Source organism: Notolepis coatsorum, assembly GCF_963971535.1.
Source record: "Notolepis coatsorum genome assembly, chromosome: 7".
In the NCBI taxonomy this organism is placed as follows: domain Eukaryota; kingdom Metazoa; phylum Chordata; class Actinopteri; order Aulopiformes; family Paralepididae; genus Notolepis; species Notolepis coatsorum.
The window spans coordinates 177,404,803-177,476,891 of NC_140171.1; the positions used below are offsets into that span (position 1 = coordinate 177,404,803).

Genomic DNA, 72,089 nt, shown 5'->3' on the forward strand with positions numbered 1-72,089 from the left:
CGGGAGGGCCGCGAGATGATTTCATTTTTTTTTTTTTTTTTTTGTCAGGTCACTGAACTTAGAAGCAGGCCAGGACAGTGTTTCTAGTTGTATTCTAAAATTCTATTCTATTGTATTCTAAAATGTGACTATATGGTTTTATATTAACTTAATAAATAAACAAAAATGAAAAATCTACTTATTTCAACGAACATTTCAAACTAAATAACAGATTATGCACATAAAACGCTGAAAACAACCGAAGCAACAATAGTATTTTAATGAGGCTATTATTATTATCATTATTATTTTGCAACAAGTTAGCCCTCTCATAAATAGCACATATAAATGAATAACTAACTTGAACTAACTTAATAGGATTGAAGTGATATTTGGCTTAAAAAATCGGTCGCCTGGCAAAAAAAAAAAAGCCTGACGATGTGCATTGGGCCGCGGCTCTCTGACGCCTTATTTTCTGGGCCCCGGCCTGAAAAGTTTGGGAACCCCTGCTGTAGAGCATAAAAGGAAAGTTGCAATTTCTCAAAGGCCAGCTGTACAGAGTCTGCAATACAGTACACAATTGTGTCATCAGCATACAAATGGGCATGACATCCATACAAAGAAGAAACAATATCATTAATATAAATAGTAAAAAGGACAGGACCCAAAACTGAACCTTGTGGCACACCTTTAGTCATGGCCAAGAATTCAGATTGTGCTTGACCTAACTTCACACACTGCCGCCTAGAAGATGGATAATCCTGAAACCAGACACAGGCATTATCATTAGAGATGTTCCGATACCATTTTTTCCTTTCCGATCCGATTCCGATACCTAAGCTTTGGGTATCGGCCGATACCGATACTTATCCGATACCAGTGCATACATTAAAAAAATAAAAAAAAATATTATATAAATTATAAAACGTATTTTTTTTTTAATACAGCTACTGTTTTATATATACTGTTTTTTAGTAATAACTATAAAGTAATGGTATTTATTCAACAACAGGTGATTGTATAGATTAGTATTAGTATCAGTAATTGAAAACTATCTCAATGAGTTCACCCACGGAAAGGTTGTTGGCACATTAGTTCCACACGGACATTATTCGTTGCTGCACTTGCTTCCACAAGAAGGCTCCGTTTAGTACCAGAGGCTCTGTTGTTGTGATTTTTGCACAATAAATATTCAACATTCTCTTTTGAGACTCCGCCTCAGACTCTTATCATTTGGCACTAAAAGATAAACATTGTCGCCGATATGGCTGTCCGCAACATGTCATTAATTGTGTATGCGACGTGCAATTGTGCAATGACAACGTTACCGTGAGCTAGGTTAGCTAGCATCAGCTACCGGTATATGGAAAGACTAACGTTACTGCCGGTGACATTGTGATTTAACTTGGAATACTCCTTTGCCAACTTGCTGTACTTTGCTTGCAGATCTGCAGCCATTATTGCTGGATAACTTTAGCCAAGGTAACGTCAAAGCTAGCTTTCGGTTAGCTGTTCAATGCTAATAACACCAGCCACCAAGCAAACTCATCAGAGCTCCCCGTCAACAGCGCTGTCGGGACGATGGCATTTTAAGAAAGTATCTGCTCTGCTGTTAAAATGACAAATGGCAATTGACACTTTAATTCACGGTCGATTAAGCACACGTTTGTTTTATAATGCTCACTCAGCGAGTAGGGTATATCTACAAAGTCCAACGTTGTGTTGTTGATAAATTACGTCATATGGTATCGGAGCGCAACATTAGAGGGTACTCGCCGATACCAGCATTTTAGGCAGTATCGGCGACATTTCCGATACTGGTATCGGTATCGGAACAACTCTAATTATCATCCAACCCAATGTTAGATAGTTTCTTTAGAAGTAAGTAGTGATCAACTGTATCAAATGCTTTTGATAAATCAACAAAGAGGGCAGCACAATGTTTCTTCTTATCTAATGCTGAAATAATGTCATTTGTAACCAAAGTGATGGCTGATGTTGTACTATGTTTGGCTCTAAAACCAGATTGTTGAGAACTAAGTATGGAGTTAATTGAAAGGTAAAATTTAAGTTGTTTACTTACTAGTGTTTCCAGGACTTTAGCTAGGCAAGGTAGCCTGGAGATAGGACGATAATTATCTAAGTTATCCCTATCACCTCCCTTATGTAAAGGAATCACCCGTGCAGATTTCCAAACTCGTGCTCTTTTGTATTGAGTCTGTTATGGAATGATGTCTGTGTGAAATGTGTTGAACGTCTTGTCTCTATCAGATTTTTGGCAAGGACAAACACCATGTCGACTACATCGATGCCGAGAGAGAGACTCTCAGCCTTCAGTGTGTCGAGTAGCCTGAAGACACACAAGCTGACACACACTGGAGAGAAGCCCCACCAGTGTGATCAGTGTGGGAGGAGCTTCAGTCGGTCAGGGAACCTGAAGAAACACCTGCTGACCCACACAGGAGAGAAGCCCCACCAGTGTGATCAGTGTGGGAAGAGCTTCAGTCGGTCAGGGGACCTGAAGAAACACCTGCTGACACACACTGGAGAGAAGCCCCACCAGTGTGATCAGTGTGGGAGGAGCTTCAGTCAGTCGGGGCACCTGAAGATACACAAGCTGACCCACACTGGAGAGAAGCCCCACCTCTGTGTACAGTGTGGGAGGGGCTTCAGTCAGTCATGGGACCTGAAGAAACACAAGCTGACCCACACTGGAGAGAAGCCCCACCTCTGTGTACAGTGTGGGAGGAGCTTCAGTGTGTCGAGTAGCCTGAAGCAACACCGGCTGACCCACACTGGAGAGAAGCCCCACCTCTGTGTACAGTGTGGGAGGAGCTTCAGTCGGTCAGGGGACCTGAAGCAACACAAGCTGACCCACACAGAAGAGAAGCCCCACCAGTGTGATCAGTGTGGGAGGGGCTTCAGTCAGTCGGGTAACCTGAAGACACACAAGCTGACCCACACAGAAGAGAAGCCCCACCAGTGTGTACAGTGTGGGAGGGGCTTCAGTGAGTCAGGTAGCCTGAAGAGACACAAGCTGACCCACACAGAAGAGAAGCCCCACCAGTGTGATCAGTGTGGGAGGGGCTTCAGTGAGTCAGGTAGCCTGACGCGCCACAAGCTGACCCACACTGGAGAGAAGCCCTACCTCTGTGTACAGTGTGGGAGGAGCTTCAGTCAGTCGTGGCACCTGAAGAAACACCTGCTGACCCACACAGAAGAGAAGCCCCACCAGTGTGTACAGTGTGGGAGGGGCTTCAGTGAGTCAGGTAGCCTGAAGAGACACAAGCTGACCCACACTGGAGAGAAGCCCTACCTCTGTGTACAGTGTGGGAGGGGCTTCAGTCAGTCAGGGGACCTGACGCGCCACAAGCTGACCCACACTGGAGAGAAGCCCCACCAGTGTGTACAGTGTGGGAGGAGCTTCAGTGATTCACGTAGCCTGAAGAAACACCTGCTGACCCACACAGGAGAGAAGCCCCACCAGTGTGATCAGTGTGGGAGGAGCTTCAGTGAGTCACGTAGCCTGAAGAAACACCTACTGACCCACACTGGACAAGACACACCAGTGTGAAGGTGAGCGCTCACACCTCTAGGTTCTGTATATATATATCAAAATCATATTTAAGACTTTAGGACCCTGCAGAAACCCTGCATAAAATCCGTTCCTAAAGGCTGTGTTCCAACCGTTTGACTAGTGCCGTCTTGAATGGTGCTGTGGTCATGTCTTCCCAGCCAGCTGCACGGTAGGCAGGGTTTGCACAAGGTCCTTGAAGTGCTCAACTCATTCAGCGCCAATCACGAGAAAAGTCGGGTTAACTCTCCAACCGTTGAGCGCCAATCACGAAAAAAGTCGGGTTTTAATCGTTATTAGTGTGGGTGACCTGGCGAAGCCAGGTTGCCACCCACACTATAGTAATCTATACTATTTTTATTATTTATTCTTTATTTATTCCACCGATTTTGCAAACACTACTCGTGCCAGAGCGTTCGCGCCCCATACACGTGAAAGGTATCAAAACGACCGGCTTGCCTATGGCAACAGCGCTATTCAAACTCGGAAAGTTTCACTGCACCGTTTGGCTACGAATCGACTTTAAACGGTACAATTTTGGTCCCATTGGAAATGCATTGCAAGTTAGAGTGCGGCAGCTGGAATAATTTTTTTCCACTACCTTGGGTAAATTGCGAGAGTGATTTTGGACGTAGAAAAAAAAACGCATCAAAACGATGACACGGCTGTCAGCTTGCTCACAAAAGAAAAATAAATGGAATTGGAAATTTCTATCTCAACTGATGTCCATTTGTTTGAAGGTTCTCCTCCCCATAGACACCAATGTAATCCCACTCTAGGAATACGATGATTTTTTAGCTTTTTTCCCCTTCTGTTCCGATCGCCACCAGGGCCACAATTGTCGACGGAATGCCACAATATCGCACACAATCCTTCGCCTACTCCTTGAAGTGCTCATGTGCGCTTCACAACGCTTCATCTCTTATAGTTTGCTTTTAATCATCGTGACAATGCAGTAGGGCTGGGCGATATGACCAAAAACGTTATCGCGATAAAATTATTTTCATATAACTCTATATCGATAATTATCGTCGATATAATGTCTGTCAAGTTTAATTAACTTTTTATGCCCGGCGCCGATGGACGGGCTATTAATAGACTTGTTTTTCTACTGTGAATGTCTCGAGTTGATGTCGTCATCAGTCCGCGCACGTTAGCAGTTAGCCAGAGCGAGCAGTACTGTGTATCCCATGACAAGGTACTAGTAAATATCCCTAAAATACTCTGTTCCGCCACAATACATTGCAACGGCGTCCACCGTATACCACACACTACTATAACCGTGGCATCAGAATTCACGCCACACACATACTCGGCACGTACATATATAAAAACAACGCCGTGCAAGCTAGGTATCCTAGCCAGCTTCGTTTCCAAGCGATGTATTCCATGACAATGTACTAGTAAATATCCCTAAAATACTCTGTTCCGCCACAATACATTGCAACGGCGTCCACCGTATACCACACACTACTATAACCGTGGCATCAGAATTCACGCCACACACATACTCGGCACGTAAATATATTAAATAGCGCCGTGCAAGCTAAGTATCCTAGCCAGCTTCGTTTCCAAGCGATGTATTCCATGACAATGTACTAGTAAATATCCCTAAAATACTCTGTTCCGCCACAATACATTGCAACGGCGTCCACCGTATACCACACACTACTATAACCGTGGCATCAGAATTCACGCCACACACATACTCGGCACGTAAATATATTAAATAGCGCCGTGCAAGCTAAGTATCCTAGCAGCCTTGAGTCCTGAGCTGTGGTGCGTAAGGACGTCATCACGTAACGTTGGTTGTTAGTGAGTGTGCTGAGCCGAGGCTGAACGGAGCCAAACTTGGAAAATCGATATATCGAAACTTTGCGACCATGTTTCATGTTTATTTCGAGGAAATAATTTATCGCGATATTTATCGTTATCGTTTTATCGCCCAGCCCTACAATGCAGTCATGCATCTGCCTCCATTGGAATACATTCAAAGTGAAAATGCAAAGTCATTCGTGATTGCATCACCTGTGTGGCTCATGGCTCATGATTGGTTCAGCCTAACAGCTGTGAGGCTCATGGCTCAGCTGACCTGCCAATGACCTCATCGACTTAACCCTTAAGTTACCCTCTGTGTTGCAGTACTGAATTGCTTGACAGCGCCCTCTGTCTTGCGGGTTGTGTCATTGTACTCAGTAGGGATATCCTCTTTCATTGGTCGATGTTGACCACCTTTCATTGGTCGATGTTGACCACTCCCCCGATCCTAAGACCACGCCCCCTTAGGCCATACCCCCTCAGTGTATCTCTTGAACCGTTTGTCGTAGAGACTTGCGGGTTGTTCCATTGTACTCGGTAGGGATATCCTCTTTCATTGGTCGATGTTGACCACTCCCCCGATCCTTAGACCATGCCCCCTTAGGCCACACCCCCTCAGTGTATCTCTTGAACCGTTTGTCGTAGACTTGCGGATTGTGCCATTGTACTCGGTAGGGATATCCTCTTTCATTGGTCGATGTTGACCACTCCCCTGATCACTAGACCACGCCCCATTAGGCCACACCCCCTTAGTCCAGACAATTTTCAAAAACTCGGAAAAGTCTGAACATTTTCTAAAACTCGGAAAGGTCCGGAAATTTTCAAAAACTCGGAAAAGTCAGAAAAATTTCGAGAACTCTGAAAAATATATTAAAAAAAAAGCGGAAAAGTCAGAACATTTTCAAAAACTCAGAAAAGTCTGAAAACTCAAAGAAATTCAAAAAAATTCAGAAACTCTGAAAAGTCCGGAAAATTTCAAAAACTCGGAAAAATCAGAAAACTCGGAAAAATCCAAAAAACTTCAAAAACTCGGAAAAGTCAGAAAAAATTCTTGAACTCGGAAAACTCAAAAAATTCAAAAACTCGGAAAAGTCTGATAAATTTCAAAAACTCGGAAGAGTCAGAAAAATGTTAAACTCGGAAAAGTCAGAAAAATTTCTAAAACTCGGAAAAGTCCGAACGATTTCTAAGACTAGGAAAAGTCCGAAAAATGTTAACTCGGAAAAGTCAGAAACATTTCGAAAACTCGGAAAAGTCCGAAATTTCTAAAACTCGGAAAAGTCAGAAAAGTTTCAAATGGTCTATGTTGACCACTCCCCTGATCCTTAGACCGCGCCCCCTTTTTGTATCCTTTGAACCGTTTGTCATAGAGACTCGCGAGAGACCCTCTCCCGTTGGCCGGGACCCACACTTTCACAATTTCCCCCGCACGGAATTGTCTAGTTTATTTTATTAGCTATATCCATAAATGTTTCATCCATCCAGCCTGATGTTATCATTGGGAATGGGTCTGAGCTCGCAAAGGGCAAATACCGCCCCCTTTCAGCCGATATTGCACTCCATTCGAAACGATGTTGTTTCTTTTCCGGGCCGATCTGAGCCATGCGGGCGGGGTTTAAATACTCCGGCAGGACGAGCGTTTACAACGATACATCTACGAGGCTGCCCCCCCCCCCCCCCCCTTCATATGCAATGCCGGACAACGTCGGACGGCTATAATATAAGATATATTTTAAGCACTCGCAAGTTTCGCAGTCTCCCCATTGACTTACAGCGATGGCATTCTACCCAGAAGGTAGACGCGACCCCTGGCGCTGAATGAGTTAAAGTGCTTGATTTTTTTTTAAAGTCGAGGCCTGGAATTCCTTGAAATTAAAATCAACCATTCGTATTGAACGTTTTGTTCATCCATGATAAACATTTTCAGAATCAAGAAATAGATTTTTTTTTATTTAAAGAGGCTATGTACTGCTATTCCTAGCACTATTTGGGCAACTTTACACAATTCCTATTCGTCTATTGAAGACATTTGTAAGGTTTTTTCAAAAAAATGCATTGTTTTATATTTCTAATCAAGTACTCAAAACCATCATTTTTCAGCCTCAAGATTTCAGGCTGTTATGGCCTGGCTCCGCCCATAAGCACTTTGAGTGACAGTCAGTCCACACAGTCTGCACTGGTAGACAGAGAGAGATAGAGAGGGAGGGGGTGAGAGAGAGGGAGAGGGAGGGGGAGGGGGTGGGAGAGAGAGAGAGAGAGAAAAAGACAGGCCGTTATTGACAAGGCCCCCTCTCTCCCTCCCTCCCTCTCTCTTCCTTTCTCTCCCTCTCGGTGATGAGAGTCCGCAGCAGCTTGTGGTTTTTTTTTTCTTTCTTTCAATCTCCTGTTTGCGGGTGTGTGGCGCGCGGCAGGCAGGTCCCCCCCCCCCCCCCCCCCCCCCTATCTCTCTCTCTCTCTCTCCCCATGCAGAGTATGAGGAAATGGTTTCCACTCGCTGTGTACCGTCAGTCTAGGTAGAATGTGGGCGGGCATTAGCTACAACCACAGAGCCAATCACATCACTGTCTGCTACCCAGCGGCAGAATGACGTCACTCAGCCGTTCAAATCAAAATGGCCTGATTTACTGGAGGAGGAAAGGGGCTGAGCTGTATCAGAGCAATACGCCAATATGGTATTTAGACACTAAAACACATTGATACAAACTCCTATTACTATAATACAATGCTAGAGACTGAAAAATGACATTTATAGTACATGTCACCTTTAAAGTCTAACTAATTGTCGGAAATTGGTTTTAACCCTTGTGGCTTCCTGGTCATGATTTCTACTATTTTTCTACTTTCTTGACTTTGTGTGTGAGCACAGCGGTGTCTGTGTTTATTATTATTTCATGAAATTGGGGCCATATCTTCATTTTACATATATTTTCATTATGTCAAACGATTATGATTTGAAACGCTCTAAAAAAAAGTTAGTCATTTAGGTACCTCCAGTATCCCTAGCGTCACTTTTCATCCCATCCACTTCCATGTTAATAAAACCGCCATAAAACCGCAAGTCTAAATTTTTTTTTTTTATCTCTAATCTCTAATTTTCACATCATATATCGATAAATAAACAGAATAATTACACCAGGCATGCAAAAAAAACAATACATACCTTTTAGTAATAGATTAGTACTAACCGGTGCTTATTAACGCTTACTAACGGCTATTTCTGACCGCTATTTCTGACCGAAATAGTCAACCTTTCTTTTTTATAATGGCAGATTCTTATTCACAGGAATTTTGTCCATTTTTCACACGCTGTAATATGGTGTCTAAAATTTATAGAAATATGATGAATATGGATATGAATATGATTTTTTTCAATAAAAACAGACTTGGTATCAAACAAACACGAATATAAGTAGTTAAAATTCGGAAATATTTGTAATTTGTTACAGATATCTTGAGATTAGGCTATTAATGTTAATCATGGGGAAGTTTAAAAAAAAAATAGTAAACAGTTAAAATTATATGGCTTTAAACATGATGTATCATTTCATCTCTTAAGCCCAGTGAGTGTCAAAATCCTTAGGAAGCCACAAATATTGGATCAGATTTTTTTCCTATAATAAAAAAACAGCATTTAAAAGTTAATTGAATAAAAATGTTTAATGAAAAATAGTGCTGGGAAAAGTACTTGAAAGTCCTTGAATTTAATTTTGCAATGTCTGGGAACCCTGTCTTCTAAAGACACATCATCACATCCTAGTATCTTCTAAAGACACACGACATTCCAAACAGGTGACATTCCACTTTTTAATCCTCGTTTCATAATCTCATCAAACCTAATCAACATCATTTTTTTTTATATATTTTTTTTTATTATTTTTTAAACAAACACAAACATAAACATAACAACATAAAATTAGATATACAAGCATTAATTAACAGTGCACATCCAATGAAATTACCATTTAAATAAATGTATTATACAAGATATACACCTAATACTTGCTATCTAATACCCTACACACATATGCTCTCTCTCGCTCCCCCCCCCCGGGCCCCCCCCTTGGATAATCCATCCATTATCATTCGCTCCTAACCAGGCACTACCATTCATATGCTAGCTTTTATTCTCTCCACCACTTCTAACCACATTGCAATTTTGGATTCACTGAGACCCAAAATTCTTGCTGTAGATATTTCTAGATAAATCACTTCGAGATATGTAAGAATCCAGACCTTCCGGCAAATTTTTTCCGGTTGAAACCATCGTGATGCTATCAGCTTTTAGCCGCTGTGATACCAGATAAAACCAATCTCTTTAGCTGTATATGGACTGCAAACTCAAAAACATCATTCAACAGTAATACAGGGGTGTACAGGTATATTCAGATTTAAGAGATTTGATAATTGCTGGGTCACTTCTTTCCAGAATATCTTAACTGGTGGGCAAGTACATGTGCATAAATGTACCCTCATCCCCATTTGTACATAAGGAGCATCTGGAGTCTTGTTTAATCAACATAATTTGTAGGAATCCCGGTAGCCTTCTTTCACAACCAAAACATCTCTGGAAAATCACCAGACTGTAGCACTAGCTGTGTGTTGGCTGTGATTAAATGAATATCAAAGGATGAACAAATAGGCTTATTATCCACGCAGCTATTTCTCTCCTCTGGGCCACAGGAACACACCAACATTACGGGAAAGGTGCTTACTGTCTTCTCCAGAGAGAGACAAGAAGATAGATACCAATTTATTCTCTGCGTTCAGTAGAAAGCTATCCGGCTGCAAGCTAGCCTATAGCTTAGCACAAATTAATAGAAGCACATACTGACCATTAGCCTAGCATAAAACTCAGTAAGAGGTGTTTTGGCCAACAGCTGGGCTAGTTGGTCCGTATCCGCTTCCATTCATTTGTGCTAAGCTAGGCTAGCTTGCAGCCGGATAGCTTTCTACCGAACGCACAGAGAGGAAATGTATATCTATCTTCTTGTCTGACTCTGGAGAAGACGGTAAGTGCATTTCCTATGATGTTGCATGACATGTAGCCTATTAACCATTCAAAGGGCATTTCCTGTTTCATGTCTACTAAAATGGTAAATGGCTGCATTTATATAACAGCTTTTATCCAAAGCGCTTTACGATTTGTTCCTCACATTTGACCCGTTCACTCACACATTCACACACCGATGGCGGAGGCGACCATGCAAGGCGCCAACCTGCTCATGGGGTTAGTTAGGGGTTAAGTGTCTTGCTCAAGGACACTTCGACACACTGCCCGGGAGGTGCGGGAATCGAACCGTGAACCTCCGGATCTACCTCCTGAGTCACTGTCGCTCACTCACCTGGCTTCTGTCTGTGTTTGTGTTTGTGTGCGTCCAGGACGTGGACCTGAGGAAGACGGTGGACCAAGAGCGACGACTTCCACCTGACCACCAGGGGGCGTACAGCCTCTACTTCCACCTGACCACCAGGGGGCCTACAGCCTCTACTTCCACCTGACCACCAGGGGGCCTACAGCCTCTACTTCCACCTGACCACCAGGGGGCGTACAGCCTCTACTTCCACCTGACCACCAGGGGGCCTACAGCCTCTACTTCCACCTGACCACCAGGGGGCGTACAGCCTCTACTTCCACCTGACCACCAGGGGGCCTACAGCCTCTACTTCCACCTGACCACCAGGGGGCGTACAGCCTCTACTTCCACCTGACCACCAGGGGGCCTACAGCCTCTACTTCCACCTGACCACCAGGGGGCGTACAGCCTCTACTTCCACCTGACCACCAGGGGGCGTACAGCCTCTACTTCCACCTGACCATCACCAACGACAACTTGGACAAGGCCTTGGAGACGCTACAGGCTGCCGTGGACAGACTGCTCCGAGCCCCAGTGGGTCCTGGTCAACTGGTTGTACTGAGCGACCCGTGACCCCATGGCCGACCTCTCTTAACACTTTAAGTGCCGAAAACGTGTTTAGGCGTCTTTCCTAGCCATGCTAAAATATGATCGGAATCATATTTCCCCTCTGCAGCCTTCACACACAGTTCTGAGCTCCTCTCAATTGAGTTTTAGCGTGTAGTATTACCGTGTTCGACACTAACTGCTATGATGAACATTTTACCCACATTAGATGAATGGTATAACGTTGCCCACGGAATTATAAACGATCCCCCGCCCACCCGGTCATCATCCGATGATACGTAGAAACTTCTAGAAGCACGTCCATTTGACATTTTTCATCTGGCACCGATCGCTACCAAACTGTATTTGATCATCAATTTAATGCATTTGGGTATAAATCACGTTCTGGAGAAAGCTGCAGAAAGAGATGAAAACATACTTATACTTTAGATCATATTTTAGTATGAATATGTGAATGAAAAAGTTTAACGTTCATACACCCTGAACAATACATATAGGACATTGAATGGGCCCTAATAATGGCAATCTAGCAATAGAATTTAAAAAGTTATAGCCCTGCAAAGAAGGGGAACTTCTCCATAGACAAATAGAGCTGGCAACGGATGGTATATCATGAATTTAACCTTAGGCAATCAAAGTGTTAACTAGTGCGCAATGAATGACTCATGTTCGAAATATATACAATATGGTAAATTAATCGTTTAGATTAATCTATAACAAAATAATCGTTATTTGCAGCCCTAATACTAGTATTGGGATATCGGACCGATATGAGGCCAACACTGAGAATCAGTATCGGGAGAATTCCCTCAAAATACTGAAATCTCAACGACCAAGAACCGCGTTTAACATCTGATGGATAACCGGGATTATCTCTGGCACTGAGATGGTTAACAGGGATTATCTCTGGCACTGAGATGGTTAACAGGGATTATCTCTGGCACTGAGATGGTTAACAGGGATTATCTCTGGCACTGAGATGGTTAACAGGGATTATCTCTGGCACTGAGATGGTTAACAGGGATTATCTCTGGCACTGAGATGGTTAACAGGGATTATCTCTGGCACTGAGATGGTTAACAGGGATTATCTCTGGCACTGAGATGGTTAACAGGGATTATCTCTGGCACTGAGATGGTTAACAGGGATTATCTCTGGCACTGAGATGGTTAACAGGGATTATCTCTGGCACTGAGATGGTTAACAGGGATTATCTCTGGCACCGAGATGCACTTTGCACAACAATGGGTTATAATCTCATCGTTTTTTATTCAATGACCTCAGACTAATGGTCTCACTCCATACCGTTGAAGTGGTTCACCCCCCCTGACCCCCGTCGTGACCCCCGTCGGAACGCTCTCTCGGTCCTGACCCCTCTGTGACCCCGTCGGAACGCTCTCTCGGTCCTGACCCCTCTGTGACCCCCGTCGAATGCTCTCTCGGTCCGACCCCTCTGACCCCCGTCGGAACGCTCTCTCGGTCCGACCCCTCTGTGACCCCCGTTGGAACGCTCTCTCGGTCCTGACCCCTCTGACCCCTGTTGGAACGCTCTCTCGGTCCGACCCCTCTGACCCCCGTTGGAACGCTCTCTCGGTCCGACCCCTCTGACCCCTGTTGGAACGCTCTCTCGGTCCGACCCCTCTGACTCCTGTTGGAACGCTCTCTCGGTCCTGACCCCTCTGACCCCTGTTGGAACGCTCTCTCGGTCCTGACCCCTCTGACCCCCGTCAGAACGCTCTCTCGGTCCTGACCCCTCTGACCCCCGTCGGAACGCTCTCTCGGTCCTGACCCCTCTGACCCCCGTCGGAACGCTCTCTCGGTCCTGACCCCTCTGACCCCCGTTGGAACGCTCTCTCGGTCCGACCCCTCTGACCCCTGTTGGAACGCTCTCTCGGTCCGACCCCTCTGACCCCTGTTGGAACGCTCTCTCGGTCCGACCCCTCTGACTCCTGTTGGAACGCTCTCTCGGTCCGACCCCTCTGACCCCCGTCAGAACGCTCTCTCGGTCCTGACCCCTCTCACCCCTGTTGGAACGCTCTCTCGGTCCGACCCCTCTGACCCCTGTTGGAACGCTCTCTCGGTCCGACCCCTCTGACCCCTGTTGGAACGCTCTCTCGGTCCTGACCCCTCTGTGACCCCTGTTGGAACGCTCTCTCGGTCCTGACCCCTCTGACCCCGTTGGAACGCTCTCTCGGTCCTGACCCCTCTCACCCCTGTTGGAACGCTCTCTCGGTCCGACCCCCAACGCTCTCTCGGTCCGACCCCTGAACGCTCTCCCGGCTCACCTCTCGGTCCCGACACCACGGGTTGAGTACCACCGGTTTAATACATTCCTCGTCTCCTCAGCCCTTCATTTCTGTTAGCTACCCGTCGTGGCTCATCCCGTGTCCTAGGTTTAATTTTGAATGTTCTCTTGTCATTTACTGTACTTACTGTACTAACGCCATGTTGAATGGTTCATTAAACATGGAGGAACAATGTAGGCGTATTTTTCTTTTCAAAAGCTCTGCAGATTTCTGTGTGTAATGAGATTGGCAGGAAACGGTGTAGCTTAGCCTACATTAATGTGAAGACTTTGCAGAAGAGATGTCATTATTTTGGGGTGAACATAGTATGGCGGTCATATCAATGTGTGTCGAAGGGGCGGAGCTTGCTTTTGGTACATGAGTTATTTTTAAAAAGATGTCAAAGAATGTTATTTTTATATTCCCATCTTGGACAACATGGAAGTTATATTTATATTCCCATCTTGGATAACATGGAAGTTATTTTTATATTCCCATCTTGGACAACATGGAAGTTATATTTATATTCCCATCTTGGATAACATGGAAGTTATTTTTATATTCCCATCTTGGACAACATGGAAGTTATTTTTGGCTGTAAAAACATTTGAATAAAATGATGATGATGAACTTGCCGTGTCCCTGTCTTAACTCGGTCTCACCAGCAGATGGCAGCAGTGGTGCATGTAAAAATAGGAGGTGTTGAGGATTTTGAAGATGGACACAGTTGGCTTATTGAGCTGTTGGCCAACATTTTAGATTAGAATCAAATGGATTGTCATCATGCAGCACAAGTACAGTACAACGAAAAGAAGTGTGGCATCCAACCAGAGTGCAAATGTAATAGTAAAGTGTAATAGTAATATACAATGTACAGGTGATTAAACTGGACTGAGTGTAGTGCTTATGAGATGTATGTAAAGAGTTTTGGTATTATGTACACTGATACAGGTATTAAGACACTATGTAGTAGGTAAAGGATATTATGTACAGATATAGTATCTATAGCTACTTTAAAACGATTGAGTATGAGTAGGTAAGGGATATGTACAAATATATTTATATATATATATAGTAACTAGTACAGATATGTAGGATTATATATGCAGGTATGTGGATAGATGTGTGTGTGTGTACACACGTTAAGAATAAATATATACAGCAGTATTGTACATGCTGTCATACAGAGTTACATGGGTTATATGCAGATGTAGATATATAGAAGGATATTCAGACACATGATATATAACTAGGTATAAAATATATAAATGAGTACTATGGAGTATAGTGCTAATCAGATTTATGTAAAGAGTTGTATTAATGTGTGATACAGGTATAAAGACTGGTATAGTAAGGCAAAGGATGTGTGCAGATATGGTATCTAGATATATAAAAAGGATTGTGTGCAGGTATTTACAGACTGATGTGGATAGATGTATACAGTAAATATATATATATATACACCATAGATGCTGCCATGCAGTGTTATTTTGTTATATGTTGTGTATATTGTGCAGTAAGGGTGTCTCGTGCCTGAAGCAAAGTTTTTGATGGTATTCATTGTTCACTCCGTTCATAATTGTTTTCTGACCGCTGCAAGGCAGTCGCTCTAGTTCTGGACGGAAAGGTTGTGCATGTTTACCTGAAAGTATTTATAGCATGAATAAAGACAGTAACGTAGGCCTATAACAATACAATTTGAAATGAAAAGATGTGTATTTGTACAAAGCTCCACATATTGGCCTACATCATTATGTACTATCTATGCCTATACTACTGTCTACTGTGCTAGTATCTAGGTCAAGTTGCTCTTTATTGACCCCAAGGGGCAGTTTATGGTACAGCAAGCGGTAACCATTTATCAGACACAAGGACACAATAGTAGAGAAATCGCAATGAATAATTAAAAGAAATACAACGGTGACCGCAGGGACTAATGAGTAGAGTCTGTTTGTACCCTGGCGCTGTCTAGACCAGGGGCGGCTCTAGCGTCAGACCTTTAGGGGGGCTCAGCCCCGAGAGCCCAAACTGATTGGCCAATGTACACACACAACAGCGTGTCAGTGTGTGTGTTCAAGTTCAAGTTTCTTTATTAGTTGTCATACAAAAATACAGAATACTTTTATATGAAATGCTTTTTTTCTGTTTTTGCTCCTGAGTGCTAGATAAAAAATAGATAAAGTATAAAATAGAAAGTCAAAAGTACGTAAACAAAAGTGTTCAATATACACATATATACAATACAGAGTAGAAAAAATGTGTAACTGAGTTACAATATACAGTACAATGCAGAAATGGGATGAGGTACAACTTAGGGTAAGGTGCAATGAGGTATGAGTTGTAGTGCAAATCTCTATCAATAAATATAAAGTGTCTAAAGTGGGTGCTACAGTGAGTTGTTTATTTAAAGTGAGTGTGGATGTGTGCTGTGAGTATTTGATGGTTTGTTACTGTTATTGTCATTGAGCGTCCTGAGGGCCTGGGGATAGAAGTGTGTTCATGTAGAGTTGAGCGTCCTGAGGGCCTGGGGATAGAAGTGTGTTCATGTAGAGTTGAGCCTCCTGAGGGCCTGGGGATAGAAGTGTGTTCATGTAGAGTTGAGCGTCCTGAGGGCCTGGGGATAGAAGTGTGTTCATGTAGAGTTGAGCCTCCTGAGGGCCTGGGGATAGAAGTGTGTTCATGTAGAGTTGAGCGTCCTGAGGGCCTGGGGATAGAAGTGTGTTCATGTAGAGTTGAGCGTCCTGAGGGCCTGGGGATAGAAGTGTGTTCATCTAGAGTTGAGCGTCCTGAGGGCCTGGGGATAGAAGTGTGTTCATGTAGAGTTGAGCGTCCTGAGGGCCTGGGGATAGAAGTGTGTTCATGTAGAGTTGAGCGTCCTGAGGGCCTGGGGATAGAAGTGTGTTCATGTAGAGTTGAGCCTCCTGAGGGCCTGGGGATAGAAGTGTGTTCATGTAGAGTTGAGCGTCCTGAGGGCCTGGGGATAGAAGTGTGTTCATCTAGAGTTGAGCGTCCTGAGGGCCTGGGGATAGAAGTGTGTTCATGTAGAGTTGAGCGTCCTGAGGGCCTGGGGATAGAAGTGTGTTCATGTAGAGTTGAGCGTCCTGAGGGCCTGGGGATAGAAGTGTGTTCATGTAGAGTTGAGCCTCCTGAGGGCCTGGGGATAGAAGTGTGTTCATGTAGAGTTGAGCGTCCTGAGGGCCTGGGGATAGAAGTGTGTTCATGTGAGAGTTGTCCATTTGTTCAGCTACACTCTGCTGACCATTTTAGACCTGTTTATAAAAGCATTTACTCATATACATCAACCTCTCAATTATATGACTAGAAAGACACAATCACATTTTGAGAAAACTTACTTTAATGTTGAACCACAACGCCATAACTTGGTTTATAAAGGACAGTGTATTGCATGTCTTATTTTGTCTCTTGTGTGGACCCCAGAAGAATAGTTCTTACTGATGTAATAACTAATGAGGATCCTAAATAAACATAACATGATCAAAGGTAAGTATTGTGCAAAATATTGATAATTGAAGAAGTAAAATAACAAAAAGTTCATTTCTTCATGAACTACCTGAATGATGTACAAAATAAAGGATGAGGTGTAAAATAATTAATAATAAATAGTTTTAACATAGGCTCAACTCACCCCAAAAGACTACAATATAGTGCCTGAGCACCCCCCCCCCCCCTTTCACTTTACACTTCCAAGACTCTAGACCAGGGGTTCTCAAACCTTTTCATACCAAGTTTCAAGTTTCAAGTTTCAAGTTTCTTTAATAGTTGTCATACAGAGGTACAGAATACTTTTGTACAAAATGCTTCTTACTGTTGCGCTCCAGAGACTGTGCATGACAAGATAAGTATGAAATAAAAACATAGTAAGATTAGAAGTAAAAAAAGAGGTCACAGTGTTCAGTTTAGACATATGTACAATGTTCGTAGACGTAGTTACCATACAATATACAATACTGTATATTGTACATAAATGGACGAGGTGCAGTTTAGGTACAATTCACAGTAGGTGTACGAGTTGTAGTGCAAATCCTTTATCAATAAATATAAAGTGTAAGTGTGTTTGTGTGATCTAAAGTGTGGAGAGTGGGTGCTGCAGTGTGTTGTTTGTTTGAGTGAGTGTGTGCGTGTGGGTGTGTGTGCTGTGTGCATTTGATGGTTGTTGCATAGTGATTATTGTTCGTTTAGCGATTATTGTTCGTTTAGCAGCCTGATGGCCTGGGGATAGAAGCTCCTTCTGAGTCTTTCTGTGCTCGCCTTAAGACTCCGGTATCGCTTGCCTGACGGCAGCAGTTCAAAGAGGCAGTTGTTCGGGTGGCTCGAGTCCTTAATAATTCTCTTAGCCTTCCCCTTGCACCGCTTGTTGTAAATGTTCTGGAGGGTGGGAAGCCCCCCTCTAATTGTGCGTTCGGCTGAACGTGTCACTCTCTGTAGTCTGCTACGGTCTTGTGCAGTGCTATTCCCAAACCAGGAGGTGATGTTGCCGGTCAGGATGCTCTCTATTGTACATGAGTAGAAGTTCCTAAGGATCTTCTGACTGACTTGGAACTTCCTTAGGCGCCTGAGGAAGTAGAGGCGTTGTCGTGCCTTCTTCACAACACTGTCAATGTGTGTGGTCCATGTCAAGTCCTCGGATATGTGGGCTCCGAGGTACTTGAAACTGTTCACTCTCTCAACCACAACCCCATTTTATTTAGGAATTTTTTTGGGGGGACCCCACACTTAATGTATCACGTAATTTCAACGTGGTTTGATTGATTAATTGAAATGTTTATTAACAGATTGCAGAATGGGTACAATACGGCTCAATACACACAATTGTTAAGGGGATGCAGACCAGAGAAATACTTTCGTCTTGTTTACATCAGGGTCCCCCATTTTCAATTCATCATGACATTTATGACGTACAGGACATACAGATAGACAGTACTGTGGAATTTAGGACTATCAAAATATAAGCACACGTTGTTGAACTTGATAATTTTATTTTATTACAGCACTATGTTATCAATACACATTTATAAAACGAGGCATATTTAGCCAAAACATGTTGCCAGAACATTAAAAAGCTACCCGCGACCCCACTTTGGGTCGCGCCCCGTAGTTTGAGAGCCGCTGCTCTAGACTACGATGCACTAGTGGCGTCACCATCACGCCGATACCAGCATCAAGTGTCACCATCCCGGTTCTAAAACGACACCGCGGCAGAAACCTAAAACATCAGGAAGAGTTATGGAATAATAACATTACAACAGAACATGGAACGTTCTTTATACAATCATCTTTTATTATTAAAATATTTTGACACCGTTGAAACTTAAATAATCTAAATGAATACAATTATTCTGTTACAGCTGCTGAGCTATATATAGCTCGTCTCCATGTGTTAATGATGTGTTATCTCTCCACCCCACGCTATGTTAGTGCTTGTGTCAGCAGCACAGGAGATAAGATTATTATTATTATTTTTTTTAAAGATATATATACATAATGTAAATCAATATCTTGCTTTTGAATAGAAATAGGCTGAGGGATCAGGATGTGTAAAGCTAATTAGCCTAGTCCACGTCAAAGGGAGGAGCCTATAGCAAATGTACACAAACAACACACACACACACACACACTGCTCCGGTGACGCGTCTGCTCTGCTAACAGGGTTCAAGCACAAGGTCCTTGAAGAAGTGCTTAAAGTGCTTGATTCTTTAAAAAGGTTGAGGCCTAGAATTCCTCGCTGCACTTCAGACGCCGACGTGCCACTTGAACTTGAAACAACAGGGACAACGATGGAAACAAGTCCTGGACTCTTGGTTCTGTCTCCCTGACGAGGCAAATACACATCTGTCAACGTTGTTATATGTTTTCTGTCAATAAATAAAAGATTTAAAATCATCAGGGGGGGGGGGGGGCTCCCAGTCCCAGCTGCTAGACTAGAATAGGCTGTCATTAGCCTACTATGTAGCCTAAGCTACTGATTATAAATGCACAACACTGTGCAATATTACACTTACTGTAGACTTCTGTATATTTGTACTGTATTCCTTTTACTGTATATTTAAATCTATCTTAGCATTCTCACAAAACAACACCCCCTCTAATGCCTCTCTAATGGAACATTCCAGTAGATTACCAAGTATGGTCTTGTCAATATTCAAATGTACAGTTTTGTTTGTACAGTTGTACAGTGTCCCCCACCCACCTCCTACCCAACCCCCCCCCCCCCCCCCCACTACCCTGATGTAAACAAGACGAAAGTCTTTCTCTGGTCTGCATCCCCTTAACAATTGTGTGTATTGAGCTGTACTGTACTGTACCCATTCTGCAATCTGTTAATAAAGTTTTCAATCAATCAATCAATCCAGTGTGGATGTGCGTTGCGTCACACTCTGTGGCCAATCTGCGCATGTGCATGGGGAATCGATGCTTAAAAACGGTATTTTTCGCTGCCAATTTAGTTCTGATCGATTAGGAATGTCTCGCGCCGTGTTCAGGAGAGTCAGGCGCATACAAGTCTATTCGATCATGTCTCCAGCACCCCCACAGCCGTATCTGCAATCACTTAATGTCAAGGCTCTCGTCCACATTCATTCATTTGACCCCCCCCCCCCCCCCCCGCAATCTCCTCCCCGATTTCAGAATCCCGGAAGTGTTACGGTGGTGAATGTTGCATCGCCAAAGAAGCACTTCCTTTCAATAAGTTTAAGCCGCTAATTTTGCTCTGCAAGAACAACGGACTCGGATATCAGTCCATCTTATGACAACCACGTCCGATGTGGAGAGATGATAAGAGACCATAGCCCGTGAAATTAAGTCGGACCTGGCAGTGATGATTGACGGTGACACGGACACTTCTAACGTTCAGTTCAGCCCTGCATTAGGTGAGTAGTAGCCCACTATTAGGACGTGAAATACTGTACTTAAATTTCCCTCCGGGGATCAATAAAGTATCAACCTTATCTATCTATCTAATAATGAGACAATATGCAAATAAGATAATACTTTGTCACGGTTCCCCTTATATGAAATGATGAAATAAAATCACTGTTTATTTCTCGTTTTGATCTCTTGACTTAGACGACTCCGATATCGCCGGCGCGATAGAATGACGTCGTTGTTTGACGTGATCTGCCTGGGAAATGTAGTCAATTTCCGGGGTTTTGCCTTGAAACTACACGCTACTTTTTATTTGGTGTTGATAAAACAATAAATAACTGAACCAGGATCATTTCAATTCGATGCTAAATAAACCTTTACGCATGCGTAAAATGTGCCAGATTTAATTTTACAGGCGTTACAGTTTTATCAATATCTTGGCCATTTGTTGTGCTAGAACCAAACTGAGAGGAAGTGCTGAAGGAGGCGGAAGTTGACTGCCAGAAAAGAACAGTAGAAGAAGAATGTAAGCGAGCGATACATTGTTTACAAGATCATTTCTGCAGAACACACGTTTTTCCAGCCAGCAAAACTTTAGCTTTAGTAGTTCGACTTATAACAGTAGTAGTAGCAGTAATAGTAGTAGTAGTAGTAGTAGTAGTAGTAGTAGTAGTAGTAGCAGTAGAATAATCTTCAGATGATTCAGATCTTTTGTAGATGACAACAACAGGAGGTAAAGGCACTTATTTTGGAGATTTATTGCTTATGTTTAGTCAGTCACACTCTTACTGTACTTGTTGGGTTTGCAAAGAACACTCTTTGGATTGTAAATATGTGTATATGTGCTGTGCTGTGCTCTGTGCTGTATAAGATAAGAGATTCCTTGTTGAATGTTGAAAATAATGTGCTTTTTATTTTCTACATTGAGGAGCAAGGAGCAGATGACCTGCCTTCAACCAGTTCAGTGCAGGCGAGACATGGAAGGAGGGCTAACCAAGACAGGTGAGCAGTGATGCCACAGATTACTTGTAAAAGTAATCTGATTACTGATTACTCCTTTAAAAAGTAATCTAGTTACTTTACTGATTACTTGATTATCAGAGTAACTTAGTTACTTTGAAAGTAACTAGGTTACGAAGTCGTCCCCCCTGCTGCTGCCACAACATAAGAATGACAAACATTTTTTTGAGTAAAATGTACTCCGTTTGAGTAAAATGTACTAATAGGGCAGGTAGGCCTATCTATAGATCTATAGATTTCACAAAAGATAAATGGTCAATAACACCACATGTAGGCTGATATGTACCCTACCTTTGAGGCCTGCCCTATTCAGATATGGTTCTAATGTTCCTAGTGAAACAGGGGAGAGGGGTGAGTAAACCAGTGATTATATCTCAGTAACAGAATCTTCTCAAACCTCTTGTCAGAAAGTCTGCTCTTAAAAAACAGTCTATTAAACGGTACTGCTCCTCCTATGCTATTATTATTATTATTATTATTATTTATTATTGTGTGCTACTAGTACTGACAACCTACATACTGCAGTATGGTGTGCCATGTTCATGAATAGTGCAATGCAAAAGATGTTTAACTCAAAGGTGGAACATACCTGCACTATGGCATCTGGAAGGCCTGCAGTCGTGTCCTGCAGGGTGTCCTTCAGAGTGCATCAGCACTTCAAGTGTGGGTAGTAAAGTTTAAATCCAGTAAAGAAATCCAGCTTTTGCTGTTTGGCTGGTGCACCTCCGAGTCCTGTAGAAGTCGATGCTTCGGTTTTTTTTCTATCCTTTTGGTCGTGCTGTGCTGTAATTCCAGATGCGGTAGACAGTATTTTGTTTCCTCCGCATAGTGAATGTTTTTTTCACCCGGCTTAGCTGACACAAACGTGAAGTAGACTAGTGACTGAACTTCCAGTGCAAGAAAGCGTTACCAGCGCGAGCGTCTCCCTGCTAGCTCGCTATGTTTTGGTCAGCCTGATAATAACAATAACAGCCACCGCCCACCAGCATGGTACAACACGTGAGGTTGCGTGCTGTGACGTCACTCCCAAGTCCCAATACAAGGAAAACGGCTCCAAACTTATTTTTGACTGTCGAAAACGAAAGAAAATACTGCATTCCGCCTGCATTATGATGAGATAGTAACGAAATAGTAACGCACAGCCACTTGGACAAGTAACTGCAATCAGATTACTGGCTTGTAAAGATTAACGCGTTAGATTACTATTTTTGGGGAAAAGTAATCAGATTACAGTAACGCGTTACTTAGTAACACGTTAGTGGCATCACTGCAGGTGAGAGACTTATTATTATTATAAGGCTCCAGTATGTCCAGAACTCAGCTGCCAGGGTTCTCACTCACACCAAGCCCTGGCAGCACATCACCCCCACCCTCATCCATCTCCACTGGCTTCCAGTCAGGTTCCGCATTACCTTCAAACTCCTGCTCCTCACCTACAAATCCCTCCATGCCCTCGCCCCCCGGTACCTGTCTGATCTCCTCCACCAGTACACTCCATCCCGGAACCTACGATCCTCTGATCTAGGTCTCCTCTCCATCCCTCGCACCAGGTTACGGACTTTTGGGGACAGAGCCTTCAGCGTGGCATCCCCTACCCTCTGGAACTCTCTCCCCCCCCGAAATCCGCAACGCCCCAACCCTGAACACCTTCAAATCCGCTCTAAAAACACACCTCTTCACCAAGGCTTTCCCCATCAGTTAGTTTTAGATTAAATTAGGTCCATTATCCCCTACTTTCCCTCATCCCCTCCCCCCCCCCCTACTTTCCTTGCCCTATTTTTTGTCCTGATTGTAAAGCGACCTTGGGTTCTATGAAAGGCGCTATATAAATTTGATCTATTATTATTATTATTATTATTATTATTAGTGCTTTTGTTTAGTTACACATACACACGTACGTACACATGTGTGTAGTGTATATATTTTTTTGGATATACCTCAGGCATCCTGCACTCTATATGACTGCACTCTAGTCATATGTGTACTGTATATTTAATATCCCACTTTACTTATTTTTAACTTTTTTACTGTAAAACGTATTTTTTTTACTTTTTTTTGTAAAAAAAAACTTACTTTTACTGACCTTTTGAGGAAAAAAAAAGGCATGCTGGTAATAATTTCCAGTTGAGAATCAAAATTCCGTCTGTGTTTATTACCTGTGTATGGAGAAAATAATGATTTGTAAATTGAATTCTGTTCGGTTCTCTTTTGTTTATGTAAATATGCTACCTAGGGTGCATTTCCACTGTTTTATATGCTTGATTGAATATGTTTGCATTGGTTCATAGTGAAAATAACACATTTTCTCAATCCGATTTTGTGTTTTGTGTTGTACATTATGCAGTATACACAGGGGGCGAAATTAAAGCCTGCCGCCCGCCAGGGGCGCTCAGTTTTTACCTTTGGCGCTTGCCACTGAGCCCTGCCCGCCGTGTGGACGTGTAGTTCATAACGATACTCTTATTTTGAAAATCTGTGCAGGTCTCATTTCCGGCCCAAGCGCAGCTAGAGTCATAATATCGATGGCTCCGGCAGTTAGCAGCATTCGGTTCGTATGATATTCTTATTTTGAAAAAAAACGTGGCAACGACTCATATCCACCCAGCCGGGCGATACTATTGGCTTCTGCTCGTATCAACACCAGGGTTTCCGTTAGAAAAAATTGTTGCTGGTCTCCGTGACCTGCAAGATTTCAATCTACCGGACAAATGAGATTAATTCCGGTCATAGTTTATTGAGCTTTAAAACAATTGATAGGCAGGCTATATGAAGAATGTCATCCTCAAGGCATGTAGATTTATAATATTATTACTTAAAACTAGGCTACTTTTGCGTATACAGTCATTAATATATTCCAAATAAAATAAGTCCCTCGATACTCCGTGCTGCTGCTGACTTGAAATAAAATAGACAGCGTATGTGGCAGTCGGTCCGACACTAAACAGCAGTCTGTTATAATCACATTTTTATGAGCTAACGAATTCCGTTATATTGGACATTTGTATTAATTATATCAAGCGAAGAACTGAGAAATTTGGCAGAGAGAGACGGCAACATTATCGTGGGTTTGCGTGATGTATATCTCCACCTCCCAACGACTTGGTGCTGGTCATAATGTCCGGTGAAAACAACTCCCTCCAAGCACAACTTGACCACCCGAACCGTACCAAAACAGGCCAAAATTAAATAGCCCATGCGACGAACGATTCATTACATTCGTTTCATCGTTGCTCCACCAAGCAGCCGGTCCAACAATGAAAGCTGTTGTCAGCGCGAGCCGGCCGCAGTTAGTTTGCAAGAAGCATCCAGCTGCAGACCCGCAGAGCAGCTTTCCAGGTCTGGGGACCGCACTGTGCCAGCAAAGCTGGTGGGTTCTGTGGGTCTGCAGCTGCATGCCTTCCGCAAATCCAGCAGCAAGCTCTCGCTGACACAGCGTCGTCATTACCAGACCGGCTGCTTGGCGAAGCAACGACAACAAACGCAATGATTGTTTCGTTCATCGCATAGGCCACCCAACTCCAGCCCATCCAAATACAATTCAAATAATCAAACTGTGCCCAGAGGGAACTATTTTCACCGGACACTATGACCGGAGAGATTAAATATGTCGGACTTCAACAGATTTTGCCGGTCAAATACCGGTAATTACCGGCTAACAGAAACGCTGATCAACACAGAGCGGCCCGCAGCTCTAGTGCCACTGCTAACGTTAAGCTCTCAGAATGGTAGCAGCTCGCCCGCAGCTCTAGTGCTAACGTTAAGCTCTCAGAATGGTAGCAGCTCCCCCGCAGCTCTAGTGCTAACGTTAAGCTCTCAGAATGGTAGCAGTCTGCTCTAGTCTAGATCGGACCTCCATGAGCTGCATAATACCTCCGTTCCCTCGTTAGCTAGCTCGCGTTAGCTAGCTCACGTTAAATCGACCTGTCCCAGTAAACTAAATTATCTTAACGTTATCTACCGGGCTAGCAGTAGCTACAGATAGCTCCTGATATCAATGTCTTATAACATTGATTGAATGCGTATTCTAGCTGAGGGCATGTTGAATGTGATTTGACAAAATAACCGTAACGTTATAAATAGGGTCCAACTGCATCGCCGGAGAATCCTTGCATGCTGAATGTAGGGTCTAGCTGAATATAGGGTCTAGCTGCAGGGCCGGAGAATCCTTGCTGGAGCTGGAGGCTACTCAAGTATACACACAGACAGTGGAGCTGTTTGCAGATAGCAAGCATTTTGACTTATTGCGTGGTGGCGATGTCTCGCAGATAATACAACTACAAGTATGATTATATAATATATATTTTATTTAAAAATCTTTTTTTTATATAAAATATATATATATATTTTTTTAATCAAAAAAATGTTGGCAGGTAAGAAATATGCTTGGCGGGTAGACTCTTCCCATCTACCCGCCACTGGCCGGTGAGTCAAAAAGTTAATTTCGCTCCCTGAGTATACAGTATATACAGTATTATACAATATGAAAACTAACTGTCAGGTCATATATGTGAGGCTGTGCTGAAAAAAAGGATACCAAACATACCATGGTAAAACATTTTAAAATGGGAATTATACAATTTAAATCAAAATTAGCTAAAACATTGAAAATATCCCACAACTCCGAAGAGCATAGTATTACATTCCACTTCTATAAACAATCAAAGTCCTACCGTAAGAGCCTCATACGGATACGGGTCAATTAAACCTTTTTGATTAGTCTTTCCTTCGAGCTAAGTTGGACCGAACATTTCACTGTCAAAAGCGCAAATGTAAACAAGTTTGCGTCGCAACACGGTTTTCAAAATAAAGGTCACATATACAAATACGTCTCAATTCTTATAAAAAAAAGTCCCGGATATACATAAACATTAATTGGCATAGATCTCTATAAACGTCCCAACACATTGATCACTTTAGGCACACACTGAAACCAGTAACATCACAAATATGAAGCAGGTAATTACCCATAAAAATAATAAACCTTTCATGGGGTTATTTACAATAATAATAATTCATTTGATTTCTAAAGCACTTTTCATTGTGAAACAAATGTATGCAGAGTTTCTTGTCCTCCTGATTAATGTGTGTGTGTCAGCGTTTCCGTTAGAACATATTCGTGCCGGTCTGTTTGTCCTGCAAGATTTCTATCCCCGGACATATTCGAGAAATGCCGGTCAGCCTGGTTTTCCTTTTTACCAGCTGAATGCCACCATCGGCGCCAATGTTAACGTTAATATCGCCTAATCTATGTTTTAAATTATGGCTATGTGTCTAATCTGCCCATCGCATTATCAAAGACTATTTTCCAGTCAGTGCTGTCAAGGCTGTTTATCGCGTCGTTTCCGTTTCAGAGCAGTTAGAAAAGCCCCCGTTTTGATATAAAAAACAGCTCATTCTGGAGCATTCTATGAAAATCGTCTTTTAGTGGAATATTCCACAACGTTGATATTCGTCGGCCTTTTTATGAATCGTTTTCAAATAAACGCTAGATGATCAATATTTTTATATTATACGTGCACGCAAGCACATTACGGCCGCGCGCGGATAATCGCCCCGTTGATTTCCTCTCGGACTTTTAGTGAAACCGAAAGAAGACATTTCACAAAACAGCTTATAACTTCATCAAACTTACTCTGATTATCCTAACACTGATAACATAGAGTCCTTACCTGACATCAGATGGTATCCAACTGGTATATTCCAATTCCTGATCACCATTCGAAAAAATCGATACGTGTATGGATCCAACGCGATACTGTAGAACTCCATGATCAGCGGGGATCTGAGGTTCCAGAATGAACTGTGTCACTGGTAACCCTGGCTGGATCAGTGAACTGGAAAATGTGGATATAATGTCGCACCTCAGCCAGGATAATTAAACTTTCCACTGGGCCTGATATACCTGTTTGTCGTTATGGTGGCCAGACAGGCTCAAAAAAAGAAAGAAAAAAAGATTCACATCCGAGCGGCGCCATCCGCGCTTTATCAGCGTGAAGCAACATGTAATGATTGTTTCGTTCATCACATAGGCTATTTAATTTGAGCCTATTTTAATACAATTCAAATAATAAAATTGTGCTTAGAGAAATTATTTTCACCGGACATTATGACCGGAGATATTTAAATATTCGGACTTCAACATATTTTGCCAGTCAAATACCGGTAATTACCGGCTAACGGAAACGCTGGTGTGTGTTGTGGTGATCTCATTCAAGGAGCACTAAACAAGCGCACGCACACACACACACAGTTTGTTGTTTTTGTTCTATTAGTGATTTACACACTTTCTCAGTTGGTTCATTATAAAAGATACAAACCTGAAAACAAACGCACTTAAATGTTAAATAAAAGGACCACAGTAATGAGGCAGGAGGAACATATTTTTTTAATAATGGTAAAATTGTTATAAAAAGTGTGCCCCTAGTGAAAAAGCTTAGCGTACAGCCCTGGGTGTGAAGAAAATAGGCTACACAATTATAATGATTATTATTATTTACAAAATAGCATTGCATTTATTTCAGATCACATAACGCAACAGTTGGAACATAAACAATAGGCCTAATGAACAGAAGAAAACACAGCAGGGATGCGGTGCGTGACGTGATTGGCTTACTGCGGTAATGCTGTAACCATGGCAGCTCTGTGTCTCAGGAACAGTAATGCTGTAACCATGGCAGCTCTGTGTCTCAGGAACAGTAATGCTGTAACCATGGCAGCTCTGTGTCTCAGGAACAGTAATGCTGTAACCATGGCAGCTCTGTGTCTCAGGAACAGTAATGCTGTAACCATGGCAGCTCTGTGTCTCAGGAACAGTAATGCTGTAACCATGGCAGCTCTGTGTCTCAGGAACAGTAATGCTGTAACCATGGCAGCTCTGTGTCTCAGGAACAGTAATGCTGTAACCATGGCAGCTCTGTGTGTCAGGAACAGTAATGCTGTAACCATGGCAGCTCTGTGTCTCAGGAACAGTAATGCTGTAACCATGGCAGCTCTGTGTCTCAGGAACAGTAATGCTGTAACCATGGCAGCTCTGTGTCTCAGGAACAGTAATGCTGTAACCATGGCAGCTCTGTGTCTCAGGAACAGTAATGCTGTAACCATGGCAGCTCTGTGTCTCAGGAACAGTAATGCTGTAACCATGGCAGCTCTGTGTCTCAGGAACAGTAATGCTGTAACCATGGCAGCTCTGTGTCTCAGGAACAGTAATGCTGTAACCATGGCAGCTCTGTGTCTCAGGAACAGTAATGCTGTAACCATGGCAGCTCTGTGTCTCAGGAACAGTAATGCTGTAACCATGGCAGCTCTGTGTCTCAGGAACAGTAATGCTGTAACCATGGCAGCTCTGTGTCTCAGGAACAGTAATGCTGTAACCATGGCAGCTCTGTCTCAGGAACAGTAATGCTGTAACCATGGCAGCTCTGTGTCTCAGGAACAGTAATGCTGTAACCATGGCAGCTCTGTGTGTCAGGAACAGTAATGCTGTAACCATGGCAGCTCTGTGTCTCAGGAACAGTAATGCTGTAACCATGGCAGCTCTGTGTGTCAGGAACAGTAATGCTGTAACCATGGCAGCTCTGTGTCTCAGGAACAGTAATGCTGTAACCATGGCAGCTCTGTGTCTCAGGAACAGTAATGCTGTAACCATGGCAGCTCTGTGTCTCAGGAACAGTAATGCTGTAACCATGGCAGCTCTGTGTGTCAGGAACAGTAATGCTGTAACCATGGCAGCTCTGTGTCTCAGGAACAGTAATGCTGTAACCATGGCAGCTCTGTGTGTCAGGAACAGTAATGCTGTAACCATGGCAGCTCTGTGTCTCAGGAACAGTAATGCTGTAACCATGGCAGCTCTGTGTCTCAGGAACAGTAATGCTGTAACCATGGCAGCTCTGTGTCTCAGGAACAGTGATGCTGTAACCATGGCAGCTCTGTGTCTCAGGAACAGTAATGCTGTAACCATGGCAGCTCTGTGTCTCAGGAACAGTAATGCTGTAACCATGGCAGCTCTGTGTCTCAGGAACAGTAATGCTGTAACCATGGCAGCTCTGTGTCTCAGGAACAGTAATGCTGTAACCATGGCAGCTCTGTGTCTCAGGAACAGTAATGCTGTAACCATGGCAGCTCTGTGTCTCAGGAACAGTAATGCTGTAACCATGGCAGCTCTGTGTCTCAGGAACAGTAATGCTGTAACCATGGCAGCTCTGTGTCTCAGGAACAGTAATGCTGTAACCATGGCAGCTCTGTGTCTCAGGAACAGTAATGCTGTAACCATGGCAGCTCTGTGTCTCAGGAACAGTAATGCTGTAACCATGGCAGCTCTGTGTCTCAGGAACAGTAATGCTGTAACCATGGCAGCTCTGTGTCTCAGGAACAGTAATGCTGTAACCATGGCAGCTCTGTGTCTCAGGAACAGTAATGCTGTAACCATGGCAGCTCTGTGTCTCAGGAACAGTAATGCTGTAACCATGGCAGCTCTGTGTCTCAGGAACAGTAATGCTGTAACCATGGCAGCTCTGTGTCTCAGGAACAGTAATGCTGTAACCATGGCAGCTCTGTGTCTCAGGAACAGTAATGCTGTAACCATGGCAGCTCTGTGTCTCAGGAACAGTAATGCTGTAACCATGGCAGCTCTGTGTCTCAGGAACAGTCTTTGGAAAGATTGGTCAATTGCCCCCAAATACGACTTTATAAACCCAGAACTTTTCAATAATTATTATTATTATAACTTATTGCGTGCATTCTGCTTCTGAAATTGATTATATATTGCTGTTAGAACAGTTGGATGCTGGCTGCCCAGGCCATACGCATAGAACGCATATTTACAACCTCTTCTCTTCTCTGCTCCACACCTACAAGTTCTGAGCGCACTCTGGGTTTTAGCCACAGGGACCTTTCAGAGAGAGAGGACAGGTGACAGATCCGGTATTTCCGAACCTACTGCGTGATTGGTTCTTGACAAGCGTGCAGTCGTTCAGTATTGACAAAGCCTACTTTGCTGGAACGATTTATTTCGCACTATACAGTACGTATACGTATAGTACAAGTATAAGTACTACTAAGTCTTATTGTTGTCTTAACAGACAGGTAAGCAAGAATATAAGAAAAATAATAAGAGTATTGTTGAATGAGGCCCAATGTGTCTGAAAGTGCTTGATTGATTGTCGATTGAAAACTTTATTAACAGATTGCAGAATGGGTACAATACAGTAAAGCTCAATACACACAATTGTTAAGGGGATGCAGACCAGAGAAAGACTTTCGTCTTGTTTACATCAGGGTCCCCCATTTTCAATTCATATCATATCATGTGACCCCCCCCCTCCCACCGTCCTCAAAGGTTGACACATTTTCATTTCATTTCAACCTTTATTTAAAATCGTAAGCATCTGAGGTTTCCCTCATTTACAGAAACGACTATTGTACAGTACATAATAAAAACAACATTCACAGAAATTTAAACACCAGAGTAAAAAATTTAAAACGTTTCAAAATAATTTAAAAAATATCAATTAAAACAGTTACAGGTAGTCACACAATGGTCTGAAATCATACGTTTAAACATTCCAAGGGAAGGGAGAACCTCCAATTTCAGCGTGAGTTGAAGGACATTCCATGAGTTAGAGCAGACCTGGGCATTGTACGGCGGGCCGGCCCGCGGGATGATTATGATCGGCCCGCGAAAGATTACATGATAATTAGAAAAAAAGATTTTTTTGTATTTTTATTTATATATATATATATATATATATATATATATATATTTTTTTTTTGTACTTTTTTCTTTTCATGTCAACGTTCACACGCACAATATACACTTATCTAGGATTTGACTTGATTCAACAACAAAGCAGTCGGGGCAATGGCAAGCCGAAAGTGTGGTTATTTGAAGTTTGGATTTTTTTTTCACAACTGAGGTAGGTAGATTACATTTTTAGAGACTAAAGTACAGAAAAAAGGTACCGTTGGGTACCGGTATCGATTCACAGGTACCGGTACCGTATCGGTTCAAATGTGAACGGTACCCATCCCTACTGAACACAACTGCAGGGCAAGGGCATTTTTGCTCATGAAATGCATAGCCATGTGAAAGCCTTCATGACAAAGTTGCAATTAATTTCAAGGCAACTAGGCAGCAACAATCTCAAACACATGAAAACCCTGAAAGAAGTCAAACCATCAGCTGATCACCGGCACAGGTACTCATCCATGTTGGGAGCACTGCATGATGAATTTTCAAGGCGTTTTCAAGATTTCAAAAAGGTTGAGGATGAAATGCAGCTGGTTTCATCTCCCTTTACCTGCAGTGTTGATAGTTGTTCAGCTTGAACTCATTGACCTGCAGTCTGATTCACTACTGAAAGAGCACTTTAAGTCAGCATCACTGCTAGAGTTCTACTCTGCTCTCAAGGAGGAGAACTTTCCAAACATGAGGAGACATGCTCAGAAGATGTTGGTTCTCTTTGGATCCACCTACATATGTGAACAGACATTCTCAGTCATGACGTTTACCAAGTCCAGGTACAGATCCTCTCTCACTGATGAACATCTGGCAGCTGTGCTTCGCATCTCCACCTCAGACATGCAACCTGACTTTGATGGACTTGTTAAAGCTCAACAGAGACTGGATTTATCACACTGAATAAAAAAAAAAAAAAAAAACTGAAGAACACTAAAATGTGGAAATATAACAAGTGAAATGGGACACTTGATATTTTTGCACAGTTCTGAAAACATTAAATGTTTAATATAGGCATGTAAAGTAAAAAAAAGGCTACAAAACTGGGACACTTTTCTTTACACAGTTCAGTGACATGTCTTGTTTATTTTGGCTATAAGATGACGTGATGTCTTTAGAAAGCTAAGAAAATCCTTGTTTTAATAGTATATGAAACTCAAAATGCCCTTTGTTATTAATGTTTCACATTTTGTTTATCATTTTGGAAATAAATTCTATTTGAATAAATGATATTTTTGAAAGCTAACCTCACCTTTTAATTGCCAAATAATAACATAGACTCTTACCAGGGGTCAAAACAATGCCATTTACTGCTTTTTATATAGAAATAAAATGTATATTATGCATAATTGAGTTTGGAATTTTGGCCCGGCCCTCCAACATATTTTCAGTTGCTCATTCGGCCCACTGGGAAAAATAATTGCCCACCCCTGTCCCCCCTGTTAAAAATATCAACTAAAACAGTTACAGGTAGTCACACAATGGTCTGAAATCATACGTTTAAACTAGGGGTGCACCGATATATCGGTCGGGTATCGGTATCGGCCGATAAGTGCCTTGTTGACTGCTATCGGCCTATCGGCCGATAAGCTCAAATGTGCCGATAGCAGTCGCCGATAAATACCCATCAATTTGTGTAGCGTCAAAAGGCAAAAAAAAAAGTTCACTCGCGACCTACCTGCACAACGCCCGCCGTCCCCCCCACACACACACACACACACACAATCTACTGCATCAAAGTAACTACTTATGATTAACAAGGCATTCGTTTTGTGGCATTAGCGTTATATAGTTAGTGTTACACGGACAATAACATCAGCATATTATTATTACCCATAGCAGCAAGGCATTACTCCGAGTCCGTTCATTAGCTACCGGGAGATGCAAGACTAACGTTACTGGTGAAAATGTGATTTGCGTTGGAATACTCCTTTGTCAACTTGCTGTACTTTGCTTGCAGGTCTGCAGCCATTATTGCTGCATTATGAATAGCCCCAACTTTAGCCAAGGTAACGTTATGGCTAAACCTTTAACAATAGTTAACGCTAGCTTTCGGTTAGCTGTTCAATGCTATTAATAACACAACTCCCCGTCAACACCCTCTCTCGGGAAGATGGCATTTAAGAAAGTATCTGCTGTTAAAATGAAGTGTTACACGTTCAATAACAAGCATATTATTTACCCGAAGATAGCAGTAAACAAGGCATTACTCCGTTAGTCCGTTCATAGCTCGGTTCCATTCCGTTGCTCATTCCGTACCCAACTACACATTCTGCAATCTGTTAATAAAGTTTTCAACCAGACAAATGTATAGAAAGGCTTTGTTTTATTATAACATTTGTTGCAGTAAAATCATTATGTCTCATTTGGTCATGCGTGGAGCGCCGGTCGGCGGGCCGGGCAGCTAACGTAGCTACGTTAAGTGTGTTCTGCTCTCGCAAACAGAACAATGGCGGCATGCCCGGAAGTAGAAAAATTAATAAACGCTTGCCGATTGGTGGTAAGGACAGCAGGAGGTGGGTGCTAGCGGTGTGGCGTAATTGGCCGAATCGACTGTCAATCAAAATGGTTCCATTGCATTGGTTGAAAGCTCTGGTTGAGAGAATAGTATCCCGCTGCAGGCCGCAAGAATGGTTCCATTGCATTGGTTGAAAGCTCTGGTTGAGAAAATAGTATCCCTCTGCAGGCCGCAAGACGATACTGGGAGAGAGATAGTGATACCATAAACATATTTCTTGATGTTTCCTTTTTTTAAGTAAGTAAAGAGGCCTACAAATACAAACATTCACATACAAATATACAGTAGTTTCATTAAAAAAAAAAAAATTAAAATAAATTAAAAAAAATATATATTTTTTTACAAATACTTATATACAAATATACAAATATCGGTATCGGTATCGGCCGATAGTGTTAGTTGAACAATCGGTATCTGTATCGGCGGCCAATTTTCATAGCGGTGCATCCCTAGTTTAAACATTCCAAGGGAAGGGAGAACCTCCAATTTCAGTGTGAGTTGAAGGACATTCCATGAGTTAGAGGCATCAAAGGAAAAGGCTGACTTCCCTAGCTCAGAACAAATTTGAGGAACCCTAAGAACCATCCAGTCATTCGATCGAGTTGAATAGGTTCCAATATTCCAATCTAACAGCGAGGAGATATAAACGGGTTGTTTACCAATAAGGGCTTTAAAATAAATAAATACCAGTGTTTGTTGCGCCTTTCTGCAAGAGAAGGCCAACCCACCCTATCATACAGGACACAATGTTGAGTATCATATCTGTCACCAGTTATAAATCTGAGAGCTGAGTGATATGCAGAATCCAGAGGTTTAAGAGTTGATGCCGCAGCATGCCTATAAATTACATCACCATAGTCCAAAACTGATAAGAAGACTGATTCCACAATTCTTTTTCTACTAAATAGAGGAACATTGGATCTGTTTCTGTACAGGAAACCAATTTTCTGTCGCAGTTTAGTGGCAAGATTTTCCACATGGAACTTAAATGTTAATTTCTCGTCAAGCCACAGGCCAAGATATTTATACTCAGTGACTCTCTCTATAAAAGAGCCACTGACAGTAGATATCCTCACATCATCAAAGTTAATATTCCTTGCTGTTGAAAACAACATAAACTTTGTCTTACTAGCATTAAGAACCAATTTAAGACTAGTAAGGGCATCCTGTAGAGCAGTGGTTCCCAAAGTCGGGGTCACGACCCAAAGGTGGGCCGCGAGCAGCCACGGGAGGGCCGCGAGATGATTTCATTTTTTTTTTTTTTTTTTTTTGTCAGGTCACTGAACTTAGAAGCAGGCCAGGACAGTGTTTCTAGTTGTATTCTAAAATTCTATTCTATTGTATTCTAAAATGTGACTATATGGTTTTATATTAACTTAATAAATAAACAAAAATGAAAAATCTACTTATTTCAACGAACATTTCAAACTAAATAACAGATTATGCACATAAAACGCTGAAAACAACCGAAGCAACAATAGTATTTTAATGAGGCTATTATTATTATCATTATTATTTTGCAACAAGTTAGCCCTCTCATAAATAGCACATATAAATGAATAACTAACTTGAACTAACTTAATAGGATTGAAGTGATATTTGGCTTAAAAAATGGCCTGACGATGTGCATTGGGCCGCGGCTCTCTGACGCCTTATTTTCTGGGCCCCGGCCTGAAAAGTTTGGGAACCCCTGCTGTAGAGCATAAAAGGAAAGTTGCAATTTCTCAAAGGCCAGCTGTACAGAGTCTGCAATACAGTACACAATTGTGTCATCAGCATACAAATGGGCATGACATCCATACAAAGAAGAAACAATATCATTAATATAAATAGTAAAAAGGACAGGACCCAAAACTGAACCTTGTGGCACACCTTTAGTCATGGCCAAGAATTCAGATTGTGCTTGACCTAACTTCATACACTGCCGCCTAGAAGATGGATAATCCTGAAACCAGACACGGGCATTATCATCCAACCCAATGTTAGATAGTTTCTTTAGAAGTAAGTAGTGATCAACTGTATCAAATGCTTTTGATAAATCAACAAAGAGGGCAGCACAATGTTTCTTCTTATCTAATGCTGAAATAATGTCATTTGTAACCAAAGTGATGGCTGATGTTGTACTATGTTTGGCTCTAAAACCAGATTGTTGAGAACTAAGTATGGAGTTAATTGAAAGGTAAAATTTAAGTTGTTTACTTACTAGTGTTTCCAGGACTTTAGCTAGGCAAGGTAGCCTGGAGATAGGACGATAATTATCTAAGTTATCCCTATCACCTCCCTTATGTAAAGGAATCACCCGTGCAGATTTCCAAACTAGAGGAAATCTACCTGATGAGATATGAACCAAGTGCTCTTTTGTATTGAGTCTGTTATGGAATGATGTCTGTGTGAAATGTGTTGAACGTCTTGTCTCTATCAGATTTTTGGCAAGGACAAACACCATGTCGACTACATCGATGCCGAGAGAGAGACTCTCAGCCTTCAGTGTGTCGAGTAGCCTGAAGAAACACCTGCTGACACACACTGGAGAGAAGCCCCACCAGTGTGATCAGTGTGGGAGGAGCTTCAGTCGGTCAGGGGACCTGAAGAAACACCTGCTGACCCACACTGGAGAGAAGCCCCACCTCTGTGTACAGTGTGGGAGGAGCTTCAGTGTGTCAAGTAGCCTGAAGAAACACCTGCTGACCCACACTGGAGAGAAGCCCCACCAGTGTGATCAGTGTGGGAGGAGCTTCAGTAGGTTAGGTACCCTGAAGAAACACCTGCTGACCCACACTGGAGAGAAGCCCCACCTCTGTGTACAGTGTGGGAGGGGCTTCAGTCAGTCGGGGCACCTGAAGACACACAAGCTGACACACACTGGAGAGAAGCCCCACCAGTGTGATCAGTGTGGGAGGAGCTTCAGTCAGTCATGGGACCTGAAGAAACACCTGCTGACCCACACTGGAGAGAAGCCCTACCTCTGTGTACAGTGTGGGAGGAGCTTCAGTGTGTCAGGTAGCCTGAAGCAACACAAGCTGACCCACACTGGAGAGAAGCCCCACCTCTGTGTACAGTGTGGGAGGAGCTTCAGTCAGTCAGGTAGCCTGAAGAAACACCTGCTGACCCACACTGGAGAGAAGCCCCACCTCTGTGTACAGTGTGGGAGGGGCTTCAGTCAGTCGGGTAACCTGAAGACACACAAGCTGACCCACACAGAAGAGAAGCCCCACCAGTGTGTACAGTGTGGGAGGGGCTTCAGTGAGTCAGGTACCCTGAAGAAACACCTGCTGACCCACACTGGAGAGAAGCCCTACCTCTGTGTACAGTGTGGGAGGGGCTTCAGTGAGTCAGGTAGCCTGACGCGCCACAAGCTGACCCACACTGGAGAGAAGCCCTACCTCTGTGTACAGTGTGGGAGGAGCTTCAGTCAGTCGTGGCACCTGAAGAAACACCTGCTGACTCACACTGGAGAGAAGCCCCACCTCTGTGTACAGTGTGGGAGGGGCTTCAGTGAGTCAGGTAGCCTGAAGAAACACAAGCTGACCCACACTGGAGAGAAGCCCTACCTCTGTGTACAGTGTGGGAGGGGCTTCAGTCAGTCAGGGGACCTGACGCGCCACAAGCTGACCCACACTGGAGAGAAGCCCCACCAGTGTGTACAGTGTGGGAGGAGCTTCAGTGATTCACGTAGCCTGAAGAAACACCTGCTGACCCACACAGGAGAGAAGCCCCACCAGTGTGATCAGTGTGGGAGGAGCTTCAGTGAGTCACGTAGCCTGAAGAAACACCTACTGACCCACACTGGACAAGACACACCAGTGTGAAGGTGAGCGCTCACACCTCTAGGTTCTGTATATATATATCAAAATCATATTTAAGACTTTAGGACCCTGCAGAAACCCTGCAGAAAATCCGTTCCTAAAGGCCGTGTTCCAACCGTTTGACTAGTGCTGTCTTGAATGGTGCTGTGGTCATGTCTTCCCAGCCAGCTGCACGGTAGGCAGGGTTTGCACAAGGTCCTTGAAGTGCTCAACTCATTCAGCGCCAATCACGAGAAAAGTCGGGTTAACTCTCCAACCGTTGAGCGCCAATCACGAAAAAAGTCTGGTTTTAATCGTTATTAGTGTGGGCGAAGCCAGGTTGCCACCCACACTATAGTAATCTATACTATTTTTATTATTTATTCTTTATTTATTCCACCGATTTTGCAAACACTACTCGTGCCAGAGCGTTCGCGCCCCATACACGTGAAAGGTATCAAAACGACCGGCTTGCCTATGGCAACAGCGCTATTCAAACTCGGAAAGTTTCACTGCACCATTTGGCTACGAATCGACTTTAAACGGTACAATTTTGGTCCCATTGGAAATGCATTGCAAGTTAGAGTGCGGCAGCTGGAATAATTTTTTTCCACTACCTTGGGTAAATTGCGAGAGTGATTTTGGACGTAGAAAAAAAAACGCATCAAAACGATGACACGGCTGTCAGCTTGCTCACAAAAGAAAAATAAATGGAATTGGAAATTTCTATCTCAACTGATGTCCATTTGTTTGAAGGTTCTCCTCCCCATAGACACCAATGTAATCCCACTCTAGGAATACGATGATTTTTTAGCTTTTTTCCCCTTCTGTTCCGATCGCCACCAGGGCCACAATTGTCGACGGAATGCCACAATATCGCACACAATCCTTCGCCTACTCCTTGAAGTGCTCATGTGCGCTTCACAACGCTTCATCTCTTATAGTTTGCTTTTAATCATCGTGACAATGCAGTAGGGCTGGGCGATATGACCAAAAACGTTATCGCGATAAAATTATAAAATTATTTTCATATAACTCTATATCGATAATTATCGTCGATATAATGTCTGTCAAGTTTAATTAACTTTTTATGCCCGGCGCCGATGGACGGGCTATTAATAGACTTGTTTTTCTACTGTGAATGTCTCGAGTTGATGTCGTCATCAGTCCGCGCACGTTAGCAGTTAGCCAGAGCGAGCAGTACTGTGTATCCCATGACAAGGTACTAGTAAATATCCCTAAAATACTCTGTTCCGCCACAATACATTGCAACGGCGTCCACCGTATACCACACACTACTATAACCGTGGCATCAGAATTCACGCCACACACATACTCGGCACGTACATATATAAAAACAGCGCCGTGCAAGCTAGGTATCCTAGCCAGCTTCGTTTCCAAGCGATGTATTCCATGACAATGTACTAGTAAATATCCCTAAAATACTCTGTTCCGCCACAATACATTGCAACGGCGTCCACCGTATACCACACACTACTATAACCGTGGCATCAGAATTCACGCCACACACATACTCGGCACGTAAATATATTAAATAGCGCCGTGCAAGCTAAGTATCCTAGCCAGCTTCGTTTCCAAGCGATGTATTCCATGACAATGTACTAGTAAATATCCCTAAAATACTCTGTTCCGCCACAATACATTGCAACGGCGTCCACCGTATACCACACACTACTATAACCGTGGCATCAGAATTCACGCCACACACATACTCGGCACGTAAATATATTAAATAGCGCCGTGCAAGCTAAGTATCCTAGCAGCCTTGAGTCCTGAGCTGTGGTGCGTAAGGACGTCATCACGTAACGTTGGTTGTTAGTGAGTGTGCTGAGCCGAGGCTGAACGGAGCCAAACTTGGAAAATCGATATATCGAAACTTTGCGACCATGTTTCATGTTTATTTCGAGGAAATAATTTATCGCGATATTTATCGTTATCGTTTTATCGCCCAGCCCTACAATGCAGTCATGCATCTGCCTCCATTGGAATACATTCAAAGTGAAAATGCAAAGTCATTCGTGATTGCATCACCTGTGTGGCTCATGGCTCATGATTGGTTCAGCCTAACAGCTGTGAGGCTCATGGCTCAGCTGACCTGCCAATGACCTCATCGACTTAACCCTTAAGTTACCCTCTGTGTTGCAGTACTGAATTGCTTGACAGCGCCCTCTGTCTTGCGGGTTGTGTCATTGTACTCAGTAGGGATATCCTCTTTCATTGGTCGATGTTGACCACCTTTCATTGGTCGATGTTGACCACTCCCCCGATCCTAAGACCACGCCCCCTTAGGCCATACCCCCTCAGTGTATCTCTTGAACCGTTTGTCGTAGAGACTTGCGGGTTGTTCCATTGTACTCGGTAGGGATATCCTCTTTCATTGGTCGATGTTGACCACTCCCCCGATCCTTAGACCACGCCCCCTTAGGCCACACCCCCTCAGTGTATCTCTTGAACCGTTTGTCGTAGAGACTTGCGGATTGTGCCATTGTACTCGGTAGGGATATCCTCTTTCATTGGTCGATGTTGACCACTCCCCTGATCACTAGACCACGCCCCCTTAGGCCACACCCCCTTAGTCCAGACAATTTTCAAAAACTCGGAAAAGTCTGAACATTTTCTAAAACTCGGAAAGGTCCGGAAATTTTCAAAAACTCGGAAAAGTCAGAAAAATTTCGAGAACTCTGAAAAATATTTTAAAAAAAAACGGAAAAGTCAGAACATTTTCAAAAACTCAGAAAAGTCTGAAAACTCAAAAAATTTCTAAAACTCGGAAAAGTCCGGAAAATTTCAAAAACTGGAAAAATCAGAAAACTCGGAAAAATTCAAAAATTTTCAAAAACTCGGAAAAGTCAGAAAAATGTTAAACTCGGAAAAGTCAGAAACATTTCTAAAACTCGGAAAAGTCCGAACGATTTCTAAGACTAGGAAAAGTCCGAAAAATGTTAACTCGGAAAAGTCAGAAAAATTTCGAAAACTCGGAAAAGTCAGAAAAGTTTCAAATGGTCTATGTTGACCACTCCCCTGATCCTTAGACCGCGCCCCCTTTTTGTATCCTTTGAACCGTTTGTCATAGAGACTCGCGAGAGACCCTCTCCCGTTGGCCGGGACCCACACTTTCACAATTTCCCCCGCGCGGAATTGTCTAGTTTATTTTATTAGCTATATCCATAAATGTTTCATCCATCCAGCCTGATGTTATCATTGGGAATGGGTCTGAGCTCGCAAAGGGCAAATACCGCCCCCTTTCAGCCGGTATTGCACTCCATTCGAAACGATGTTGTTTCTTTTCCGGGCCGATCTGAGCCATGCGGGCGGGGTTTAAATACTCCGGCAGGACGAGCGTTTACAACGATACATCTACGAGGCTGCCCCCCCCCCCCTTCATATGCAATGCCGGACAACGTGGGACGGCTATAATATAAGATATATTTTAAGCACTCGCAAGTTTCGCAGTCTCCCCATTGACTTACAGCGATGGCATTCTACCCAGAAGGTAGACTCGACCCCTGGCGCTGAATGAGTTAAAGTGCTTGATTTTTTTTTTAAAGTCGAGGCCTGGAATTCCTTGAAATTAAAATCAACCATTCGTATTGAACGTTTTGTTCATCCATGATAAACATTTTCAGAATCAAGAAATAGATTTTTTTTTTATTTAAAGAGGCTATGTACTGCTATTCCTAGCACTATTTGGGCAACTTTACACAATTCCTATTAGTCTATTGAAGACATTTGTAAGGTTTTTTTCCAAAAAATGCATTGTTTTATATTTCTAATCAAGTACTCAACCATCATTTTTCAGCCTCAAGATTTCAGGCTGTTATGGCCTGGCTCCGCCCATAAGCACTTTGAGTGACAAGTCAGTCCACACAGTCTGCACTGGTAGACAGAGAGAGATAGAGAGGGAGGGGGTGGGAGAGAGAGAGAGAGAGAGGGAGAGAGGGAGGGGGTGGGAGAGAGAGAGAGAGAGAGAGAGAGAGAGAGAGAAAAAGACAGGCCGTTATTGACAAGGCCCCCTCTCTCCCTCCCTCCCTCTCTCTTCCTTTCTCTCCCTCTCGGTGATGAGAGTCCGCAGCAGCTTGTGTTTTTTTTTTTCTTTCTTTCAATCTCCTGTTTGCGGGTGTGTGGCGCGCGGCAGGCAGGTCCCCCCCCCCCCCCCCCTATCTCTCTCTCTCTCTCTCCCCATGCAGAGTATGAGGAAATGGCTTCCACTCGCTGTGTACCGTCAGTCTAGGTAGAATGTGGGCGGGCATTAGCTACAACCACAGAGCCAATCACATCACTGTCTGCTACCCAGCGGCAGAATGACGTCACTCAGCCGTTCAAATCAAAATGGCCTGATTTACTGGAGGAGGAAAGGGGCTGAGCTGTATCAGAGCAATACGCCAATATGGTATTTAGACACTAAAACACATTGATACGAACTCCTATTACTATAATACAATGCTAGAGACTGAAAAATGACATTTATAGTACATGTCACCTTTAAAGTCTAACTAATTGTCGGAAATTGGTTTTAACCCTTGTGGCTTCCTGGTCATGATTTCTACTATTTTTCTACTTTCTTGACTTTGTGTGTGAGCACAGCGGTGTCTGTGTTTATTATTATTTCATGAAATTGGGGCCATATCTTCATTTTACATATATTTTCATTATGTCAAAAGATTATGATTTGAAACGCTCTAAAAAAAAGTTAGTCATTTAGGTACCTCCAGTATCCCTAGCGTCACTTTTCATCCCATCCACTTCCATGTTAATAAAACCGCCATAAAACCGCAAGTCTAAATTTTTTTTTTTTATCTCTAATCTCAAATTTTCACATCATATATCGATAAATAAACAGAATAATTACACCAGGCATGCAAAAAAAACAATACATACCTTTTAGTAATAGATTAGTACTAACCGGTGCTTATTAACACTTACTAACGGCTATTTCTGACCGCTATTTCTGACCGAAATAGTCAACCTTTCTTTTTTATAATGGCAGATTCTTATTCACAGGAATTTTGTCCATTTTTCACACGCTGTAATATGGTGTCTAAAATTTATAGAAATATGATGAATATGGATATGAATATGATTTTTTTCAATAAAAACAGACTTGGTATCAAACAAACACGAATATAAGTAGTTAAAATTCGGAAATATTTGTAATTTGTTACAGATATCTTGAGATTAGGCTATTAATGTTAATCATGGGGAAGTTTTAAAAAAAAAATAGTAAACAGTTAAAATTATATGGCTTTAAACATGATGTATCATTTCATCTCTTAAGCCCAGTGAGTGTCAAAATCCTTAGGAAGCCACAAATATTGGATCAGATTTTTTTCCTATAATAAAAAAACAGCATTTAAAAGTTAATTGAATAAAAATGTTTAATGAAAAATAGTGCTGGGAAAAGTACTTGAAAGTCCTTGAATTTAATTTTGCAATGTCTGGGAACCCTGTCTTCTAAAGACACATCATCACATCCTAGTATCTTCTAAAGACACACGACATTCCAAACAGGTGACATTCCACTTTTTAATCCTCGTTTCATAATCTCATCAAACCTAATCAACATCATTTTTTTTTATATTTTTTTTAATAATTTTTTAAACAAACACAAACATAAACATAACAACATAAAATTAGATATACAAGCATTAATTAACAGTGCACATCCAATGAAATTACCATTTAAATAAATGTATTATACAAGATATACACCTAATACTTGCTATCTAATACCCTACACACATATGCTCTCTCTCGCTCCCCCCCCCCCCCCCCCCCCCCCCCGGGCCCCCCCCTTGGATAATCCATCCATTATCATTCGCTCCTAACCAGGCACTACCATTCATATGCTAGCTTTTATTCTCTCCACCACTTCTAACCACATTGCAATTTTGGATTCACTGAGACCCAAAATTCTTGCTGTAGATATTTCTAGATAAATCACTTCGAGATATGTAAGAATCCAGACCTTCCGGCAAATTTTTTCCGGTTGAAACCATCGTGATGCTATCAGCTTTTTAGCCGCTGTGATACCAGATAAAACCAATCTCTTTAGCTGTATATGGACTGCAAACTCAAAAACATCATTCAACAGTAATACAGGGGTGTACAGGTATATTCAGATTTAAGAGATTTGATAATTGCTGGGTCACTTCTTTCCAGAATATCTTAACTGGTGGGCAAGTACATGTGCATAAATGTACCCTCATCCCCATTTGTACATAAGGAGCATCTGGAGTCTTGTTTAATCAACATAATTTGTAGGAATCCCGGTAGCCTTCTTTCACAACCAAAACATCTCTGGAAAATCACCAGACTGTAGCACTAGCTGTGTGTTGGCTGTGATTAAATGAATATCAAAGGATGAACAAATAGGCTTATTATCCACGCAGCTATTTCTCTCCTCTGGGCCATAGGAACACACCAACATTACGGGAAAGGTGCTTACTGTCTTCTCCAGAGAGAGACAAGAAGATAGATACCAATTTATTCTCTGTGCGTTCAGTAGAAAGCTATCCGGCTGCAAGCTAGCCTATAGCTTAGCACAAATTAATAGAAGCACATACTGACCATTAGCCTAGCATAAAACTCAGTAAGAGGTGTTTTGGCCAACAGCTGGGCTAGTTGGTCCGTATCCGCTTCCATTCATTTGTGCTAAGCTAGGCTAGCTTGCAGCCGGATAGCTTTCTACCGAACGCACAGAGAGGAAATGTATATCTATCTTCTTGTCTGACTCTGGAGAAGACGGTAAGTGCATTTCCTATGATGTTGCATGACATGTAGCCTATTAACCATTCAAAGGGCATTTCCTGTTTCATGTCTACTAAAATGGTAAATGGCTGCATTTATATAACAGCTTTTATCCAAAGCGCTTTACGATTTGTTCCTCACATTTGACCCGTTCACTCACACATTCACACACCGATGGCGGAGGCGACCATGCAAGGTGCCAACCTGCTCATCGGGTTAGTTACGGGTTAAGTGTCTTGCTCAAGGACACTTCGACACACTGCCCGGGAGGTGCGGGAATCGAACCGTGAACCTCCGGATCTACCTCCTGAGTCACTGTCGCTCACTCACCTGGCTTCTGTCTGTGTTTGTGTTTGTGTGCGTCCAGGACGTGGACCTGAGGAAGACGGTGGACCAAGAGCGACGACTTCCACCTGACCACCAGGGGGCCTACAGCCTCTACTTCCACCTGACCACCAGGGGGCGTACAGCCTCTACTTCCACCTGACCACCAGGGGGCCTACAGCCTCTACTTCCACCTGACCACCAGGGGGCCTACAGCCTCTACTTCCACCTGACCACCAGGGGGCGTACAGCCTCTACTTCCACCTGACCACCAGGGGGCGTACAGCCTCTACTTCCACCTGACCACCAGGGGGCCTACAGCCTCTACTTCCACCTGACCACCAGGGGGCCTACAGCCTCTACTTCCACCTGACCACCAGGGGGCGTACAGCCTCTACTTCCACCTGACCACCAGGGGGCCTACAGCCTCTACTTCCACCTGACCACCAGGGGGCTCACAGCCTCTACTTCCACCTGACCACCAGGGGGCGTACAGCCTCTACTTCCACCTGACCACCAGGGGGTGTACAGCCTCTACTTCCACCTGACCACCAGGGGGCGTACAGCCTCTACTTCCACCTGACCACCAGGGGGCGTACAGCCTCTACTTCCACCTGACCACCAGGGGGCCTACAGCCACTACTTCCACCTGACCACCAGGGGGCGTACAGCCTCTACTTCCACCTGACCACCAGGGGGCGTACAGCCTCTACTTCCACCTGACCACCAGGGGGCCTACAGCCTCTACTTCCACCTGACCACCAGGGGGCGTACAGCCTCTACTTCCACCTGACCACCAGGGGGCCTACAGCCTCTACTTCCACCTGACCACCAGGGGGCCTACAGCCTCTACTTCCACCTGACCACCAGGGGGCCTACAGCCTCTACTTCCACCTGACCACCAGGGGGCGTACAGCCTCTACTTCCACCTGACCACCAGGGGGCGTACCGCCTCTACTTCCACCTGACCATCACCAACGACAACTTGGACAAGGCCTTGGAGACGCTACAGGCTGCCGTGGACAGACTGCTCCGAGCCCCAGTGGGTCCTGGTCAACTGGTTGTACTGAGCGACCCGTGACCCCATGGCCGACCTCTCTTAACACTTTAAGTGCCGAAAACGTGTTTAGGCGTCTTTCCTAGCCATGCTAAAATATGATCGGAATCATATTTCCCCTCTGCAGCCTTCACACACAGTTCTGAGCTCCTCTCAATTGAGTTTTAGCGTGTAGTATTACCGTGTTCGACACTAACTGCTATGATGAACATTTGACCCACATTAGATGAATGGTATAACGTTGCCCACGGAATTATAAACGATCCCCCGCCCACCCGGTCATCATCAGATGATACGTAGAAACTTCTAGAAGCACGTCCATTTGAAATTTTTCATCTGGCACCGATCGCTACCAAACTGTATTTGATCATCAATTTAATGCATTTGGGGCTATAAATCACGTTCTGGAGAAAGCTGCAGAAAGAGATGAAAACATACTTATACTTTAGATCATATTTTAGTATGAATATGTGAATGAAAAAGTTTAACGTTCATACACCCTGAACAATACATATAGGACATTGAATGGGCCCTAATAATGGCAATCTAGCAATAGAATTTAAAAAGTTATAGCCCTGCAAAGAAGGGGAACTTCTCCATAGACAAATAGAGCTGGCAACCGATGGTATATCATGAATTTAACCTTAGGCAATCAAAGTGTTAACTAGTGCGCAATGAATGGCTCATGTTCGAAATATATACAATATGGTAAATTAATCGTTTAGATTAATCTATAACAAAATAATCGTTATTTGCAGCCCTAATACTAGTATTGGGATATCGGACCGATATGAGGCCAACACTGAGAATCAGTATCGGGAGAATTCCCTCAAAATACTGAAATCTCAACGACCAAGAGCCGCGTTTAACATCTGATGGATAACCGGGATTATCTCTGGCACTGAGATGGTTAACAGGGATTATCTCTGGCACTGAGATGGTTAACAGGGATTATCTCTGGCACTGAGATGGTTAACAGGGATTATCTCTGGCACTGAGATGGTTAACAGGGATTATCTCTGGCACTGAGATGGTTAACAGGGATTATCTCTGGCACTGAGATGGTTAACAGGGATTATCTCTGGCACTGAGATGGTTAACAGGGATTATCTCTGGCACTGAGATGGTTAACAGGGATTATCTCTGGCACTGAGATGGTTAACAGGGATTATCTCTGGCACTGAGATGGTTAACAGGGATTATCTCTGGCACTGAGATGGTTAACATGGATTATCTCTGGCACTGAGATGGTTAACAGGGATTATCTCTGGCACTGAGATGGTTAACAGGGATTATCTCTGGCACCGAGATGGTTAACAGGGATTATCTCTGGCACTGAGATGGTTAACAGGGATTATCTCTGGCACTGAGATGGTTAACAGGGATTATCTCTGGCACTGAGATGGTTAACAGGGATTATCTCTGGCACTGAGATGGTTAACAGGGATTATCTCTGGCACTGAGATGGTTAACAGGGATTATCTCTGGCACTGAGATGGTTAACAGGGATTATCTCTGGCACTGAGATGGTTAACAGGGATTATCTCTGGCACTGAGATGGTTAATAGGGATTATCTCTGGCACTGAGATGCACTTTGCACAACAATGGGTTATAATCTCATAGTTTTTTATTCAATGACCTCAGACTAATGGTCTCACTCCATACCGTTGAAGTGGTTCACCCCCCCTGACCCCCGTCTGAACGCTCTCTCGGTCCTGACCCCTCTGTGACCCCCGTCGGAACGCTCTCTCGGTCCTGACCCCTCTGACCCCTGTTGGAACGCTCTCTCTGTCGTGACCCCTCTGACCCCCGTCGGAACGCTCTCTCGGTCCTGACCCCTCTGACCCCCGTCGGAACGCTCTCTCGGTCCGACCCCTCTGACCCCTGTTGGAACGCTCTCTCGGTCCTGACCCCTCTGACCCCCGTCAGAACGCTCTCTCGGTCCTGACCCCTCTGACCCCTGTTGGAACGCTCTCTCGGTCCGACCCCTCTGACCCCCGTTGGAACGCTCTCTCGGTCCGACCCCTCTGACCCCTGTTGGAACGCTCTCTCGGTCCGACCCCTCTGACCCCCGTTGGAACGCTCTCTCGGTCCGACCCCTCTGACCCCCGTTGGAACGCTCTCTCGGTCCGACCCCTCTGACCCCTGTTGGAACGCTCTCTCGGTCCGACCCCTCTGACCCCTGTTGGAACGCTCTCTCGGTCCGACCCCCAACGCTCTCTCGGTCCGACCCCTGAACGCTCTCCCGGCTCACCTCTCGGTCCCGACACCACGGGTTGAGTACCACCGGTTTAATACATTCCTCGTCTCCTCAGCCCTTCATTTCTGTTAGCTACCCGTCGTGGCTCATCCCGTGTCCTAGGTTTAATTTTGAATGTTCTCTTGTCATTTACTGTACTTACTGTACTAACGCCATGTTGAATGGTTCATTAAACATGGAGGAACACTGTAGGCGTATTTTTATTTTCAAAAGCTCTGCAGATTTCTGTGTGTAATGAGATTGGCAGGAAACGGTGTAGCTTAGCCGACATTAATGTGAAGACTTTGCAGAAGAGATTTGTCATTATTTTGGGGTGAACATAGTATGGTGGTCATATCAATGTGTGTCGAAGGGGCGGAGCTTGATTTTGGTACATGAGTTATTTTTAAAAAGATGTCAAAGAATGTTATTTTTATATTCCCATCTTGGACAACATGGAAGTTATATTTATATTCCCATCTTGGATAACATGGAAGTTATTTTTATATTCCCATCTTGGACAACATGGAAGTTATTTTTGGCTGTAAAAACATTTGAATAAAATGATGATGATGAACTTGCCGTGTCCCTGTCTTAACTCGGTCTCACCAGCAGATGGCAGCAGTGGTGCATGTAAAAATAGGAGGTGTTGAGGATTTTGAAGATGGACACAGTTGGTTTATTGAGCTGTTGGCCAACATTTTAGATTAGAATCAAATGGATTGTCATCATGCAGCACAAGTACAGTACAACGAAAAGAAGTGTGGCATCCAACCAGAGTGCAAATGTAATAGTAAAGTGTAATAGTAATATACAATGTACAGGTGATTAAACTGGACTGAGTGTAGTGCTTATGAGATGTATGTAAAGAGTTTTGGTATTATGTACACTGATACAGGTATTAAGACACTATCTAGTAGGTAAAGGATATTATGTACAGATATAGTATCTATAGCTACTTTAAAACGATTGAGTATGAGTAGGTAAGGGTTATGTACAAATATATTTATATATATATATAGTAACTAGTACAGATATGTAGGATTATATATATGCAGGTATGTGGATAGATGTGTGTGTGTGTATATATATACACACGTTAAGAATAAATATATACAGCAGTATTGTACATGCGGTCATACAGAGTTACATGGGTTATATGCAGATGTAGATATATAGAAGGATTATATTCAGACACATGATATATAACTAGGTATAAAATATATAAATGAGTACTATGGAGTTCAGTGCTAATCAGATTTATGTACAGAGTTGTATTAATGTGTGATACAGGTATAAAGACTGGTATAGTAAGGCAAAGGATGTGTGCAGATATGGTATCTAGATATATAAAAAGGATTGTGTGCAGGTATTTACAGACGGATGTGGATAGATGTATACAGTAAATATATATATACACCATACATGCTGCTATGCAGTGTTATTTTGTTATATGTTGTTATATATTGTGCAGTAAGGGTGTCTCGTGCCTGAAGCAAAGTTTTTGATGGTATATTCATTGTTCACTTCATTCATAATTGTTTTCTGACCGGTGCAAGGCAGTCGCTCTAGTTCTGGACGGAAAGGTATAGCATGAATAAAGACAGTAACGTAGGCCTATAACAATACAATTTGAAATGAAAAGATGAAGATGTTTATTTGTACAAAGCTCCACATATTGGCCTACATCATTATGTACTATCTATGCCTATACTACTGTCTACTGTGCTAGTATCTAGGTCAACTTGTCAAGTTGCTCTTTATCGACCCCAAGGGGCAGTTTATGGTACAGCAAGCGGTAACCATTTATCAGACACAAGGACACAATAGTAGAGAAATCGCAATGAATAATTAAAAGAAATACAACAGTGACCGCAGGGACTAATGAGTAGAGTCTGTTTGTACCCTGGCGCTGTCTAGCGGCGCGGCACCCTGGAGTAGTTGGCCTTAACGTCCATTCACTCGCTCTTAATTCCCTTAACTTCCATCCACTCCCTGTTTACAAAACCATGTATTATTTTGGCCACTAGTGGCGCTGTTGCGAGTTTGTGGATGCTGCGCTGTATCCACATTTAGGAGAAGAAGAACAGAAGAAGAGCAGAGCTGGAGAAAGTGAATGAATGAATGAATGAAAACTTTATTTAACAGATTGCAGAATGGGTACAATACAGTACGGCTCAATACATACAATTGTTAAGGGGATGCAGACCTGAGAAAGACGTTTGTCTTGTTTCCATCAGGGTCCCCCATTTTCAATTCATATAGACATATATGACATACATGACATACAGATAGTCAGTACTGCTACATCTATACATTTATGACATACCAGATTTGCAAATACAGTACTGTTTGTGATACAGAAGGAGTCAAGAAAAGGGAGTATATACATTTGACGTAGAAACTGTACATTGGAGGTTGGGTGGGGGGGGTTGGGTACATTGGGATATTGACAACCATACTGGGTAATTTACATTGGAGGTGGTTGGGGGGGGGGGGGGGGGGGGGCGGGGGGCATACTGTATAAACAAGTAACACTGTACATTGAGGGGGGGGGGGAGGAGACACTGTACAAACAAACACAATTGTACATTGAACTATTGACAAAACCATACTAGGTAAATGACTGTACATTGGAGGGGGTTGGAATGATTGGGTTAGGATATTTACAGGGGCCAGTGTTGAATTGCAGTCTCCCGTAGGTGTCCCTTGAGAGAGGTTTTGAAAGTGGGTAGTGATCCACATTCCTTTACAGCTTTGGGTAGGGCGTTCCACATTGATGTGGCATAATTGCGAAACGTGTTTAGTCCCTTATTTGAGCCGAATCTGGGTTTGACATGATTTGTGGAGCTCCCTCTGGTGTTGTGATCGTGGTATTCACTGACCTTTGGGAAGTATTTTGACATGTACATGGGTACCTTGGTCGTGTAGTGTATCTTGTAGACCAGGCCCATTGCAAGTTGTTGTACTCTGTCGTCTACTCTAAGCCATCCTAGGTTGTCGAAGTGGGCAGGGGTGAGGTGGGTTCTAGGAGTAAGGTCAAGCAGTAGTCTGACCAGTTTGTTTTGAGATGTTTGTAATTTTGTTTTTAGCGCCTTTGAGGTGCTTTGGTACCATGAGGTGCAAGCATAGTCGTAGTACCCCTGAATGAGTGCTCCTGCCAGAGTCTTCAGGGTGTTCTTGTTTACCAGAGAGGAGATCCGGTACAAGAATCGAGTTCGTTGGTTGACTTTTTTTATTACATTGGATGCCATTTTGTCACAGGAGAGATTAGCCTCTAGGATGGACCCCAGGTAGGTAATTTCATCTTTCCTTGTGACAATATTGTCACCCACTGTAACTGAGAAGCCGTCGGTCTTGCTGAGTTTGTTATTTGAACCGAAGAGAATGGACTCTGTTTTGCCCATGTGTAATGATAGTTTGTTATCAGCGAGCCATATGCAGATTCTGCCTAGTTCCGAGCTGAGGGTTTTTTCAACCTGTAACTTGTTCTTGTCAGAGACCAGCAGGGCTGAGTCGTCCGCAAACAGGAACAAGTTGCAGTCACAAGCTGACGACATGTCATTTGCATAAATTAGGAACAGTAGCGGTCCTAGTATGCTTCCTTGTGGAACACCACAGCTCACTGTGAGGGGGGGGGATAGGGTACCGTTTACCTCCACCATCTGTTCCCTCCCCTCAAGGTAGGATTGCATCCAGCTCACTGATAGACTATCAAAACCAATTGCTTTTAGCTTGTCAATCAGAATGGAGTGATTGACCGTGTCAAAGGCCTTTTGTAGGTCCAGCATGACCAGTAGCGTTTTTCAACCTGTTAATGTTTGAAGGTGAGTTTAAACTACTAAATAAGATCCGATTCCTAAACACTGTCACAACAGCAGTCATATTGTATATTTTCAACAATACGTTTGTTTACCAATAGGTTATTGGGTTTTGTTTAAAGAGACTCCAATTGAATTGATTTACCGAGTGACTGAGTTATGGGTAGTTTACATCATTGGTATATAATTATATATATATCTGTACATATCTCTTACCTACTCTTACTAGTTACACTGCTGGCCAGTATGACTTACTACCATAGTGTCTTTATACCTGTATCACTGTACATATTAATACTATATCTAAATCTGTACATATCTCTTACCTACTCTTACTAGTTACACTGCTGGCCAGTATGACTTATACCATAGTGTCTTTATACCTGTATCACTGTACATATTAATACTATATCTAAATCTGTACATATCTCTTACCTACTCTTACTAGTTACACTGCTGGCCAGTATGACTTACTACCATAGTGTCTTTATACCTGTATCACTGTACATATTAATACTATATCTAAATCTGTACATATCTCTTACCTACTCTTACTAGTTACACTGCTGGCCAGTATGACTTACTACCATAGTGTCTTTATACCTGTATCACTGTACATATTAATACTATATCTAAATCTGTACATATCTCTTACCTACTCTTACTAGTTACACTGCTGGCCAGTATGACTTACTACCATAGTGTCTTTATACCTGTATCACTGTACATATTAATACTATATCTAAATCTGTACATATCTCTTACCTACTCTTACTAGTTACACTGCTGGCCAGTATGACTTATACCATAGTGTCTTTATACCTGTATCACTGTACATATTAATACTATATCTAAATCTGTACATATCTCTTACCTACTCTTACTAGTTACACTGCTGGCCAGTATGACTTACTACCATAGTGTCTTTATACCTGTATCACTGTACATATTAATACTATATCTATATCTGTACATATCTCTTACCTACTCTTACTAGTTACACTGCTGGCCAGTATGACTTACTACCATAGTGTCTTTATACCTGTATCACTGTACATATTAATACTATATCTATATCTGTACATATCTCTTACCTACTCTTACTAGTTACACTGCTGGCCAGTATGACTTATACCATAGTGTCTTTATACCTGTATCACTGTACATATTAATACTACAACTCTGTACATACATGTAGTACTCATAGTACTAATTTATATATGTTATACCCAGTTTAACCACCTGTACAGTGTATATTACTATTTCACGTTACTGCTACATCGTCACTCTGGTTGGATGCCAAACCTCTTTTAGTTGTACTGTACTTGTGCTGCATGATGACAATACATTACAATCTGCACTGAATTAGTCACAGAATGTTTTGGGACTAGAAGGTTTACAGGGTTAACCGGCTGTTGTGTGGCAGTGAAAGGGTTAACCTTCTGTGTATTGTTGAAGGTTTAGTCCACATTGTTTATTGAACAAAAATACAATATGAAGGTTGGCCTTTAAGCCAGAAACAATAGTACTGTTACATTTGTGACATACGATATGCAAATATACAGTAAGGAACCTGACGCAAACTTTGCCATCACAACCATTGAACTATTATAATAGTTAGGATCTATGGGTAACAGTACTGTATATTTGCATATCGTATATGTCACAAATGTAACAGTACTATATACCTGTATGTCATGTATGTCCCTATGTCATAAATGTCATGATGTCATGTATGTTGTGTGTGTCATAAATGTCACTATGAATTGAAAATAGGGGACCCTGATGTAAACAAGACAAACGTCTTTCTCTGGTCTGCATCCCCTTAACAATTGTGTGTATTGAGCCGTACTGTATTGTACCCATTCTGCAATCTGTTAAATAAAGTTTTCATTCATTCATTCAGTGAGATGCTGGAGAAGCAGCAGAAACAACAACAGCGGCTCCCCAAGAGGACACACAACTGGTCAGCCAAAGTCCCGGTTCCTCAGAGATGGCTCCACCATCCACTTTTTTTTTTATCAGACTGGAGCGGTGAGATACTGTACTTCTACTGCTCCACTAAGGTCTTCCAGACCTATGCAGCAGAAGGACTCACCAATCCCAGGATGCCATTCCAGGACTTTGTTGAGACAGAGTTTTTTCAGAGGGAGTTGGAGGCCTGGAGGGATGTCTTTATTCTCCTTTATTTTATATATCAGAGGATTTTATAGTATGTCTGCACTTTATGTGCTCATTTCATAATTCATGTATTTTACATTCTACTAAAACTGAATCAAACCATAAACAAGGTGGCCCTAAAGGATGTTAGATCCTAATGTGAAAAACTGTGATTTTATATGTCTGCTCATTTGACTTATTTCTACTTTTATCTTTACGCCCCACTATCTGCTGGGTGCATACTATAACCTTATCATGTTTTGTAACAGATTACAGAAGCATATTGGAACGTGAGGTTCTGATATGAATTGATTAATATATCTGCATTATTTTATCCCACTTTATGCTTTGCTCTTGCTGCTTGTTTTACACTGATTTTATGTTTTATTTCTTACTGATGTAAAGCACTTTGAACTGCAATCCCCTGTATGAAAGGTGCTATACAAATAAAGTTATTATTATTATTATAACAGACACAGTTCTTTCAGATAGATAGTTTTTAAACCAGCTCAAAGCCGTTTTTCCAAGACCTATATGCAACCAAGCCTCTGCAGTAATGCGTGATCCACAGAGTCAAACGCTTTAGACAGATCAACAAACAATGCTGCACAGTGTTTTTTCTTGTCTAGTGCTTCAATTATGTCATTTGAGACTAGCATAGTCGCTGAAGTACTATGGATCTGAAGCCTGACTGAGACTTGTTAAGAATATTATGGTCAGCTAGAAACTCTTTCAGTTTGTTTACAAGAGATTCAAAGACTTTGGCCATTACAGACAATCTGGAAATAGGGCGATAATTATTTAGGTCAGAGGGGTCTCCGCCCTTTAACAAGGGGAGAACCATGGCCGACTTCCATGAGCTAGGTAATTCACCAGATATGATATGAACATTTCCTGATGACGTTGCCATTTTAGCTCTAATTAAGAATGACAGTGACCTAGCTGACTATTATTTGGAAATCCAGTGGTTTGTAAACTGGTGCGACAATAACTGTCTGGTTTTAAATGTTAAGAAGACTGAGGAGATGGTGTTTGACCCCAGAGGTGTTGGGGACCACAGGCCTGTGGTCATCCACACACAGTCCTCCTGTGCATAAATTAAGAAACATGATTTAAGTTGACAAAAACCTCTGCCGCTACAATCTAATGATAATCTAAATATGTGCAACAAGGAGAGACGGGGACAGAATTAATGAATGAAAACTTTATTTAACAGATTGCAGAATGGGTACAATACAGTACGGCTCAATACACAAAATGTTTAAGGGGATGCAGAGCAGAGAAAGACATTTGTCTTGTTTACATCAGGGTCTGCCATTTTCAATTCATAGTGACATTTATGACATACATGACATTTATGACAGGGACATACATGACATACATGTAACATTTGTGACATACGATATGCAAATATACAGTAAGGAACCTGACGCAAACTTTGCCATCACAACCATTGAACTATTATAATAGCTTTACTATTTTAATCTAAATCTGTGCAATATTCATGTTTATTTAGTGATATTCATGTTTATTGATTCAACATAGCTGTTTATCTTTGATAATGTATGACAGGCTTTTGCCCCGACCGGGATTCGAACACGGCTGCACGAGAGCAGTTCAGCTCCTTGGACAGCGTGACAAATGCACCCATTTCATTGGCTGTCAGTCTGTTACACCTATACACGGCTGGCCGCGGCGGACCAGGGGCGGCTCTAGCGTCAGACCTTTAGGGGGGCTCAGCCCCGAGAGCCCAAACTGATTGGCCAATGTACACACACAACAGCGTGTCAGTGTGTGTGTTCAAGTTCAAGTTTCTTTATTAGTTGTCATACAAAAATACAGAATACTTTTATATGAAATGCTTTTTTTCTGTTTTTGCTCCTGAGTGCTAGATAAAAAATAGATAAAGTATAAAATAGAAAGTCAAAAGTACGTAAACAAGTGTAAATAAAAGTGTTCAATATACACATATATACAATACAGAGTAGAAAATGTTTGTAACTGAGTTACAATATACAGTACAATGCAGAAATGGGATGAGGTACAACTTAGGGTAAGGTGCAATGAGGTATGAGTTGTAGTGCAAATCTCTACCAATAAAATTTATAAATATAGTATATATAAGTGTGTTAAAGTGTCTAAAGTGGGTGCTACAGTGAGTTGTTTATTTAAAGTGAGTGTGGATGTGTGCTGTGAGTATTTGATGGTTTGTTACATACTGTTATTGTCATTAAGCGTCCTGAGGGCCTGGGGATAGAAGTGTGTTCATGTGAGAGTTGTCCATTTGTTCAGCTACACTCTGCTGACCATTTTAGACCTGTTTATAAAAGCATTTACTCTTATACATCAACCTCTCAATTATATGACTAGAAAGACACAATCACATTTTGAGAAAACTTACTTTAATGTTGAACCACAACGCCATAACTTGGTTTATAAAGGACAGTGTATTGCATGTCTTATTTTGTCTTTTGTGTGGACCCCAGGAAGAATAGTTCTTACTGATGTAATAACTAATGAGGATCCTAAATAAACATAACATGATCAAAGGTAAGTATTGTGCAAAATATTGATAATTGAAGAAGTAAAATAACAAAAAGTTCATTTCTTCATGAACTACCTGAATGATGTACAAAATAAAGGATGAGGTGTAAAATAATTAATAATAAATAGTTTTAACATAGGCTCAACTCACCCCAAAAGACTACAATATAGTGCCCGAGCACCCCCCCCCCTTTCACTTTACACTTCCAAGACTCTAGACCAGGGGTTCTCAAACCTTTTCATACCACGACCCCATTTTATTTAGGAATTTTTTTGGGGACCCCACACTTAATGTATCACGTAATTTCAACGTGGTTTGATTGATTCATTGAAATGTTTATTAACAGATTGCAGAATGGGTACAATACGGCTCAATACACACAATTGTTAAGGGGATGCAGACCAGAGAAATACTTTGGTCTTGTTTACATCAGGGTCCCCCATTTTCAATTCATCATGACATTTATGACGTACAGGACATAGATAGACAGTACTGTGGAATTTAGGACTATCAAAATATAAGCACACGTTGTTGAACTTGATAATTTTATTTTATTACAGCACTATGTTATCAATACACATTTATAAAACGAGGCATATTTAGCCAAAACATGTTGCCAGAACATTAAAAACCTACCCGCGACCCCACTTTGGGTCGCGCCCCGTAGTTTGAGAGCCGCTGCTCTAGACTACGATGCACTAGTGGCGTCACCATCACGCCGATACCAGCATCAAGTGTCACCATCCCGGTTCTAAAACGACACCGCGGCAGAAACCTAAAACATCAGGAAGAGTTATGGAATAATAACATTACAACAGAACATGGAACGTTCTTTATACAATCATCTTTTATTATTAAAATATTTTGACACCGTTGAAACTTAAATAATCAAAATGAATACAATTATTCTGTTACAGCTGCTGAGCTATATATAGCTCGTCTCCATGTGTTAATGATGTGTTATCTCTCCACCCCACGCTATGTTAGTGCTTGTGTCAGCAGCACAGGAGATAAGATTATTAGATTTTTTTTAAAGATATATATACACATAGACGCCCAAGTAATAGAGCAGACGATGCACGTGCTCTAGGACTATTGAACTTGGGGGAGCAAGTTTATGATCTTGCTCCACCACTTTTTGATCATATGAAAAATATGATATACCCCCCCCCCCAATATATAAATCTAACCATAACTATAGTCTATAACTATAATCAAATTAATAATACGCAATGACACTTAATAACAAGTTTTTAAGTTTCCAAAGATTGCGAACCCCCCCCCCCCCTGCCCCATTATGGTTTGATCCAGTACCTCCCAGGCAGCGCGTAGACCTTCAGCACACAGCGCTGCAGTCTGGCTGCACGGCTGCAGCGGGTAGGCTGAGTGTAAATCAAATCCCACAGAGTGTGTCATAATATTGGTGGCAGGCAAGCAGGCTTTTCCAGTAAGTTGTTCAAATAAAAGGATTATGTTAGACATAAGTTACTATTGAGTGGTAGTAGAACTTCTACGGTTCTACCACGCAATACAATAAAAGTGTTTCACGGTCCCGAATTGCGATCTGGTCATACGGTTTCCTCGAATAAATAATAATAACGTTTCCCTCTCTGGTTGGCGTTAGCTTTAGTGCTAGCCGCTAGCTAACGTTATCTAGATATGTGGTGTGAGGCACTGTGAGCTGGATGACGTTGACTCCACTGACACATGCCTTCTCTATTTGAATGACCACATCAAACAAGAGGTGGACGCAGGCAAATACTGCGGCATGGTCATGCTGGACCTACAAAAGGCCTTTGACACGGTCAATCACTCCATTCTGATTGACAAGCTAAAAGCAATTGGTTTTGATAGTCTATCAGTGAGCTGGATGCAATCCTACCTTGAGGGGAGGGAACAGATGGTGGAGGTAAACGGTACCCTATCCCCCCCCCTCACAGTGAGCTGTGGTGTTCCACAAGGAAGCATACTAGGACCGCTACTGTTCCTAATTTATGCAAATAACATGTCGTCAGCTTGTGACTGCAACTTGTTCCTGTTTGCGGACGACTCAGCCCTGCTGGTCTCTGACAAGAACAAGTTACAGGTTGAAAAAACCCTCAGCTCGGAACTAGGCAGAATCTGCATATGGCTCGCTGATAACAAACTATCATTACACATGGGCAAAACAGAGTCCATTCTCTTCGGTTCAAATAACAAACTCAGCAAGACCGACGGCTTCTCAGTTACAGTGGGTGACAATATTGTCACAAGGAAAGATGAAATTACCTACCTGGGTTCCATCCTAGAGGCTAATCTCTCCTGTGACAAAATGGCATCCAATGTAATAAAAAAAGTCAACCAACGAACTCGATTCTTGTACCGGATCTCCTCTCTGGTAAACAAGAACACCCTGAAGACTCTGGCAGGAGCACTCATTCAGGGGTACTACGACTATGCTTGCACCTCATGGTACCAAAGCACCTCAAAGGCGCTAAAAACAAAATTACAAACATCTCAAAACAAACTGGTCAGACTACTGCTTGACCTTACTCCTAGAACCCACCTCACCCCTGCCCACTTTGACAACCTAGGATGGCTTAGAGTAGACGACAGAGTACAACAACTTGCAATGGGCCTGGTCTACAAGATACACTACACGACCAAGGTACCCATGTACATGTCAAAATACTTCCCAAAGGTCAGTGAATACCACGATCACAACACCAGAGGGAGCTCCACAAATCATGTTAAACCCAGATTCGGCTCAAATAAGGGACTAAACACGTTTCGCAATTATGCCACATCAATGTGGAACGCCCTACCCAAAGCTGTAAAGGAATGTGGATCACTACCCACTTTCAAAACCTCTCTCAAGGGACACCTACGGGAGACTGCAATTCAACACTGGCCCCTGTAAATATCCTAACCCAACCCCCTCCAATGTACAGTCATTTACCTAGTATGGTTTTGTCAATAGTTCAATGTACAATTGTGTTTGTTTGTACAGTGTCTCCCCCCCCCCCCCCTCAATGTACAGTGTTACTTGTTTATACAGTGTGCCCCCCGGCCCCCCCCCCCCCCCCCAACCACCTCCAATGTAAATTACCCAGTATGGTTGTCAATATCCCAATGTACCCAACCCCCCCCACCCAACCTCCTCCAATGTACAGTTTCTACGTCAAATGTATATACTCCCTTTTCTTGACTCCTTCTGTATCACAAACAGTACTGTATTTGCAAATCTGGTATGTCATAAATGTATAGATGTAGCAGTACTGACTATCTGTATGTCATGTATGTCATATATGTCTATATGAATTGAAAATGGGGGACCCTGATGGAAACAAGACAAACGTCTTTCTCAGGTCTGCATCCCCTTAACAATTGTATGTATTGAGCCGTACTGTATTGTACCCATTCTGCAATCTGTTAAATAAAGTTTTCATTCATTCATTCATTCACTTCATTTGCAAACGTTAACGCTATCTATATGGCAGACGAGCAGGGCCGTATTAACGACGGCCGCGGCCCGTGGGCCTATAGTGACGAGGGGCCTCCATTTTTTTTTTTTTTTTTTGAGATCGATGTCATGATTGTGCATTGCAGACTCAGGGAGGAGGCAGAGAAGGAGAGAAAGAGACACAAGATTTACAGGTAATGGAAATATATCTTTTTTCTCTTTCTTATTAAAAACTTGGCCTATTTGAAAGGAGATTGATTTAATAAAAATGAATGAGTGAAAAATCAATATACAGTGTATATACAGTATATATATTAATATGTTATTATTATTATAGTAATTGGCTATCATACTGCAATATAAACTGAGTTTTATAGTGAAAAGAGCAGCTTTATTGGTCAAGATTGAAGGCTCTATATTGCAGGAAATTGCACGTACAGGTTCATTAAATAAAAAAAAAAATCGGCCATGGAGGGGGTCGTGCCGGACCCCCTCCAAACTACCCCTTGCCTGTCAAAAAAAAAAAAAAAAAAAAAAAGAAAAGTCAACTATAACTAGGCGGCCATGTATATACATAATGTAAATCAATATCTTGCTTTTGAATAGAAATAGGCTGAGGGATCAGGATGTGTAAAGCTAATTAGCCTAGTCCACGTCAAAGGGAGGAGCCTATAGCAAATGTACACAAACAACACACACACACACCAGTCATCATCATCAGGGGGGGGCCTCCCAGTCATCACCAGGGGGGGGGGGGCTCCCAGTCATCATCAGGGGGGGCTCCCAGTCATCACCGGGGGGGGGGGGGGGGGGGGCTCCCAGTCATCATCGTCAGGGGGGGGGCCTCCCAGTCATCACCGGGGGGGGGGGGCTCCCAGTCATCACCAGGGGGGGGGGCTCCCAGTCATCACCAGGGGGGGCTCCCAGTCATCATCAGGGGGGGGCTCCCAGTCATCACCGGGGGGGGGGGGGGCTCCCAGTCATCACCAGGGGGGGGGGCTCCCAGTCATCACCGGGGGGGGGGGCTCCCAGTCATCACCAGGGGGGGGGGGCTCCCAGTCATCACCAGGGGGGGGGGGGCTCGCAGTCATCATCAGGGGGGGGGGGGGCTCCCAGTCGCGTGTACCACTTCCGCAACGGATTTGATTTCCGGGGTTGGCCTGATTGGCCGCGACGGCCACGTGACACGCCCCGCGGCAGCCGCAGCGGCAAGCGCGCTGCCGTTGGCCAAAGCAGGATGAGAGAGCGTAGATTTCGCTGTGTATCATTTAATCATTTATCATTTAACATTTGAAAGGCATACATTGTTGTCATACAGAAGTACAGAATACTTTTATCCAAAATGCTTCTTACTGTTACACTGTTAGAGACTGTGCTAGACAAATTCGGTCAGAAATAGCATAACTAATAACGTTAGTAAGCACTGCTTATAATATGCTTATTATGTCTGCGGGGTACAGTAAACGTTTCTCCCGGTACATTCTGAAGAGCACACCGCTGTATGTTGGAGAACCAGCGGTCTTCCGCTCCTCCTCACTCGAGTGAGAGCACTGTGTGACGCGAGCAGGAAGGAGGAGATGGGAGTCCTTCCAATCGGAATATGTTGTTTCTTTACACATATGTTGGATTATGAATATGTCTTTATAGCTACAAATGAATGACTAATTCGGTCAGAAAGCAGTAACACAACAGTTGCAATGTTGTGTTACTGCTTCTCGGCATAAGCCCCAATAAGACCGTCACCAGAGCTCAGCGATGCCGCTCGCGTGAGCATATTCTCCCCGCTGGTGATCACAGCACGGAGGGTCGCGGACCAGCCTGGCAGCATAGCTATAAAGACATATTCATAATCCAACATATGTGTAAAGAAACAACATATTCCAGCCTGGCAGCATACGTAGCTATAAAGACATATTCATAATCCAACATATGTGTAAAGAAACTTATGGTTTGTAACCGACCTCAAACGCAACGGCACAGAGAGGAAGTTCAGAGTTAGCCAAAGCTAGGGCATATTTATTTACAGAGTCACAAGATGGATGAAGTACAGCAATCGAACAAACAGGGATCTGGCATGTGACGATTTAGCGGCTCTGCAGATACTCCCAGTAGGTAGTGGTGAGGAATTGGCAAGTGACGTTGAAGCGGCTCTGCAGATACTCCCAGCTTTCACTCCCGGTGGAAACGGAGAGAGAGAGAAATCAGAGTTAGCCCAACGAACACACAGAGGCAGAGAGGTGACTGGTCCAGTATTAATCCAAGTGACTTGATCTTCGGTGTACCACACACAAGTTAGCTGAGTCCAGAGAAAAACAATACGGTAATCTTCAGTGTTAATCTAACACAAAAATTAGGTGAGTCCAGTACAAACAAAAACGGGATTTCTTCGGTGTTCACCAAACACACAAAAAACTGATAATCCAAAAAGACTGTTTCCAAAAACTCACCAGAGCGCAACGCGAAAAGCGGGCAGATAACGAGGCGCAGCTCCGAACGGGGAACCAGGTTCTCCACAGCGGTTCTCCACAAAAGGTCCTGGAGAGCAAAAAGACAGGAACAGCGACGGGGAAGGCAGGTATATGCAGGTGTATTTCAGAACGACCCAACATCGATAGTAAGGAGGTCTGAGTATATAAAGCCTTCAGGGGCGCTAATTACAAGCTGTGACAGCTGCGGGATGAGATTGATACTTGCTCCAAAAGCGTGTGGCGGGGAAAGCACCAATCAACACGGCACCTTAAAGGAACGGAGCGCGTGGCGGGGAATGCATTAATCAACATAGTACCTTAAAGGAACGGAGCGTGTGGCGGGGAGCGGACCAAACCTCACAGTACCCCCCCCTCCACGGGAGCCACCCGGCGACCAGCCCGACCCGGCTCGCCCGGATGGGCACGATGGAAGTCGGTGATCAGGCCGGGATCCACGATGAGCTGGCGGGAGACCCAGCTCCGTTCTTCCGGACCGTACCCCTCCCAGTCCACCAGGTACTGGAACCCCCGACCCCGCCGTCGAACGCCCATCAACCGGCGGACCTGCCACTGGGGGTGACCGTCCACCATCTCGGGAGGAGGTGGTTCCGAAGCAGGAGGCATCAGGGGACTGAGAGAGACAGGCTTAACCCAGGACACATGGAAAACGGGGTGAATGTGCATGGACGCAGGAAGCTTAAGACTCACCGCCGCCGGACTGAGTACCTTCAGAACCTCAAAAGGACCGACGAACCGGGGGTTAAGCTTCTTGGCCGAGGACCGAAGTGGAAGGTCCCTTGCGGAAAGCCACACCCTCTGCCCAGGGTGGTACGTCGGTGCAGGAACCCGGCGCCGGTCAGCCCCACGACTGGCGCGCTCCGATGACCAGAGCAGCGCGGTCCTGGTGATCTCCCAGACCCGACGGCACCGGTCGAGGTGGTCCTGTACGGAGGGAACTGCCACCTCCGACTCCTGTGCAGGGAAAAGAGGGGGTTGGTAGCCCAGGGATACCTCAAAGGGTGAGAGGCCGGTGGCGGAACTGACAATGGAGTTGATGGAGTACTCGACCCAGGGAAGGAAACGGCTCCAAGAAGCTGGTCTCTCGGCAGCCACACACCGAAGAGCAGACTCCACACTGGTTCATCCTCTCCGTTTGTCCGTTAGCCTGGGGATGATAACCAGAGGAAAGACTGACCGTTGCCCCCAATCCCTTGCAAAAAGCCCGCCATACCTGGGAAGTGAACTGGGGCCCCCGGTCCGAGACGACGTCCTGGGGAAAACCATGGAGGCGAAACACGTGGCGTGTCAGGAGGTCCGCCGTCTCGGCCGCCGAGGGAAGCTTGGGAAGGGCCACGAGGTGAACCCCCTTGCTGAACCGATCCACCACGGTCAGTAGGCACGTGTTCCCCTGGGAAGAAGGAAGACCCGTGATGAAGTCCAGCGCCACATGTGACCAAGGACGGCTCGGAATGGGAAGCGGCTGCAATAGCCCGGAGGGTGCCTGGTGGGAGGCCTTGCTGCGGGCGCAGACTGCGCAGGCCAGTACGAACTCCTTGACGTCGTTCCTCATGGTGGGCCACCAGAATCGACGAGCCAGGAAGGAGAACGTGCGATGAACGCCCGGGTGGCAGGCGAACCGGCTGGTATGGCCCCACTGGAGGACCCGGGACCGGACCGAGTCGGGGACGAAGAGACGATGAACCGGTACATTGCCTGGAGCGCGATGGAAGCGTAGGGCACGCCTTACCACCCCCTCGATGCCCAAGGTGACTACTCCTACCACCCTGGCCTCTGGGAGGATGGGAGTCGGGTCCTCAGTGGTTGGAGCCCCCTTGGAGTGTAATCGGGACAGGGAGTCGGCCTTCATGTTGCGGGAACCAGGGCGAAACGTCAGCGAGAAGTCGAATCGACTGAGGAAGCTGGCCCATCTTGCCTGCTGGCCATTGAGGCGCTTGGAAGCACGGATGTACGTCAGGTTCTTGTGGTCCGTCCAAATGGTAAATGGCTCCTCGGCCCCCTCTAGCCAATGACGCCACTCCTCCAAGGCAGCCACAACCGCCAGCAGCTCCCGATTGCCGATGTCATAGTTCCTCTCGGCAGGGAGGAAACGACGCGAGTAGAAGGCGCACGGATGTACCTTCTGGTCTGTTGCCGACCGCTGGGATAAGATAGCTCCCAGTCCAGTATCCGAGGCGTCCACTTCTACGATGAACTGTCTCTTGGGGTCTGGATGGAGCAAGATCGGGGCGGAAGTGAACCTCTTCTTGAGGGAGCGGAACGCAGCACACGCCGTTGGGGACCAGTCGAACGGCAGGGCGGGAGAGGTCAGCCTGGTAAGCGGTTCCGCCACTTGACTGTAGTTCCGGATTAATCTTCGGTAGAAGTTGGCGAACCCGAGGAAGCTCTGTAACTCCTTCCGAGAGGTGGGTTCCGGCCACTCCTCCACGGCCCGGATCTTGCGAGGATCAGCTCGGGTCAAACCTCTCTACACGATGAAGCCCAGGTAATCGACGGAGTCGGAGTGGAATCGGCACTTCTCCGCCTTGACGAAGAGCCGATTGTGGAGGAGGCGCTCCAGCACACGGCGGACATGCTGGATGTGTTCCTCGAGGGTCTTGGAGAAGATGAGGATGTCGTCTAGGTATACTACCACAAACTCCTCCAGCATGTCACGAAGGACGTCGTTCATGAGCGCCTGGAATACCGCCGGAGCGTTGGTGAGGCCGAACGGCATAACCAGGTACTCGTAGTGGCCCCTGGGAGTCTTGAAGGCGGTCTTCCACTCATCGCCCTCTCGGATACGGACTAGATGGTAGGCACTCCGGAGGTCCAGCTTGGTAAAGACGGTAGCCTGGGTGAGAGGCTCGAAGGTGGAGTTCATGAGAGGAAGAGGGTACTTGTTCTTAATGGTGATCTCGTTGAGCTGGCGATAGTCGATGCAGGGTCGAAGGTCTCCGTCCTTCTTCCCAACAAAGAAGAAGCCAGCCGCCACAGGAGAGGAGGAAGGCCGAATGAGTCCTGCTTCCAAGGACTCAGAGATGTATTGATCCATCGCTGCCTTCTCAGGGACGGTCAGACTGTAGAGGCGGCTGCCGGGAAGGGGAGCCCCTGAGCGGAGGTCGATGGCACAGTCGTAAGGCCGGTGAGGCGGAAGGGCCTGAGCCCTGGACTTACTGAAAACCTCCATGAGGTCGTGGTACTCGGGGGGTATGGTCGAGAGGTCCGGAGGCGGCTCACAAACGGATCTCCAGGGGCGAGGGACAGGACGCCGCCTGAAGACACTGGGCATGACAGGAGGAGCTCCACCCCCTGATGGTACCGGAGGACCAGGCGATGTGGGGCTCGTGCAGCGCGAGCCAGGGCCGGCCCAGGACTACTGGGACAAGAGGGGATCTGGTGATAAAAAACTGGAGTCTCTCAACGTGGTTACCAGCAATGGTGAGCAGGACAGGGCAGGTGCGTTGAGTGATGTCAGCCAGGCGGTGTTGGTCCAATGCGAATACCTCCAATGGCCTCACTAGGTCCTCAAGTGGAATGTTGGCCCGGGTAGCAAACTCGAAGTCTAGGAAACTCTCGTCAGCCCCCGAGTCAATGAGTGCCTCCACCGTGGCCCGTTGGTCCGCCCAGGCCAGGGTGACGCTCATCAGACGGCTAGGTGGTGCACGGCTCTGGGAACGAGAAAAACGGCTCACCAGGATCTCCCGGGGTCCCGGCGAGCCTGGTCTTTTGGCTGGGTGGGGCAGTTGGCGATACGGTGTCCATCCCGACCGCAGTAGAGGCAAAGGCCGGACCTGAACCTCGCCTCCCGTTCAGCTTGGCTAAGATGTGAACGTCCCAGCTGCATGGGTTCCTCCCCGGGCACCGAACGGGAGGGGAAAGAGCCACCAGTCGTGTTGGGAGCAGGGCGGCCCGCAGTACCGTCACGAGTACGGGGGGTCTGGAGAACCTCTGGAGGTCCCTGTCGGGTTCTCTCACGTCTTCTCTCCTGGAGGCGTCCATCGATGCGAATGGCGAGGCTGAACAGGTCCTCGAGGGACTCAGGTTCCTCACGGGTCGCGAGCTGGTCCCTGACAGCGTCGTTGAGCCCCCTCATGAAGGTGAGACGAAGCGCTTGATCGTTCCAACCGCTCTCCGTTGCCGCCAGTCTGAACTCCAGCACGTAGTCGGTGACCCCGCCACTGCCCTGCCGGAAGGTACCCAACCGGGCTCCAGGGTCCTGGCCACGGGCTGGGTGGTGGAAAACCCTGCGGAGCTCAGCCACAAAGTTTGGGTAGGAAAAACAGAAATCAGCCCCCATTGCCCAGGAGGCAGTGACCCACTGGGCAGCCCGGCCTGAGAGCAAGTTAGTCATGTAAGCCACTTGGGCTCCCCTTGAAGTGAATCGGCTGGGTTGATGACGAAAAACCAACTCACATTGCATGATGAATGTGGCACAATCCTCGAAGTTACCATCGAACAACCGTGGTTCGGAGAGACGGGGCTCCCGAGGTGCGGGATCGGGAGGCGCAGGGCCTGCCAGGGCTGCGGGTGATGCTCCGGCCGAGGCTCCTGAAGTAAGTGGGGTTACAAGCAAGGTGTTAACGGTTTCACTCAGCGCTTGTAATTGGTGGAGAATATTAGACTGCTGGCTAGCCAGAGAGCCAAGGGACCCCTGAATAGGCAGGACCTGGTCTCGGAGCTCCTGTACAGCAGCCGCACCTAGCTGTAGGCTGTGGTCGTTGGTTAACTCTATCTGGACCGCCAACGCTGTTCTGACCCTCTGTGTCGGCTGAGGTCGTCATGGTTGGGTCGTAATGTTATGGTTTGTAACCGACCTCAAACGCAACGGCACAGAGAGGAAGTTCAGAGTTAGCCAAAGCTAGGGCATATTTATTTACAGAGTCACAAGATGGATGAAGTACAGCAATCGAACAAACGGGGATCTGGCATGTGACGATGTAGCGGCTCTGCAGATACTCCCAGTAGGTAGTGGTGAGGAATTGGCAAGTGACGTTGAAGCGGCTCTGCAGATACTCCCAGCTTTCACTCCCGGTGGAAACGGAGAGAGAGAGAAATCAGAGTTAGCCCAACGAACATACAGAGGCAGAGAGGTGACTGGTCCAGTATTAATCCAAGTGACTTGATCTTCGGTGTACCACACACAAGTTAGCTGAGTCCAGAGAAAAACAATACGGTAATCTTCAGTGTTAATCTAACACAAAAATTAGGTGAGTCCAGTACAAACAAAAGCGGGATTTCTTCGGTGTTCACCAAACACACAAAAAACTGATAATCCAAAAAGACCTCACCAGAGCGCAACGCGAAAAGCGGGCAGATAACGAGGCGCAGCTCCGAACGGGGAACCAGGTTCTCCACAGCGGTTCTCCACAAAAGGTCCTGGAGAGCAAAAAGACAGGAACAGCGACGGGGAAGGCAGGTATATGCAGGTGTATTTCAGAACGACCCAACATCGATAGTAAGGAGGTCTGAGTATATAAAGCCTTCAGGGGCGCTAATTACAAGCTGTGACAGCTGCGGGATGAGATTGATACTTGCTCCAAAAGCGTGTGGCGGGGAAAGCACCAATCAACACGGCACCTTAAAGGAACGGAGCGCGTGGCGGGGAATGCATTAATCAACATAGTACCTTAAAGGAACGGAGCGTGTGGCGGGGAGCGGACCAAACCTCACAGAAACAACATATTCCGATTGGAAGGACTCCCATCTCCTCCTTCCTGCTCGCGTCACACAGTGCTCTCACTCGAGTGAGGAGGAGCGGAAGCAGGGTTTCCGTTAGAAAAAATTGTTGCCGGTCTCCGTGACCTGCAAGATTTCAATCTACCGGACAAATGAGATTAATTCCGGTCATAGTTTATTGAGCTTTAAAACAATTTATAGGCAGACTATATAAAGAATGTCATCCTCAAGGCATGTAGATTTATAATATTATTATTTAAAACTAGGCTACTTTTGCGTATACAGTCATTAATATATTCCAAATAAAATAAGTCCCTCGATACTCCGTGCTGCTGCTGACTTGAAATAAAATAGACCGCGTATGTGGGCAGTCGGTCCGACACTAAACAGCAGTCTGTTATAATCACATTTTTATGAGCTAACGAATTCCGTTATATTGGACATTTGTATTAATTATATCAAGCGAAGAACTGAGAAATTTTGCAGAGAGAGACGGCAACGTTATCGTGGCCGGGTTTGCGTGATGTATTTCTCCACCTCCCAACGACTTGGTGCTGGTCATAATGTCCGGTGAAAACAACTCCCTCCAAGCACAACTTGATCACCCGAACCGTACCAAAACAGGCCAAAATTAAATAGCCCATGCGACGAACGATTCATTACATTCGTTTCATCGTTGCTCCACCAAGCAGCCGGTCCAACAATGAAAGCTGTTATCAGCGCGAGCCGGCAGCAGTTAGTTTGCAAGAAGCATCCAGCTGCAGACCCGCAGAGCAGCTTTCCAGGTCTGGGGACCGCACTGTGCCAGCAAAGCTGGTGGGTTATGTGGGTCTGCAGCTGCATGCCTTCCGCAAATCCAGCAGCAAGCTCTCGCTGAGCGAAGCAACGACAACAAACGCAATGATTGTTTCGTTCACCCAACTCCAGCCCATCCAAATACAATTCAAATAATCAAACTGTGCCCAGAGGGAACTATTTTCACCGGACACTATGACCGGAGAGATTAAATATGTCGGACTTCAACAGATTTTGCCGGCCAAATACCGGTAATTACCGGCTAACGGAAACGCTGAGCGGAAGACCGCTGGTTCTCCAACATACAGCGGTGTGCTCTTCAGAATGTACCGGGAGAAACGTTTACTATACCCCGCAGACATAATAAGCATATTATAAGCAGTGCTTACTAACGTTATTAGTTACGCTATTACCGAATTAGTCATTCATTTGTCTAGCACAGTCTCTAACAGTGTAACAGTAAGAAGCATTTTGGATAAAAGTATTCTGTACTTCTGTATGACAACAATGTATGCCTTTCAAATGTTAAATGATAAATGATTAAATGATACACAGCGAAATCTATGCTCTCTCATCCTGCTTTCGCCAACGCGACAATATTATTACACCGGTTCCTGACAGGCAGCGATGTGAAAGGCGAAGTGAACTCCAGCAGTAGCGCGTGTCACGTGGCCGTCGCGGCCAATCAGGCCAACCCCGGAAATCAAATCCGTTGCGGAAGTGGTACACGCCTCCCAGTCATCACCAGGGGGGAGGGCTCCCAGTCATCACAACCCCCTCCAATGTACAGTAAATGTCCTAACCCAATAATACACAAGACCCTCTTCTTGGACCAAGTAAGGTTGTCGATAATCCAATGTACAGTTACCCCCCCCCCCCCCGCCCAACCACCTCCAATGTACAGTTACCCCTTCTTCCTATTCCTTTTCGAACATGTAAATTGAGTTATGTTTAGTTTATTATAAAAAAAAAATCCATTTCATAGAGATCAATGATTTGTTATGATTTTATATTTTACATGTTCGGAATAAAGATTTCAAATCTATTCTATTCAGATTTTTGCTTACCACATCTATCTATTGCTATGTCCGCCTATCACAATCACACAAACTGTAACGCTTGTCCCGTCTCCCCGTGTCCCTGTGAATGGCTGTCTCGTGGTGGACGTCCCGTGATGATGACCGGGAGGACGCCACCCTCTCTGCGCCTATCCCTGTCTCGTGGTGGACGTCCCGTGATGATGACCGGGAGGATGCGACCCTCTCTGCGCCTATCCCTGTCTCGTGGTGGACGTCCCGTGATGATGACCGGGAGGACGCCACCCTCTCTGCGCCGCCCCATGCCTCAAATAGATCTGCCATCAGCTCTATTTACAATCTTTTAAAATGTTCAGTTGCTATTGCATGCACTTATCCGTGTTTCATAACATATGTGTGCATGCTTACCAACTGTTTTATTGCAACACTAATAATGTGTTTGTTTTAATGAAACTACATTAAGTGTGTCTTTAGACGACACGTTAAGGACAGCATTAGCTGGCTTGATAGGATGATCAACATCATCCACGCTAGCTAAGTTATTCCATTCTGTGTACTGCATATTACCATATTTACCATCAGTCATGCTCTTGCTAATAATGCTATGACTGTGTCTAGGCAAACACTAGGAACGGGTATATACCAGCTCATGAAAGACATGACAGATGCACCATAAGCTACCTTGCAGCAGAAGACACACCTGAGGTAGAAGCTGGCGGCAGGACATATGCTGTGGGATGTGGCCTCAGCCACCAGGTGAGAAACGTATATAATTATGGAATAAGATAAGAGTGCATAACTAGTCCCCAGCTCCAGTACTTCCTGGAGGAAGCTTGCACATTGGTTTCCTGTCAAATATTAGATGAAGTTATTAATCTCAGGTGTGCAGCACAGCTGATTAATCACATCAGGAAACCAGTGTGTGAGCTTCCTCCATGAAGTACTGAAGCTCAGACATGTGTTTCCTGTGCAGCACACTGCACACCTGAGATTAATCACTTTATCCAGTTGGTTGTTTTCTTCTTCTGTTTATTCTATACTTTTCTTTGTTCTTAGCTATGTGAAGCTTGTGGTTGACAAGTGTCATGTCTAAATGTGATTGATTGATCCAACACTGTTTGACATGAAATGTATGTGAGGGAATTTATGTTCCCTCTCTTGCTTCACTGTGTTTTTTCTTTTTTTTTTCAGCCTCTATATTCCAGATTTGGACATACTCATGATCCTGGCGTGTGCCATCCTCAAGAGAAATTGATAGTGACTGTTCGAGTGTTAACATTTTGATACGATTGAATGATTAGTACAATAGCCTACATTCATAATCTGCATGCAAACTGAAAAATTCCTTTTGTTGGTCTCCTTTTCCCAGGTCATCAGAGAGGTCAACCATCCTGTGGACGTCCATTTGTAAGTGCTTTGGGTGTCTTGAAAAGCACTATATAAATGCAAGTAATTATTATTAGACCATTTATTATGTTCTGATTTACCTCTGACCAATGAACGATCTTCATCCTTTCATAATGTTAAATCTATGTTATTGTGTTACTTTGTTAGACCTGTGCCACTGCTGCTGGTGTACAGTAGTGAATACTGCAGCACTCCCAAGCAGCCCCTTGTTACTGTATTTATATTAGAATGTACATACATTACATAGGAAAGGTGAATCCTGGACCGTATTTTATTATTATTATTTTATTCTTAAGCTTACTTTATTCTTAGGCATTTTTTTTTGTTATTCGTGATTTGTTTTGTCTACCTAAATGTTTACTGTGAGCGATTTGTAGTGCCAAATTTCCCTCTGGATGATTAAAGTATTTATATTCTCTTCTATTCTGGTGTGGTGTGGGAAAAGATACAGGTGATCAACACCTTGATCAATGCTGCCTGCAATACATGAGTATTTAAAACTGAAACATATCTTTTCTTATTAACAGGTGCTTCTTGGGCATCAACCCGGAGAAAAGCTCAAGGGGAAAGAAACAAAGCTCTATTAACCCTCATGGGACCACCCTTCTCCGGAAGCTGATAGATTTTTTTTATCCACTTTTTCTAATTTTTCTCCCATCCCAATTTCGCCTCGCCAATTCTCCCTTCAATTCTCCCTTCCCCTGTCTTGAACGTTGCTAGACTATGCCTCCCACTGGTCGGCTGCAGTGAGGACCAAGCCTTGCATCACGTGTCCCCTCCGGTACACGAGGAGGCAGCTGTCGCATCTTTTCACCTGTACAGCTCGATCTCTCA

The 72,089-nt window shown here is 44.1% G+C and overlaps 1 protein-coding gene across 1 annotated transcript; it reads left to right on the forward strand.

Annotated features, from left to right (window-relative positions):
• Positions 1–20,913: 20,913 nt before the first annotated feature.
• Positions 20,914–37,229, forward strand: LOC311231852 (uncharacterized protein; the record flags this gene model as incomplete). The annotated part of the gene is made up of 5 exons (XM_084318473.1): positions 20,914–20,985; positions 21,391–21,461; positions 23,961–24,027; positions 36,153–37,066; positions 37,210–37,229. The coding sequence occupies exons 2-5, from the start codon at positions 21,401–21,403 to the stop codon at positions 37,227–37,229; spliced, it is 1,062 nt and encodes a 353-aa protein (XP_084174599.1). The 5' UTR covers positions 20,914–20,985; positions 21,391–21,400.
• Positions 37,230–72,089: the final 34,860 nt, after the last annotated feature.